The sequence below is a fragment of the Gasterosteus aculeatus genome, chromosome 14 (assembly GCF_964276395.1).
Source record: "Gasterosteus aculeatus chromosome 14, fGasAcu3.hap1.1, whole genome shotgun sequence".
NCBI classification, from domain to species: domain Eukaryota; kingdom Metazoa; phylum Chordata; class Actinopteri; order Perciformes; family Gasterosteidae; genus Gasterosteus; species Gasterosteus aculeatus.
The window spans coordinates 12,981,867-13,053,955 of NC_135702.1; the positions used below are offsets into that span (position 1 = coordinate 12,981,867).

General features: G+C 42.6%; 2 protein-coding genes across 2 annotated transcripts; both read left to right on the plus strand.

Annotated features, from left to right (window-relative positions):
* The first annotated feature begins 4,363 nt into the window (after positions 1–4,363).
* LOC120832147 (transmembrane protein 230) lies at positions 4,364–10,597 on the plus strand. Its single transcript, XM_040198213.2, has 4 exons — positions 4,364–4,577; positions 7,115–7,223; positions 7,455–7,577; positions 9,888–10,597. Exons 2-4 carry the CDS (start codon positions 7,122–7,124, stop codon positions 10,026–10,028), a joined length of 366 nt encoding a protein of 121 aa, XP_040054147.1. The 5' UTR covers positions 4,364–4,577; positions 7,115–7,121; the 3' UTR covers positions 10,029–10,597.
* A 951-nt stretch (positions 10,598–11,548) lies between these two features.
* On the plus strand, positions 11,549–56,780 carry igsf9a (immunoglobulin superfamily, member 9a). Its single transcript, XM_040198094.2, has 21 exons — positions 11,549–11,779; positions 18,661–18,755; positions 18,930–19,130; positions 25,391–25,537; positions 30,968–31,116; positions 31,884–31,995; positions 34,336–34,477; positions 38,801–38,946; positions 39,844–39,986; positions 41,414–41,554; positions 41,960–42,076; positions 42,949–43,099; positions 43,280–43,391; positions 44,799–44,989; positions 45,827–46,044; positions 46,323–46,407; positions 47,038–47,208; positions 47,609–47,645; positions 47,936–50,242; positions 50,841–50,914; positions 51,474–56,780. Exons 2-21 carry the CDS (start codon positions 18,695–18,697, stop codon positions 51,635–51,637), a joined length of 4,869 nt encoding a protein of 1,622 aa, XP_040054028.2. The 5' UTR covers positions 11,549–11,779; positions 18,661–18,694; the 3' UTR covers positions 51,638–56,780.
* Positions 56,781–72,089: the final 15,309 nt, after the last annotated feature.

Genomic DNA, 72,089 nt, shown 5'->3' on the forward strand with positions numbered 1-72,089 from the left:
TGTAAAATATTGTAACCCAACACTAGTACCCAGCACCACTGGGAGAGTGACCTTCACTGCTGAGGGATGAAGAAGTAGAGGTTGTGACAATAGTCGCCGAAGCGTTACAACCTGCAGCTCAGAAATACATTACTTGTGCTGCAGCGCTTACGGCATCCTCCTCCTAACTGATGTTCTCTCACATTCGCTGACTTCAAACATCAGCCAGTCATGGCAATTTGGGAGAAAAAAAACAAACTCGGGTGACTGCAGCCTCCGCGCGGTGGAGGGAAATACATTTCGTTGTTATCAGCTTCAGCTGGTTAAATGCTAAATTATTCATGGGAAGGTAAATGCTGCCTCTCATGAGATTAGTGCGCCTAATTGTTCATCCAGTTTGCTGCTTGAATGCAAGAACGAGGCCGGCTGAACACCAGCTTCCTGGATGATTTCATTAACGAGGAAACGAGACGAGACATTCAGAAACTATTTAAATAGCTCCGAAAACTTTTAACAGACTCCGCTGAGCAAAGAATGATGTCTCTCACATGGCAGGTTTAAGGGTGAGCGGCGGCTGATTGACCCTAAACGCAAGACCTGGAGAATGTTCACCCTCGTAACGTTTTTGTGACATTTAAGAAAATGACTATTATCTTTTTCCCCCTGTAAAATAAACCCCCAAAGGCTTTTAAAACAATTTCACATCAGACATCTTTTATTCTCATGAAAACCTCCTGCATTCTTGATTAGTATGACTGAACACCTATCTGAAGCCGTACAGTCCCGCTGGCCTGTTTTCCAGCTCCAGCAGATACATAGAAATTATTTCATAATCTTCCCCAATATGCAGATTTGTTAGCTCCCTCGAGGCATTTTCATTTGAGCAAATCATGGTATTTCCAAACATTTTTCATCCATCAAGGCACATACAATGTTAGGACAGGCCAATGTCATCAAAAATATACAATTGTGTGCAATTTCTGAATTGCAAAAATATGTTGTGTTTATTATGTCTACAATGTTCAGGCATAGCTGCTATAAACATGACAAAATGCAATCCTGCTACAGATGACAAGTACATATAGGGCTCTAAATCGACTGCTCTTAGGCATTTGTACACATGGATTGGGAGACGGGGGATGTGGGAGGAATGGGGGGGGGGTGATACTGCGGCTACTGTTTGCAGTGGATGGATCTATTTCTTTTGGTCACACTCCACCCGATAGCTCTCCCTTGCATCCGTGATTGAGTGTCCATTGCCGTTTCAGTTTCCTGGCTTTTCCCTGCAGCAGACTGCCTAACATTTTGGGTGGCTGCAGGAGCTCTTGTGGTCAGGCTGACGCTCAAAACATTTTTCGTTTTATACTGCAATGCACTGCATGCTGACACCCTGCATAGTGTCTAACATGAAGACTCAGACGACATAAAACACAGCAGCTTGTTTTAGGAGGCCCTGCAGCCCATTAGGGTTGGCAAAGCGGGGGTTTGACATTTCAGGTATTGGGTTGCAGAATATAACCTTTGACATTATGCAGTTCTGAAAATGATCTCATTCAATCCGTACACACCTGTTTCTATGGGTTTGACAGACATGCCTTGTTATTTCCCCAGCATGCTCCTGCTGCCACGTGGAGACACTCTGATAGCCGAGAAGGGAAAATGTCACGCGTCTCACTGCTGTCAATCATTTTCAATAAGGAGATACTGCGGGTATGCTTGCGTTCATCAAATGTTTGACATTCTGTATTCCTCCGCTTGTAGTCAAAGAAAGGAGCAGGTTCAAAGAAAAGATGTCAATCCTAATTTGATTCCTCGGACAGGGCAGCAAGGCTGCACAGATGCTGGTTGATGCCTGGGATCATAGTGGACTTGTCTGGGGAGGAGGTGGAAGAGGGCGGGGGCGGGGGGGTGGGGGGGATTAATCATAGAATGGGCTTAGAAATGGGTAACTGGAATTTGAAATGAGCACTTCTGTTTCATTTACTTACAAAGCTGCTGGGCTTTCCAGTCATCTGGGCTGGATGTGAGAGGTCTGAGCGGGACGGTGAGGTCAGCTTCGTGGCTGGTGAGGCGCTGACTCAGTCAGAGTCATGAATACGTTGGTTATACGTTACCATTACTGCAAAACTAATATTCCTATTTTATCTTTTAATTGGGGTAATGGAACATGATCTTTATTACAGTTCAAGAAAGGATGAACCGAACAAATCGTTGCCAAGACGTCGTGTTCATCACAGGAGTTTCTCTCCATGACTGCAGCGAGCAGATGGAGGCTTGAACATAAATGGGGAACAAAAAACGTAGAGGACGCTTCAGGGCATGGAAGATTTTCCAGGGCAACAGGCACATCTCACTAACAATTTTGATGTACGTCTTCAGTAGAAACTTTGAAGCACTTTCCGATGACCAGCGGTTTTAACGTGTTATTGAAGGGCCACAAAGGAATTGATAGATGATGCACTTTGAATCTCAAAAATCTTTTATTCATTGGATCGTATCTATCTTATTAAATGCACCTGGCGGGTCAGGAATAATGAAGAAGAGTTAAATATAGCTTAATATACTTAATCGGGTGTGTGTAATCTCTGGGAAGCCACGAGTTTCAAGAACAGTTTTCCTCTAGATTTTTCACGTCTGGCATTGATTTACTTGTTTTAAAACTCATTGGGGTATACATGGTATTTCATTCTGTTGGTAATGATGGATGATGGTTGTAATGAAGCTTTTCCCAGAAGTTATTTTTTAAGTGACTTACCCACAGTATTATAGTATTGCCTTGTCTTATTTATGAGAGTTCATGTTTGAGCACAGTCCTCCGCATAGGGCCCTGGTTTCCTGCCATTTGTAGGAAAGGAATCTATGATACGCCTTTTATTATCATAACGCTGCACAAAACTGCTACTCAAAATGCTGTGCACGTCACGTTACAATATGTTTGGGATTTTAATAATGTTAATATGTCAAAAGAAGATGTGATAATCTACAATAAAGCCTAACCTATTACCAGCCATGAAAGTGTGTGATTGGTAATGTTGTCACCTTGTGAGTCTGTAAATGTGTCCACACAGTAAAATGTGGTCCCAGAGACACGCACCAAAGCAGACGAAGAGTTTTGAGTACTTTTCCAGCTGTAAATGTTTCTGTTTGTCTATAGAGAGATTTGTTTTCCTAGAGGGCGTAACAACGGTACAAGATGTGGTCCCAAAACTAGAATTTATTTATTCATGTTCATTATTAAGTGTAGGCCTGTTAGCCTCATTCTTACGCGCTCCCTTATCTGACTGCGATGCTATTCTGCACAGACGTTTGTGTCCCCATTACAATGATTCACTGTGGTGATCACATTACCTTTCACGTGGCACTATCATCAGATGTCAAAATGTCAATGCGTGCAATACTTTGGTTGATGACTGAATTCCTGTGAGCCATCCCGGCGTGAAAAGACAAATTTCTGGTACACAGGAAGGACGGGAATATTTGCTAGTAGCTTCATTTAATTGAATTAATGGTTATTGCTGCTGCACCAAGTTAATTCTCCGTAACACTGATGTGACAAATCATTTCCGCCTTTGGATGACGACAGCTGAAAGGCTGCACTTGCACTGTGAATGTGAGGGTGTCCTCCTGCTTCAGAGACAAAATAATGCTGAAATTTCAGCATTTTTCTTTTCTTTGGTCTTCCATAGTGAGGGTTGTGGAAAAGTAACATACGGTTATTTCATTTGAAGTGGGGTAGTTGCTTTAATACGGTGGTGCTTGGATCAGGTTGCTTAGTTTAGACGCCATTGAATGCTGGAAAATGTTGTTAAGATTAGTTCAGCAGTGAAGCAATAATTCCTCATCATTCCTCATTCCAAATCTGGTGTTAGTACCACAAGGTATTCTCTAACAGCTCTTTACAGCTTCAGAACAAAAACATGAAACATGAACAAGAATTACCCTAATAATGTGACTGAGTGTCACGATGTGCAATCCATTTTGCAGAGAGCCCAAAGGGAAGGGTGTTCTTTCTGAATGTGCACTTCGATTTACTTCCCTCTTAACTAAAAAGCTGCAGAGCCAATCGGCAAATAGACTTATATTCGATTACCAAAAAAAAGATAGGTAAGATAAGTGCAATGGGAAAGGAAGGACGGAACTTGCAAACCCCGCAGTAGTTTCTTTAATAACTGCAAGCCAAGAATTTGAGTGGACGGTGAAGATGCATATCCTTCAGTTACCTTAGTTTTTCTGCACAAGATTCGTGGGCTTAAATATATCTCAAATAAAAACACAACCAGCTAGGACACCATGCATGTAGCAATTTCAGCCTATTTTGGACAGTTATACTTCTTCCTCGTGAATATTTCTACACTGTGTGGTTGTATTATCAGATAACTGTGATCGACCGCGGTGTGCAGGAGCAACTTGGACATGAAGTCTGTGAACTTCTTCAGGACAGGGATCAGTGTAAGACTCTTGTGCGCATGCGCGGGGATCGAAAACAAGGAAGTTGACGCACATTCCCATTGATGAAAAACAAAGTGGACGTGGCCCCGTAGAGGAGCACTGTGCCACAGATTACGACACCGGCGCCGTTAATTATACCCCGAGTGAAGGTAAGAGGTGCCCGAGAGGAAGATACGAGACTAAGTGAAGGTGTCCCGGTGTGTCGCGTTACGTCAGATGGAGTTTGACAGCGCAGCTGCTAAGAAGCTAACGCCGCAGCTAATTAGCGTTATGAACCGCAGAGGTAAACAAAGCGGGTTCAGCCGGCGGTCAGTAGCTTTATTTAAACCTTCTGCTCAACAAAACACTCAGTTACATGATGTGTTAACGCAAGAAGTGTATTAGGCAGTAATTAATGTGTAACCTGACACAATTTCACTTAGCTTACATGCTATCTAAGTTAGGTTAAGGATTGTAAAACTGAACTTTAACGTGAGGTTCCGCTTGTGGGGGAAATGCATCGGTCATTCACACACCGATGAAGTAAAATAGTGACCCCAAACAGCATAGAAGCGCCCGACAAAAAACGTACCATGCATTAAAAGATTAAAGCTGCTTTACTGCGTCACAGAGCACAGGAGGTCTGACGCTGCTGCTTCATAGAAACACACAATCAATTATAATGCAGGACTTGCAAATACACCAACCAGAAATGATCGATATATAACCCTGTGTGTGTGTGTGTGTGTGTGTGTGTGTGTGTGTGTGTGTGTGTGTGTGTGTGTGTGGAGTTATAGGATATACGGGCGACCATGAATGAATATTTAATAAACTCATGTTCCTCTGCTTGATGGACTGATAGATGCAACTGGTTGCTTTTATACATTGCCGGGATTTGACCGTAACAACAACAACAACAAGAACTACATGTAAACAAACAGTGTGCATTTAGATGATAGAATCTGTCCTCAGGGACAGGCGCTAACTGTTATTCATGTTGCCAGAGGCCTTGTGACCAGAGTCTGCAGTGATGGATGTGCATCCCCCTGTTACCAATGATTCCTTCTCTGCACTGCGGACTGTTTGCTGTAGTCTGCCCCCCCCCTCCCCTCCTCTCCCCTACCCTCTCCCTCCTCCCCCCGTCCTGTTTGGTGGCTGATCCAAACGGCACCGTGATGGATGTGCGGAGAACAGACGGAATCATTGCAGTGTAAAATTGGATGTGCAGCTCCTGAGGCAGGTTGAACCTGCTGAGTTGGCGCACAAAACTTTCCTTTTGGTGGGGACTTTTTTTCCTAAACGGGTCCAAAACGGGCCACTTGTGCGAGAGCTTAGGGTTTCTGCCGCAGACACACTGTGTGTTCCAACAGCCATACTACCAATCTATGTAGTACACCAGGAAACCATTTACGCCCCGATGTTCTACTGCACCCGGCCGCTTTTTTACCGTATGAAATATCAGGAGTTTAACAGACGGGTCTCCTGAGGGGCGGTCGTTGGTGTCGAGGACAAAGTGGGGGAGAGCAAGCATCCACGGTGGGGGCGAAGGGGCAACTGGATATGACGCTGGGTGTGATTTTCTCCTTAAACTGCCTCCTCTTGCGTCAGGACGCCTGTGACAAGCGGTGTGCGGAGGCTGGGCGTGAGTTCGGAGCGGAGGACGGCTGCGATGCAGAGCTCAAGTCCCAGTCCCAGATCGATGCATACTTCATGTCCCCCGCCGCAGGATGTAGGCCAGTCACACTTTGAGGGCACCGTCCACTGACCTGTTTGGCCGGAAAGCAAACCACAGGAGGGCCAGCAGGGGTCCCGGGATGTCCTTCAAGCGGACCTGAAGCGGCCTCTCTAAGGATCTCACGACCACACATGACTGAGCGGCAGACGTGTATTCATTAAATTGTGTGATGATCGTGGAGCTTTGAAAGCCGCGTGTCGTCGGCCGGTTGGTTGTCCGCAGTCCGGGGATGTGATCTGCTATATTTAGTGATGCCCTGCAGGCCTCTTCACAATTTAAATGAGTTCATGCAGATCTGGAGCAGCAGCAGCATCAAATGAAATTGAACAGCCGAGGACCTCGGCGTCATCCACAGTTAGTCGGGAACATCCTTTGGAAGACTTGAGCTCTTCGGCTCATACTGTTGTGTGAAAAAGTTTTTTCCCAAAGGTTCTGCCCCCCCCCCCCTTCCCTAAACCAACCCAGATGAATACCAATGAACAATTCCACGTATTTGTAGCTTTTGCTCTCTTTCAGAGGCGCGTATGTTTTTCTCAGATAAAATAGGGACGTGCGGGAAAGCTCCCGTAAACACGTTCCTCCTATTTTTGCCAAATCCACAGCACCTGAAGCTCTCCTCACACTTCTCTCAGTCCCTTTGGGGGGCAGATCAGTGGTACTCTTCTTGTTTCTTTTTCCGTGTGTGTACTGTGCCAACGGCGCCGCTGGCTGGCACCGTGAACTACATCGGTTCTGTTTCAGCAGGTTTTTGGATAGATAAACAAACGCGTTTTGTTGAGGAACAGAAAGATCAGAGGCGACACAAAACCAGTCAGCCGGCGTGCAGCAAACTCCTCATCTTACTAATGAACGGCTTCCTACGGGGGAAGTGGATGTTGAAGAGTTTTTCCGTGACATGAGCGCAGGTCACAGAAATCAGAGATTAACGTGGCGATTTTGTGAATGACGTCCTCTCTGTCTCCGTCCAAACAGCTTCCGAATGAAGGCGGCCAGAGGGAACATGTTGGGTGCTGGAACGTCCAACAACAAGGTCAAGTATTCGCGGCTCGCTGCTGATGACGACGGCTACATAGACTTACAGGTGAGAGTCCTTCTCGTCTGTAAACCGGATGCATTACACCGGCTGCCAGTTTCTGCGTGCCGAAAGAACAAGTCTGCTTAAACCATTTTTCTGTTTAGTGTTTGTCTGGTGTTAGCCGCAGCTAACTTTGGTTCGAAGCGATGCAAATGTTTGTTATGACTGTAACGTATTGACAAAAGTTGAGGCAAGCTACAGTTTCTCTTAAACGTCTGATTTCTGCCCAACAAACAGTTCAAGAAAAGTGCGCCCAAGGTCCCCTACAAGGCGATTGCACTGGCCATATTCCTGTTCGTAATTGGCTCCTCACTGATAATCTTCGGGGCTCTTCTTCTGTCAGGAACCATAAAGGTGGAGGTGAGTTTGGTCGCGCAGCCAAAATCGGTTTCAGTTGGCCAAATTACATCGTCGGGTGTCTTCTCAGTACAGTTGGCCAGCAGCTAAAATGTGTTTTTTTTTTTTTTTTGATTGAAAGATAGTTTTTTTTGTTCTATTGACAAAAAGCCCATTGTGAGGCTTGTCACTTTTTCCCTTTTTTGGGGGGGATCCCCTAAAACTTGTCGGTAAATACCCCTTCAGGCTCGTTCTCCTGAAAATCCATTCCTGACTGAGATGTCTGAGCTGGCCGCCTCCTGTCTGTTATCTATTTCTACATCTAGTCCTATGTGCGAACAAGAAGCTCTTTCATTTACGCTTTCCGAGGTCTTTTTGTGACGGGCACTAGTGCACCTTAGTTACAGCTTATCAGGCTCACACAGACACGGACAGAAAGTTTTGCCAGCAATGTGTTGGATTTAGAGCCAATGAGAACTTATTCTAAGGTATTCAGAAATAAAGAGAGACAGCTTTAGCAGAAATGTTACCCACCAACCATCAGTGCACAGCTATAAATAACAGAAAATACCAAATAATATAACCTATTATAGTTAAAATCAGCTTATTTACAGTTGTTATAGTTTGTAACAATAATAATAAACAATAATACCTGGCTTTCTATGTTTGAATCTCTATGTAATATTACCATGTCTTTCTGCAAGTGATGATCGAAGGCTGAATGCGGCCCGAACAGAAGCAGGCGTCCTAATATCTGCAAGATTATGATTTAAACTAAGTAAACAAGGCAGCTAATCTTCTCAGACATTTAAAGCCAGCTTTGGGTTCGTGACAGTTTGATGCTACAGTATGAAAACATTTCAGTCCTTACTGTGAAAAGTATCTCTGTGATAGCTGGCCCAAGTTTAAGCACATCTAAATCTCCAGCACGTCCTCCACAACGTCAACCCATGCAGTAATTAAAACACTCGCGTCGAGTTAATCTTGTTTTTAAATAGCTGGTGTTGAACCGTTGTCCTGAAATTGCATGCCGCCAGTTTGCTGCCGCGCTCATGGCCTCGTGTTTGCACATAGAGATTTTGATACTTTTTAGCCAACTTCGGCAGATCCCCTGCTGCGTTCTCTGCTTCCTGACATCAGGACTCTACTCTGGCGCATATTGTATTTGTAATTATCAGTGGGCGGTTAATGTGAATGTGTGCGCGTGTGTTGTTTTGTTTTTCCTTCCCCAGTTTGCAGATTGCATTTGTAGAGAATTGGATGTGCCGTGAAGGCAGCATCAGAGCACTTCGCCTTCGTGCCAATTAGCCCACGCGAGTTGAAATAGCATATCTAATACTACAAATGACACCAGGTTGAAGCTGTGGGCAGAGGAAGAGCGGGATGCAGGCGGCTTCTAGTGCAGAGCGCTGCAGCAGTTTGGGGATTTAAGAATGTTGTTTAATTTTCTTTTTTTTTAATTGGGTTGTCGAAAGGGAGCTTGCGTGTGTGTTTTTTTTTGTGTGTTTTGGTGGACTGGATCCACATCAAGGTATTCAGCAAGGAGCACCGTCAACTGAAAGGCGTGTTGGAACACAGAACCTTTGGCTTTACTTAAATGACGCTAATGAAGAAACAGAAAGCTGAAGTCAAGAAGCAGTTAACCAAAATGGAAAAAGGTTATTCCATTTTGAGGTTATTTTCCATTGGGGGGAGAAAAAAAAAAGAATAAACCCAACACAAGGTCTACTGACGAGCTAGAGTGAGAGCCGTCTCCTTGGCAACTGAGCATAAAATGAGATACCGTTGAAGGCTCAGAAAAAAACAACATAAACGATATTTATATATATATAAATATTACCATGGCTTTAATCAGACTACTAAAACAATTCCCCTCGATAAGAAGAGACCCACGGGGCGGGAGGGGGGGGGGTTCGTGCTTCTCTGAGAGAGCCGCAGCAACTCAGCGCACAAGACTGCCATCTGCTGGAGAAATGTGCCACCTGTGCCGATGCCTCCGGGTGGTAAACCGCCCCCGCCTCGTATGTGTGAGATGACTAATGATTTGCCTGAAACCAGATCTCCGACAGGATGAAGTCATCACGTCCGCGCCGCCCTTTTCCCCCATTCAGAACGCGCGTGTGAGTTGTGCTGACAGGCGACGTGGAAATTAAAGCCCGACGCGGTGCTTCTTTCCTCCCCGTGTTTCATTGTGAATAAACAAGAGTTTGATTCACACTCAAAGTAGATTAGTTCTTCGCAAGCTTTTACACACAAAAGGAATGTATACCCCCCCCCCCTCCCTTCCCCCCGCCACAGACTCTCATCTCCTGCTCTTCTTTGGTATGTTCTCAGCACCCGGACCGCACCATTCCCGTCATCATCATAGGAGTGCTCGTTTTCCTTCCCGGGTTTTACCATTTGAGAATCGCCTACTACGCCGCGAAGGGTTACCGGGGTTACTCCTACGATGACATCCCCGATTTCGGCGACTGAGCCGAATGCCAGCTGCTGATTGGTGGAGAGTCACTGTGTAGCCGGAGACTGTTCCCTGCTGTTTTACTCTGAATCAATGTAGCAAAGGGGGCAAAACTTCACATCACTGTTCTGCTGTGGAGAACAGTGATGTGAAGTTTAGTTGATTTTTGATGTCATTATTTCTTGTTTATTCAATGCTCTGGAAAACTGCTCCTAAAACTGATGAGACATTTTAGGACAGCACACGGATGCCTTTGACTTACTAGTGCTAGAAAGTCCAAGGGCTGGACAACAGGTGCTTTGTGCATCTTAAACAAATATTTATTAGCTCGTAGCCTACGGGATTTAATGTAAAGCTGGCGGGGGGGCTGTATTCCTCCTGATGTATTATATTTGCAGTACTATCCAAAGATTGAACGCTTCAATCTGTTTTATACTGAACTGTGTTACTACGTTAAGTATTGCTGTCTGTGCATATTCATTTGTTTTTGAATATCAGATAAAGATGTATTTTTTACATGCATTTACGTGCATTTGCTTAAAAGGAAATATATAAATAAAAGTAGAAATCTGATGTACAATCTGAATGATTTGTTCCTGTGATTCATGATTGCATTTCTGATGGCAAAGTTTTGAAATACATTGTTTTTAAAGCATTGACGGAACAAGGAAGGTAGGAACATTGAGGCGGGGGTTTCACACATCAATAACCCCGAGCATCCCGTCACTATCGACTACGGTCTGGGATAGAAGCGCCATCCACACACACAACAACAAACAAATCAAAGATCATAAACTGCAAACTGAACTCAAAACACAGAAAGCTCCGACTCACAAGAAATCTTTTCCAGTTCAGTGGATAGAAGCACAGAAGCCGGGCGGCTAGGTGTAAACGTGTATGCAGTAACGCGCTGCCCTTTATGTTTGCACTGATGATGCATGTGACGGTCTGTCATAGGAAATCCATCTGCACTCAGACGGAGTCCACCTGCCCAGCCGAGTGGCAATAACAGGCACTCTACAGAACGCACAAACACACCCCACAAGTGCAAAAGCAAAAACTAGAAAAATAGATCTCAAACTTCGTAACTTATGGAAAAAAAATGGAAAAACCTAAATATAGAATAGGAGGTAAGGAAAGCAAACAAATCGGTTTCTTTATTTGTTTGTTTTGTTCAGAGAAGAAATGCAGTCTTTTTAATGGTTGACATCGTTTAAACTGATGAATCCGCAGTAAACACACAGCGCTCCCAGCTGCAGGTTATCAGCACAGGGACCACATTCTCTTCTCCTGGTTCGGCCGCCATCACCAGGTAAAGGACCCCCCCTTGTGGTTACCACTCAACAGGGTGCCATCAGGGGGGATTAAGGGCTAATCATTTTTAGAAAATCGCCTTTCCGCTCTGCGTCTGCACAAACAAAACTCTTAAATTTTAATCCCCACCGGCTTTAAACATTAAAGGGGGCTTACACAACAAGGGCCCCGCGGCAGCAGCCAGAGGAGGGACGAACCGGACGGGAGGGGTGGTGGTGGTGGTGGGGGGGTAACAGGGAGCGGCGCAGCGGGTCGGTGCCTCAGTGTCACCTGTACGTGAAATGAACACCTGTTGCCCGGTGGTCTGCACAGAAAAGCGGCTCGTGTTCCCGGTGCTTTGCGAGTGACGGCTCCCCGTCCGGAGGCCCCGCGGGTCGGACCGACAGGAGCACACCGAGGATGCGCTCCATGAGCGAATAAGCAGGAAGTCTCTCCGCGAGGAACCGACCAACAGGTAGGATTTATATAACTAAATTTAAAAAAAGGTTCTTAATGAGTCCGAAAGTGTTTCTCTCTTCCGGCTGCTTTGAAAAGAAAGAAAAACGATCTGAGCCCGTTCAGGTTTCCTCTCAGTCCTCTGAGCAGTGTTACGCATTTAAACGTGGGAATGGAGTTTTTATGGGGTTAATTGTGTTACATTTGGAATACGCGTCTCAGCGGTTATAACCTGGTAAATCATGCTTAGGAAAGTGCTTGTATGAAAGTCTGGTTTCAGAAATCCTGCCCCAAATTCAGGCTCGATTAATACATTCAATTGGCTCTGAATGAAAAGTGGAAAATGACACGTCATTTCCTCGAATTTCATTCAGTTCAGTGGTTCAAAAAAAGGAGCCGAGTCTGGGAGTTTCTTAATTTCACAGATTGGGAGAGAAATATTCTTCTAACTTTACCCCCCAAAAAGGTTAATTTAATCATCTCAAATTCCATCTCCGGTTCCATGGAGCCAGTTCAGGTGCCAAATGGGTGCGGTCTCCCATAATATTACATATCCCAGAAGGTTCTCATCAACTGAGAGGGAAAGACTTTAAATGACTTTATTGTGAAGGAGAACTACTGACAACCACCACCTGAATTATGTAGAGCCGGAGAACACTTCATATGTGGCACTTCAAGCAGTCTGAAGTCCATGCAAATTACTACCAGCAAGGCTCTCGAGTCCATGCCAGTGTTTTTGCATGCTGCGTCCCTGGGACGAGTCAGTGTTAGTTCAGAATATCATTTATAAAGATTAGAATAAATTGCTTTGTTGATCCATGTCCAGAGTCTTTGTTAAACTGTAATGACATGAATGGAAACTGACATTGGGAAAAGCTAATTAAAAATGTGATTGGCTTTTCAAGGCCCTTGACGTCTCTAAAGGATCACAAAGTTCCTTACAACACTGCCAGTCTCGACTAAGCTAGAAAAAAAAAATCATCATTTACAGTGGCCTCTCCGATGGGTGCTGTGTACGTCTGCTTTGAGCAGGCTTTGATTCAAATGTTGCCAAAATGCCGATTGGTTTGCATGTATGTGTCATCCCCCTTTTCTTAGTAAGCCCCACCCATCTCAAACCAACGAGTACGGCAAAGATAACAACTTCTCTTGTGAAATACAAATACTCTATAATATTTGCAGAAATAGTGTTCACATTGGACACACTCAGCTGACTGGAAAAATGGGGATTATTTCTGCTTTGCTAAAAGGCTCTGCAACAAGTTGCTTGAAAAGATATTACTTGATATACACCATCTTAATAAAATAGAGTTTCGGCTTTCTTTTTGCGCTGTCATGCTTGGCTCCTGTCTTGGAAATGGAAACTTTTAAGGAGTGGACACAACTCAGCATAACTTTGACTTATGATTTGGAACGATTTTTATGTCCTCTCCAAGAGAAAGAAAATGACGCTGTAAAAGCTCTTCGTTTTCCGGCGAGCCGATATGCTTTGATTCCATTTGACGGCAGCCAACCTCGTCTGCGCATCTTTAGGGGGAGGCGGACGTGTCAGTGAAGAGACCGACAGCAGATGATACATCCGATTATCAGACGGAGATGTAAAGACTCAGCTGCAGCTGTCGACAAAAACCAGATGGCTAAAAGCAAAACATCCGCTTTATTACATTACACATAATTGCAAAGAGGTGTTATTAATAGTTTGATTAACATGTTTGGTCTTAAAGAACTACTTTTTTTTGTACTGTTGGACCTTGTCTGTCTTGATTTGGTCATGACTTATAATGGTTTGTCTTGACTTGGAACTTGATTGTCCATGTTGAATTTGAATTTGAGTGGAATATGGACTTTAGACTTTTATGTAACCTACTTGAAGTTGACAACACTGGGACATTGCTCCACCTTTGCTTTCAAACCCCAAAGTCCTTCCTCTGCTGTGTAGTATATTTCACAGATTACAGATTGTGTCTTTTGTCTGGATCTGCTGTCTGATTCACAGGAGAGATACACGAGCAGAAGTCTCTCTATTTTTCAGTCGGTCCTGTTTTCTCTAAAGTGCACATCAAACCAGGCCACATGGATTGTGCCTATTTGTGATGGGAAGCTTCTGTTAGAATTTGAAGTCAAAATGCACACTCACAGGGGGCAGACAAAATGATGTAGCACGATGTGGAGAGAAAACTACAGCGCTGAAGAAAATTAATGCCAATAACATTTATTACGAGCAGCGTTTTATTTTCAGATATGAGAGGCGTCTGGCACTTAGCAATCTGACAAGAGTATTCTCAGCATGTCAGCTGACAGGGCTCCAGGCAGCCGGTGGGAGAACAGATCCACAGAAATATTCTCACCGTGTCCAGAAGAACTGTGTGTGTGTGTTGCAAAATTAGATTATTTGAAAATGCTGGACATTAAATTAAGATTCCAGGTCATGTGTCATAGTCTTTATCAGCACTTTTTAAGTCTTTGCATAGCTGAATTCCCTTTTAAAGATGTGTAGATAATGTTTTTAGCTGATCAGGCACATAAAGCTGTCAGATATTAAACTGCCTTCATGTCTTAGCTTTACTTCTCTTTTATTCCTGTGTATCAAAATTGGAAGCCACCTTCTCACTGACGTAATGCTTTTATGACTCGTCCCATCTTTAACGAGCCAGATATAAAATCCAAAGTTCATATACGATTATAAAGTATTCCTACCAAAGGGTTCGGTGTAGAATCACACTCAGAAACATTTGCCCACTATGGTGGACATACGAGGAATTCGTCATGGTGGGTGGTGCAGGAATGGCATTGGACATATAATTCACGACTCAATTACCACTAGAATGTAAAATACAATTAAAGTGCACAGGTTTTACATTTTATTGGTCAGATATACTAAATGAAGCTGCACATCAATAATATAAATCATTTATGCGCTGATTAACAGCAGTGCTACGCAGGAATTTGGTACGCAATAAGATGATGGTGATTCAAAAAGGGTGTTGAGGTTAGATGTATGCACGATGCCACATGTCACTTGGCCCATGCGTTCTCAAATCTTATCTCTGTAGGGAGTTAAAGAGAAGGGGGACATAAGTGTACCGTGTTTTTGTGCTTTTGGGCTGCATGAATTCTGATATATTGCCTCAAGTGATGTGACTTGACTCAGGTGGGCTGAATACTAGTATATAGTATTGGAGTAAGAATAGAAATTATAAGACCATCCCTGCTCAAGGCCTGCCGCTTACACACCTGTGTTTCCGACCAAATTACCAGCAGTTGCATTGCATTATGGGTAAGTTTGACGTCAGATGAAAGGGTGTAGATGAAAAGCACGGCATCTCAGCTTCTGCTGCATCACTTTGAATCCTTTCCCTTTTTCAACGTAACTCTATTGAATATTTGGAGGAATGTTTTTTTTTATTTCTTTTTTAAACTAAAAGAGAAACTCTCATCCCTAGTGGGTTTTTTTGGTGATCGGATGAAGCCAAACAGCCTTGAAACCATCTTAACCATCATGGGACACAGGACCTGTAGCCGTCTACATCGGCAACAAGCACCTTATAAAGGACGGGTTTTGAGCAGAGACACAAACTAAAGATCCACGCCGATGAAATGGAATTTGATCAGAAAACCAATGTGCAGGAGTCCCATTATCTCCCGGCTTCAAGTGTGTTGGGGAAAGACGAGGCAGAACTGTTGACAAACCTGTTAGTGTGCCCTGCTCGCGATTAATCAGCTGGTCCCCCGTTTCTCTCCCAGCGCAGATTAAAATGGAAACAACGGAGACTTTCAACATCACGCCTGTCACTGGAATTTCTATTTCTGTCGGCTGATGGATCCGCGCCAGACAAGACACTTTGCTTTGTGAGCCACTGGCTCATTTATAAGAGCTTTAAACATTTTCCGGAGTGCTGCGCTGTCACTGTGTTTGTGTGCGATGTCAGAGGGAGGAAAAATGAGTCCACGGGGAGACTTCTGGAGACCTACCGCGTTGCCATGGCTGAGCATTTCACCTGTGCAGGCCGTTGTTAGGCAGCTCGATGACTGCTTGACTCCGATTTAATGACACATATCCTGCAGCTTTTTCTTTCTTCTGGCTGTGTTTGCCACACTTTCCCTGCTCCCTTTTTCTCAACAATTTATCTAATTATTTTCATCACTGTTCCACTTTATTGCCTTGTTATTGTGCCAGACCCACAAATTAGTCTTTACCTTGTCAGAGCAACTAATAACTCTTTTTTTCTGTATTCGGTGGCCAAATAGAGAGCCAATGTGTCTAGTTATATTTCTTTTAATCAGTTACACCACAAACGCCATTATCGATCCCTGTCATCGCCACTCTTCCACTCTGAATTAGCAAGAGAAAGTCGATGAAGAGCGAGGAGAAGATGCTGAGCACGTGTTCATCAAGTGCCAAACACGTGTGTGCTCCTCTCCCATCATCGCCCACCGCGAGCTGTTGACGAACAACACAATCATAATGTCGAAAACGTCTCCGCAAGGACTCGCCTGCCTAATTCAAATGTTCTGGATGAGCCGTGTGTTGTGCTGCTTTGCATGAAGGGCAGAGGAAGTCTGTGGAATAGATGGCATTCAGCAGATTGGGGCCTTATTTATTTTAACTTTCACTTTGATTTTGTGGGGAATCTGTGTATGCAACACTGTTTGCTGAAGCATGGGAGTGTGTTGGCGCAAGGCACTGCAGCTGTTGACAGCCTGCGTAATTGTTTTCCACCGTTTGAGACGTTGACCCAGCCCCGAAATGAAAAAAGAACCTGTATCGTGGTTAGGGAAGGCAGATACGGCCCGCTGGGAGGTTGTGTGTTAGCTGTTCACACTCAGGAAGTGTAGAGAATTCACAGCGGAAGGCAACGGCATCATCATATGACCATACAAATGTATTTATAATGGACTTTTTGAAAACATACCTGACACGTCGAAACAATGCACAAGAAAGTTCACAAAAAGCTACACTGTGTAACAAATAAATGATAAATGAATTTCCAAATACAAACATACGATATACACTGCTGCACTTATAAAGTATGAAACGGCGTATTGCATTTCAATGATGTGTTGAATGAGGTGATGTTATTGTTGCTAAATGTTGCCTGTAGTGCATCAAGTCTGAAGTTTGAAATCAATTATACTGCTTTTGATGTGTTTTTGGTACACATTTAAGCTGTATTGCATTGTACTCGGTGTGCTGCTGTTGACATTCCACTATTGGCAATTGGCATTCAATAAATTAATTATATTACCTTTCAAAGCAGGAAATTGTGAAGCCAGGGCTGTCAATCAATCTGTAACTCCCAATTTAATTGAGGACTCCCAACCAACAGTTCTTCTTTTTTCACGAGCTGTTATTGGAGCTGGTGCCAAAAATGCACTTCTTCCCTGCTGTTGTGCTTTGCATCAAAAAACTAAAGTTGTCATTCAATATCACAAACAGTAATTAAACCGTTTGCATCGGAAATATTACATGTTGAGTTATTCAGTTTCATTTACTAAAGCACTGCTATTAAGAACAGTTATTTACAACAACACGGAGGCTACATGGTGTGAAAACCTCAAGCTTGATTACTCCTTTCCATCCCGACAGTGCAATGCAAACCAGATCCTCTCCGCTCCTAAATATATACTGTACTATACTGTAATCCCCAAGGGAACTCACATTCACTTAGAGCATTTTGCTAAACGGAACCGCAGCGACATAACTCATAACACAGGTTGACTCAAACAGACAGCTTTGGCTCAATCGTCTTTCCCAATTTGCAATGCTGCTGTGAATAGTTTTCCTGTGAAATATGTGCAGGCGGGTATATTTAAATGTTGTTTATTCCCCATTTACTAAACTTTCAGAGTTGGCCTAAAAAATGTACACCTTCGCTACAGCTGTTGCTTAAATTGTGTTGATTTTTTAGCGTAGCTAATTGTTGTGAACAGTCGTGTTGCATTCGGCGTCATCCAGTACTCGCCACTACTACCGCAGCGAGAAAGCTACTTTGACCACTGGACCAGAGTAAACGAACCACATCCGACCACGTGGATCAGACAACTAGCGTCTGCACGGCACAATTCTTCCTGTTGGCCACGAGTGTGTGAAACCTTTGCCCTCTGCATGGTTGCGCTTGGCTTGTGTTATCTCGGCCTAATGGGATGTTGCTGTGGATGTGAGTGGGTTGAAGCGGGCGAGGCCGCAGTGGTCTGTGGCTATAAGAGTTGATACGCATTTCCCGTCGAATCCGACCCAGCAACGAGCTGCGACCTGTTTGTATACGGCCTGCAGCATAGAAGATGGTCCAACAACGTGCGTGGCGTTTACTTATTCATGTATTCATTTCATGGTGGTAGCTTCTACCATAGGAAAAATGATTGATACCCAGTGTGTGTGTGTGTGTGTGTCTCTGACCCTTCATGTGGATTTTCCTTTGATATAGACGGAGGCAGGTGTGGTTTTCTAGGCACTAGGTTGCACTTCCTCGTGCCGCTCCTATCACCTCAACTTATCTCCGTCCTTGAGTGCCGTGCTCTTGCCCAAATGTCTTTATTGATGTGCTCTAAATAAAACACTTAGATGCCACTCCACACGCGACTCTCAAAAGAGATTTATGTGGCATTCATGACATTTACTTCCAGAAAAGGATATAGGGCCGGGGGAGGGGGAGAGGGGGGGGGGGGGTTCTGGCAGCAGACGGCTGCTCTGTCCATTTGTGTAATGATATGGGATAAATTCCAGTTATTTGAAAGCTGTATAAAAATGTGAGCGCTCCGATCCTGCTGTCTGTAAAATGATGACGGAAGTGGCAGTTCTGCTGAAGCCGTTTGAATTTGAAAATCTGTCACAGATGGCTACCCTCTTGCTCACAGCCAAGGAAGTAATGTGATTGTGACAATTGTCTCTTTTTCCAACAGATTGAACATGCTGCAGGTTGCCTGAGTGACAGATATGGGGTCAGCGAGATCATACTTGAAGTCTTCCACAGTGGTTGCGCTTCTTTGCCTTTTTGGTAAGTATCTCCCTTATTTGATAAGATGGATGGTTTTGTATCTTTTGAGCTTACTCTTCGCACAACACACACACACACACACACACACACATCGCTGTCAGTAATAATCCCACCACATATGGTACTATAGTGACTTAAAGTTGTTTCTCCCTTTGCTTCTGACAAACCCCACAGCGACCAAAGGAGGAGCGAGGCCGGATGTGCGTGGACGGGTCGGAGGTGTGGTGGAGTTGGACTGTAGTTTTCCTCCCTCAGAGGCGACCGGTGTGACCCCCGCCTCCCTGCATGTGGTTGAATGGGTCCGGCGGGGACTCGATATCCCCGTCTTGATCAAATTCGGATCCTACACGCCTCGACTCCACCCACAATATGAGGGTAAGCGTTCCTATAAAAGGATTTTATTTTATCCGAGGCAACTTACAGTAAGTACATTTGACCAAGAGGGTAACCGGCAGACAAGAACAGCAAGAATCCAGAAAGCATAATTTCTTAAAGAAAGCCAAACTACAAAGTGCTTTAAGTAAGTGCAGCGAGCTTTAATTGTGTGTGTCTCTTTAGCTTCTATAAATAATGATGGTTATCTTCTTTTGTATTTTATGTTCTTGTGTTTGGTTTACTTAGTTACTGAGTGTAGTGTCCATGTCATGGGGTAAGTGGGATTTCAACGCCTTATTGAAACCTCGGAATTTCCAATATCATTAGAAAATTTCGATAATAACCTATAAAGGTTGGCAATACGAAGATTACCAGCAATGCCAAAGATCTACCTGAAGTTATTTACATACAAGATCCCACTAACATACCTTATCTTGTATAACCTCAGGTTTAAAAATCATTGTATAACACACAATGATTTTTAAATTATTTGGGAAAAAATATTAGCCAATATGTTATTATTAAATCTAAAAGAAACAAGAAATAAAGAACTAAAATTGCTGTAGATATTGGACGGTGTTTTCCTGCAAGTCATATTTATGAATCAAGCACAGACTACAGAGTAGAAAAGGCCACATACCTGCTGTGGGTGGCTTGCGATTACAAGAATGCAGCTGGGGGCCATCGTCTTTGGCCTGGGAAGGGCAGGGCTCAATGGACAATCAGATCAGCTGGTCTTAATAACACCATATATGCATTGTCAGGCCATAGATCATTGGGAATCTTGATGTGTTATTGCACCCTGTGTGTAAAACCAAAAAGTGTGCTTAATTATGTTTTCATCTTAGATTTTAAATTGCAGAACAGAAAATGAGAGTGAATCAGATGAAATCTGCACTCAATCGCGGTTACCTCACCAAAGGGGAATATGGAAATAGTTTGAATGAGGACGGCATGCTTCAGTCCCAGTTTCTTAAAGTGAACGAACGAACCCAAAATTTGAGTTTCACAGTACATTCAATACCTTCCTGTGTGGCCTTTCAAAACAGCTTCAGAGTGATCTGTCACGACCGAACAATGGCCCTGAACCCAAATGCACAACTCCCAAATGCACAACTCCTGACACGATGTTCAACTGGCACAGGACGAAGGGAGAAGCAGACAATATGTACACACACAGGGTAAGGGCACAAGTGGAAACAATCTGGGGCAGGGCGGACAACCGGACCGGCACACAGGGGGAAGGAGCAAGTTACCTGAAAAATAAAACAGGAAATCACGAGACATCATAGCACCACTTCTTGGACACGACAGGAGCAACTTTTAAAGGAGCGAAGACTCTTGCCATGCATCATCATCATCATCATGTGTTGTGCACTGTCTGCACCAAGAACAAAGAGGGTCCATGGGGGAAGCAGGAATACCTTTGTGTAGCTCTTGTTAGTCTTTAAAGTCACCAACAATGGGACCGCTGTGGACAAAAAGGAAAGCATGTGTGGGTGGCTCTGATCTTACTTTTGTCAGAGTAGTTTCTATTTTCCAAAGAGCGGCCTGAAGAGAAATTCAACGTATAATGACCTTCCAAAGGCTATTTGAATTTCTGCTGGAGCACCATGTATGGGTTCTCACAGTTTGAGAAATAAAGTGCCCCAGCAGGCATGATGATACCACTCCAAAGAGGGAAATGTTCAGGTGGGAGCAGAAAGCAGACCGCAAACTACCACTTACCTAACCCTTTTCAGAAGGTTGGATAGTGGTTGATAGTCAACATCAACAAGCAATGTTTCATGTAAGAATAAAGAGTAAGACGTAACTCTATAAACCCTACTTACCTGCTATTAAATGAGACATTATAAATATATGCTGTGCAGTTAAAAACACTCTAGAGGAACTGTTTCAAATAAAAGTTTCCTGACATTCCAATTGTAACAACATTGAACATGCAGTGCCTCTTTTTAATGGATTTTAAAAATGTCACCAAAGTATGTGTGTAATGAGTTGGAATTACTTAGCAAAAAGCCCATTTTCCAGCCCAAGTATCTTGTGAATTAGAGATGCTACACAATTAATATCTGGATCTTCTCAACTTTTTTACTGTTGCTCATGATAAAAACAAAATTTAGGGTGGTCATTAGTCGTCACCAGGCGTTGGTTAAATAGAAAATACATATCAGTTTCAATTCATTGTTGGTTTTGGGATCTGTTGACAATGACTAAAAGTACGGAACATTGCCTCACTTTATTCGTGATATGTAGAAAATTCTTTGGTCAGAGAGATTCTTCAGTTATAAAATGACTGTAAATAACAGTAATTATTCCATAAAGTTATGTGCTTGTCAAAAGATCAGAAGCTGCTTTCAGCTGAGCCGAGGCCTTTCTCAATCGAGTTCAATGGCACTCCTGAACCCAGGACATACTCTGCAGACATTTACACTGCAGTAAAGTCAGAGTTAACCTCGCCTGATGAGCGCGAGCAAGCTTTAATTCCAGCCCGCTGCTCGTAAAATACACTAGACTTTTGTCACAGACTGCGAGGACGATCCCTAAAAAGGTACAATGATGTCACACTTTTACGCTGGATTTGAGTTAAAAAAAAGTAGGGCAATATGCTGGTGGTTAAAAAAAAGAGTAAATGTACCCTTAGGCCTGTAAATGCGCTTAAAAGCCCCTTTTCTTTATCGGACAGGAAGGCTAATAACCGGCCTCTCAGGTAACAAACGGAAAGCTGTTCCTTACTCACACAAAAGGGTGAAAAAGATGCATTGTCCAATCTGATGCTGGGCTCGGACTTTCTCACAGGTACTGGCTGGTGTGGGAGCAACAGGTGCAGCATGGGAAACTAACAATTTAGAGGCGGACGGAGCAGAGTGGATTTCACCCCCTCGGGACGTGGACGTTCTCAGGTGTCCGGCAACCGTTTGACTCGTCCCTTGTTGTTTGGCCGTTGTGAGTCCCCCTGCCACCCAAGTTATCCGAGCGATTCACTCTGCCGAGGCTCTCCGTCTTCCCAGCCGTTTTCCAAGGGTTGGAATCCAACCTCTTTAACGGCACGCCGCCTCGCCTGACCGCATGCTTCGCCTTTTACCGCGCGTGCTGCTCCTGAAGTGTGAGATACTTTAGATGGCTCCCCCGATCATGTTGAGAGCTAAACGGGTTTAAAAAGGTATTTATTGTAAAAGAGCAGTAACGATCAAAGGATTAGCGATTAGGGAAAGTCGTCCCTCAGCACCCGTGCAGCTGCTGACTGCGTGAAGAGTAAACACAGCTGTATAAATGCCACGTTCTCAAGCTCCATCGCATAATCAGCACGAGCAGACTGTGTGCAGGCATGAAAATCCCTCACCTTTCGCTGAGATTCGCCGTTTTGAAACCAAAATAGGTGACCTACGTGAATCGTGTAGATCCGATGAGTTTTTTGGGGGGAGGGTGGGTTACACATTCAGTGAACTGCGAACAGGTGTGCGTGTCAGAAGGGAGCGTGAGATTCAGTGAATTGCGAACAGGGTGAGTGATGGTTTTAATATTTTCTGGTATATCTAAGTTAAGTTACCCAGGAGCTTTGTTGACATAGACTTAGCTAACGTTAGCTACATCTTGATGACATGCCTAGCGTGAGTATCTGAACACATTGCACACAGTAAACGGCGCAGTGGACAAAGGGTTTTGGGCAGGGATCACTCCTCTCTTGATTCAAACTGCACCCACCTCCACCCCCCCGCCTCCACGCTCCATATAGCAACAAGCAGCCAGGAGCGAAACCTTATCTGCCTCTATTTCAAACCCCAAATGCCTCGACGCAGCTTGCCAAGCGCTGACGACATCCTTCAGAGACGATTTGGGCAAACTGCCCCGTGAATATCATCCCCAGGGACATGAGAGCCTTTGCAGCACCGACTGCCATCAGATTTAGATCCGTTATCCTTCGGAGTGCTATCCGAACAGAACGAGACACATCGACTTGCCGTTTAAAACTTCCATTTTCAAAATGTTACATATCCATTTTGTGAGAAAGAAAATCCATATCTGTGGTTTACCCTTCACACTGAATAAAAATGAGAACAAAAGCCTTTTTCCTTTCGTCATTTAGTGGAGTTTGTCTTAGAAATCTTTTGTGAAGCACCAAAAACATGTTATTATTTCTCAAGAACAGTTGACACTGACAAGACATTGGGTGGCACAAAGTACCATCTGCTTCTTTTTCATAAAGGAAGGTGATAAAAAACCCAAAGGTGTGAAAAAAATGAACGTAGCACATAACCGCTAAACCTTTTTAAGGGTATGACATTACTAAAAGGCTAAACGGTTGCAAAAACATGTTTTTCAAAGGCAAAGAAAACAAAAACTTTTCAAATCTCCTTTTAAAAAGCGATTCCCTTCACAAAGATGACGAAAGCCACGTTTGATCTGTTCTGAAACCAGCAGAGCCTGTTGACGAGCTTCTTCATTTTAAAGAGGTTAAAGGGTTTGGTGTTGCTATGTCACCTGAGAGCCTATTAAGGGACAATGCATTTGGAAAGAGGGGGGAGGGACGAGCTTAAGGTGGAGACACATTGTCAAATGAATACATCGGGCAATTGTGTGTCTGTGTTTGTACTGTATTCATGTGGTTGTGGATGAATTGAGCCAATAGAGGATCATTTTTGACAGAATTTGAGTTGAAGAGAACATGAGACGGAGGAGTGTTGTTAGCAGTGGGGGGGTCGGGGCCTCTACCTGTTGACAGTGTGGCTTTCGCTCTTATTTGGTTACCTGCGTCATCATCTGTGGAGTGACTCTTCCTTATTGGCACGATTTTGAAGCCCTTTTCCAAGTTGCATGTAGGAGGAGTTTTTTTCCCCCCTCAGTTGCATAAGAGCAATAATGTTATCGCAATGTTCTAGCAGAGCCGTTTTCTTTAATTTGGTACTTTATAAACAAACGCTAGTTCCAAATATACTATTCAATGTGTTGTGCCTACACATTACAACCGATATTGGATACGAATTTCCACGAGGACGTGTGACATGAAGGTTCTTTGGTTGCTAGGAGTTTGTTTTACTTCTGGAAGGAGAAAAGAGAAATGTTTTATTTACGTCAACGATTCCAAGCTAAATTTACCGAAGTTGACTACACTGTTTGTTCGCACACTGAGAACTGACTAAAACGTGTGTTAAGCTTGTTTCTACACTCTCAGTCGTGCACAGGACAAACACAAACACAAGGGACAGACTTGGGAGTCGTAATGGTTCTTTCTTTCTCTGCTCTCCTTCTCACACTCAATTTACCTCGCATTCAAATCTTTTTTCCCGATCATGCATTTTTCATCCGGCAGTGGCGTTGTGTTTTCGCTCCGCCCTTCCCTTCGGTCTGACGACGTCACGTTTCCTGCCCCAGCACAACCCTCCGCGGCCGGGCCGACACTGACCTACATCCCGCCGAGACAGTAAACACCACAGAGGCGGAAAAAAACAAAACTGCCAGGGGTCAAAGGATAGGATTTTGTAAATGCTCAAATCCACAGAGTGTTTGCGGAGGTGTGTTTTGCTCCACTTTAACCCTCCCTGCTCACCCTCCATTCACCCCTCCACCCTCCATGTGCATTCAGCCCCCTTTGGCTGCTTGGAAAAGTAAATAAGGTGTGTTATCACTGACCACATACCTAACCCGCAGCTTCCTGGTTCTTTTTACTGTCAGGGCTGCTCCCTCAGGGTATTGCAGCCTCTGTTAATAATTACCATCAGCTCACAGTCGATCCGATGGCCCTTTGGCCTCCCTGCTGCAGTGTGTTTGCCGTTTCCACATTTTCATACCGGAGATGGTGCGGAGAGAAAGCCTGTGTGTGTCCTCAATGATGATTTAATTGACAGTTTCACCTCAGCCTCGCCGTTCTACCCTGTTAGGCCACTGCACAATTGTCCGCCTGATAAAGTGTGAAAACTAAAAAAAGGACACCAGGAGGATGTGGGCTGCCGACTGGAAAAGATATAGAGTGATCGTCCAGAGCTGCGCCACGGGCTCAAGGGAACTGTTACCTAGCAACCAGGAGATCCCAGTTACTTACGTTTGTGTGCGTGTGTGTGTGTGTGTGTGTTTGTGTGTGTGCGCGCTTCGTGCGACACGCTTTCCGACATTGCTTGAGGACTCGTCTTTCTTCTCCAGCACAACAACGCTTCACACGGCGCAGACCTGGGAGATGTGAAGTCAGCACCAGCAACATGCATGGCGCGCCCTCTCACGCCCTCTCACACCCTCACCTTTCTACCTACACTGTGTTTCTGCAGGCCGGGTGTCCCTGGTACGGGTGACCGACCTGAGGCTGGAGAACCTGCAGCTGGAGGATGGGGGCTTGTACGAGTGTCGAATTCTCTTATTGGACAAACCAACGGATGAGCTGCAGAACGGCACTTGGGTTGTGCTTTCTGTAACCGGTGAGGTGTAGCTTACTCAGCAGTCTGTTTTTTTGTTATTTGCTCTGTACGATGATGTCAGTGATCCTAATGTCAACAAAAGGAGGATCGATGCCGTTTAATAAAATTGATGAACAGCAGAACTTCTACTCCTCAGTGGAAATCCAATAACTAGCCTCAAGTTGGCTTGTGAAGTGCTATATATGAAAATATTAGTTTGTCTACCCAGCATCCAGAAGCCGACGCGGTCAACTAGCCTGTAGCCCTGATGTGGGCAACCAGGTGGCAACCTCCGGTTCTGAGGCGTGAAGCCCATGTGAAAGTGTCCTAAACTGGCATTCTTTCAAATAGCAAGGAGTTGGCATTTCCTCTGGTTGCAAATGCTAGTTTGATTATATGTATAAAATAACAGTATTTAGTTGATTTATTCATTCAGGAAACATTGTAAATATGTGTTTATGGTCTCAATTTCTAGCTTCAAGTCTCCATACAGCATGATATTGGTGTAGTAAATGCCGTTTAAAGTAAAATAGATTAATCGATTAATTAGGGTATGCTGTAAGGCGGGCTACCATGTGATTGACAGGTCACTACCGCTACTAGAGTTTTAATACCGCCGGTCCGTGCCACTCCGCAGACCAAATATAATGGTGACTGGTCTGTAATGGTCAATTCTGTTCACTTGTTGAAGAAAGTCACGGTGAAATACGAAACGCCAAACTCGAGGCTTCCAAACGGCAGCCCACCACCCAATGGGTGACGTCGCTTCTGATAGACGCTCAAGTCCACGTGGCATTGGACAGCCGTCCTCGCACAGGGTGCTGTTTGCTCGTTCAGTCAAAGTGCCCCGTCTGTTTTGCACGAGATAGAATAATTAGATTTAATGAGCTGTTCATGAAATACGTGAAGAACACAAAGAGACACACACACACACACACACACACACACACACACACACACACACGGACAGACAGACACACAGAGGGTGATCTTTTGCTTTATAGTTGAATGACACTCCATCTTATCCTCATGGTCGGGTTTCATAGTATTCCTTTTTACAAACACTACTCACAACTTGTTTATGTCCTGAGCTACTTTGTGTTGTGTTGACAACTAACTATCTTCACCCCCTCTTCTGTCAGCTTATCACCATCAAGTTTAATTGTGCTACTTCCCCAAATGTCATGTTAGTGTTCTTTATTTTCTCTGATTTTGTTATTGGTCTGTTTCTTTGTTTGTCCAGAAGCACATCACTTTGAGAGATAATTATTAACCATATTGTTGTGTGAACAGAATTGAGACATTGACGTCGGAGAAAATCTATTGATGGCTTTAATGAAAGTATTTTTTTTTTGGTTGGCTTGTTTTTTCTTTTATCAGCAACCTGTTTTCCTATGAAACAGATAAGTCTGATTTATGTATTTTTGAACAAAAAATCTTCCATATTATCTTCCTCACAGTTTTACCGCATATATTCTGTGAAGCGCTGCTTGTTTCCCGACTGGCGCTATATGTACACCCCTTAAACCTAAACCTTTGAAAAGGTTGGAAAAACTAACTTTGTGTCAAAAGTCTTTGGGAGAACTTTTTTCGTGCACGTTTTTTGAGCCGACCTGCCATCACACATTGATAGGTTTAAAATAATAATTCTAAACATGAAATATGCATCATTATCTTTTTCTGCTTTGAAGTCTATCTGCACTTTGGGGAAAACCTTTGCCATGTCTCCGCGCACACAAACCTGCAGAACAAAGTAGCAGCGCCAGCTGCAGATCAAAGTGAGGCGAGTCCGTTACAAAGAGTCGATCTGTGTGCATCATAGATCATAGATTATGCTTGTGTACTTCAGGCCTTGGATGTTACATCAGTGACATGCCCCGAAGGTAGGCTGCGCTCACCCTATTGTTTGCCTCAACAGCCTGTGGCCCCCATGCTGGTAATGCAGAAAATGCATCTATTCTAAATGCAAAAGCTTCAACTTCATGACGACCAGGAGTCAGGATTCAGCAAGTGGTTTTCCCAATTACAGTGCAGAGTTTCACCAGGGCCCGTTCCTTGTACGTGGCTAACGCAGTTTTGCCGGATAATTTCCAGGATAAGATGATATATATATATAGATCAGGCTTTTTCGGTTCCACGAAGCAAGTTTGACAAAATTACCATAGCAACACTTCCATAAACTTAAACCTGCTGGAGAACAGGCAAACGTAAGCTTTCCATTCCCCCGGAAAAAAATGGCAGCTCCATTCCTCAGAGATCCTACTGATAAAAGGAGCGATTTTAGTTAAGATTAACGTTTTTTAGGGAAAGAGTTTGTCCAGATTGCCAAGATTTGTCATCGCGTCACGATGGCTTCCTGTACGAGCGCCATCGGTGCTGCAGACAAGGAATCATTTATTTAGCAGAAGACCTTCTTGAGCCGTACACTGTGAACACCACACGGCGCAGCCGAGCATTGACTTTCTACATTTTTGAACAGTCTCTGCGATGTGGAGAACATCGGGAAAGCCGCTGCATGCCGTGCTGTTGCTGAAAGGTTTATTTGGCCCTCAATAAACTTCTGGAAGTTTCACTGCTTCAATTGATCAACTTTCTGATTATGAAAAATACATACACACTGATCCGCCTACACACATATTCACATACGTATAGATGGACATATATAGTACATGATAGATTCGACCATATATGTAATATATGCTTTTTTGCTGGCAAGATCTCATTGGATGACACATTCCATGAAGCCGTCTGCCAGCAGGAAATAGAATCTGATTGTTTGTGGTACTGAGGCATATTTTACCAACACTTAGGCATTTAACTTGTCTGCAATATTTTGCCATATTTCTTGTCTAGCCCTCGCAGTGGTGGCGGTGTTAGATTTTGCCATGATTATTCAATTCATTTCATTTTCTATAACCCACAATCACAAATTTGCCTCAGAGTGCTTTAGAGTCTGTACACATGAGACATCCTCTGTCCCAAAACCCTCACATCAACGCAGGAAAAACTCCCCAGAATATGAAAAACCCTTTGATGGGGATAAATAAAAAAAGGTGAGAAACCTTAAAGAGAAGGATCCCTCTCCCTGACAGAGTAAAAGATTCCTACGACAGAAATTATTCAAATATACATATTATGGTCTTGAACTCCTTATATGCGTTCACAATCTCCTTCTCCTCAGTGGAGAAAAAAAGAGGCTCGTTCTTTGAGTTTATTTGCTGTGGTACTGTTAGAAAATCATGGTTTTGATGATCGACTCTTGCAATTATCCTGATTACCAAAATCTGGTTTGAATGAATGCCGTGTTGAATTAAGTGCAAAATCAGCCTTTGAGGAACCGAGATAGCATGACTGCAATCAGGAAGTTTGATCAACTTAGTTGAACCACGCACATGGAACGGGGCCCTGGTCTCTCCTGTGTGAAGACAAAGCAAACATTTCAACCTGTAATCCAGATAAGAAAAGAAAAACGACTGATTATTGCAAAACAAAAATACTTAGGCCAATGTTTTCTCCAGTTGTTTATTGTGCAAAGGTACACTAAGGGTACGAGTGAGAAGAATTGGGATAGATTGTTAAAGCTGCAAGGGGTTTATTTTTGTTTGGAGTTGCATGTTGAAAGAAAAAGGGGTAACAAATGAGATCTGAGACTTAAAGTGACTGCCAAATGTTCACATATGGGGATCTAAAAGCGGTATAACTGACATTTTCACTCCAGTTTATGAAATAATAATGTACCTGAATGTCAGTAACCTGAGCAAAGGCTGCTGCTGTTGAATTAACTATAGCTGGAAACAAAATACTTTGCCAGCTAGTCCAACTTTCCTCTTAGCGGGGTTTGGCATCTTGGAAGATGCCGTGAATGTTGTGGGGTGTTTTGGCGCGAGAGTACTGAAAATGCATTATTTAGCCTTTATGCAGTGGAACCTCTATGATTTATTAATTAGGAATTACTGCATTTAAGCTTTGATTGTCTTTCTTCATATGTAGGCATTTCGAAAAAAAAAATTGTGTTATACAGTGGGGGAAAAAATATTTAGTCAGTCACCTGTTGTGCAAGTTCTCCCACTTAAAAAGATGTAATTTTCATTATAGGTACACCTCAACTATGGGAGACAAAATGAGAAAATCACAACGTCTGATTTTTAAAGAATTTATTTGCTAATTATGGTGGAAAATAAGTATTTGGTCAATAACAAAACTCAATCTCAATACTTTGTTTTACACCCATTGTTGGCGATGGCAGAGGTCTTCACAAGGTTTTCACACACGGTTGCTGGTATTTTGGCCAATTCCTCCATGCAGATCTCCTCTAGAGCAGTGATGTTTTAGGGCTGTCGCTGCATGGGCAACACAGACTTTCAACTCCCTCCAAAGATTTTCTATGGGCTTGAGATCTCCAGGACCTTGAAAGGCTTCTTACGAAGCCACTCCTTCGTTGCCCGGGCGGTGTGTTTGGGATCATGGTCATGCTGAAAGACCCAGCCACGTTTCATCTTCAATGCCCTTGCTGATGGAAGGAGGTTTTCACTCAAAATCTCACGATACATGGCCCCATTCATTCTTCCCTTTACACGGATCAGTCGTCCTGGTCCCTTTGCAGAAAAACAGCCCCAAAGCATGATGTTTCCACCCCATGGTTCACAGTAGGTATGATGATCTTTGGACGCAACTCTGCATTCTTTCTCCTCCAAACACGACTAGTTTCCACCAAAAAGTTCTATTTTGGTTTCATCTGACAATGTGACATTCTCCCAATCATCCAAATGCTTTAGCAAACCTCAGATGGGCCTGGAGGTGTACCGGCTTAAGCAGGGGGACACGTCTGGCACTGCAGGATTTGAGGATTTGTAGTGTGTTACTGATGGTAGCCTTTGTCACTTTGGTCCCAGCTCTCTGCAGGTCATTCACTAGGTCCCCCCGTGTGGTTTTGGGATTTTTGCTCACTGATCATTTTGACCCCACGGGGTGAGATCTTGCGTGGAGCCACAGATCAAGGGAGATTATCAGTGGTCTTGTATGTCTTCCATTTTCTACTAATTGCTCCCACAGTTTCTGCACACCAAGCTGTTTACCTATTGCCGATTCCGTCTTCCCAGCCTGGTGCAGGTCTACAATTTTGTTTCTGGTGTCCTTTGACAGCTCATTGGTATTGGCCATAGTGGAGTTTGGAGTGTTACCAAATACTTATTTTACAGAGGAATTTACCAATTAATTCATTAAAATGTGAATTCCTGGATTCTTAGTTGAGGTATGATAAAAATTACAGAAAATTGGTGGCTGACTAAATACTTCTTTCCCCACTGTATGTGATGCAATACAGACATTGATCTTACTAATACTATTAATGACAATGTAAATGATTTCCAATAACCAAGACATGGAATTTCCTATCATTAAAAGCCATCATTTACTTAAATGTCCAAATGTCCTTATTGTTTTGTTCAATAGCCACACCCACCTTCGCTGAATCCCCGCCTCCTGCGATGGACGCTCTGGTTGGAAGTTCGCTTTCTCTTCCCTGTGTTGCTATTGGCAACCCTACCCCAACCATCACTTGGCTGAAGGATGGCAGTGTGATTCCAAGAATAAATTATCAGGTTTGTTTATACAATTGGGATTGCTTAAACAGGAATATAAGTTTATTTTTCTCTGGCTCTCTCCACCATTTCCACCAAATGCATCTGCTGTGTCTTCTGTTGGTACTGTATCCAGTAGCACATTAGCAAAATGACCAAAACGCATTTCCTTTGTTCACCGGCCTCCCCTTGCTCCTTTCATCCCATTATGTGAGTGCAGGGGCAGAATATGTTAACCCAGAATGCCTCTTTCACTTAACGGATGATAATGTAATAACGGTGTGAGAGTAGTTTCCTCTGGCTGATTTAACTTCTGACTGCTCAACTTAAATCCATCCCACAGAACACAGAGATTGGGTTTTCATCACATCATTTAGTGATATCGGACTGAATTATCAGTCTTCATGCCTTCTGTCAATTTCTTTCAGGTGCCAATAATGTTGTTATATATTATGTGCAATATAGAACAACTAATACTGTGTTTTAAAAAAAAGCGTGTAGTGTAAATCACAGTAAGCACACAAATCCGAAAAGTGCCAAGAAGCCCCGACTCCAAGGTGGTTTTTATAAGTGGCCATAATCAAAACACAAAAAACACTGCTTTAATGTTCTAGTTCTACTAGTAGTAACATTGCTCTTTGGTATGTCTAGCTACATAAGGAGCTTGGGTAATGTCTAGCTACATATGTATATGTCTATCACAGGTACAGTATGCGTTTAGCCCCTGGCTGTCTATAAATCAATTATTTACCCATCCTTGTATCCTCCACCCGCATCATATTTACCAGGACGGAGGCTTATTTCTGCGAGCGGTGAGCGTGCAGTCAGCAGGGGAGTACACCTGCCACGCCTCCAACTCGGAGGGAAACGTGACTCGCACAACCAACGTGAAGATCAAAGGTCAGTGTCTGTTCCTTCAGCCTCTGTGAAGTCTTCGTGCCTGACTGGCAGCAAGCCACCGCCATCTACGTCTGTGTTTCTCCGTCTTGCATCAGAAGACGGAGCTTTAACAAAGTTAAACGGAATCCTTCAAAACTGTTTCTGTCCCTGTGTAGATAATACTGATAGCATCAGATATGATACAGGGGCTGCTTTGTCATGATAAAGCTTTTTTGTTTAGCTCAATTTTAAGGTCGCATTTTCAGAGGAGCACGTTGAGCCGCTCTAGCTGACAGAAATGAAGAATATCTGTTTATTAACATAATCACGTCTGTATTAGTTTTGCAAACAGTCCTGGATGAATGGGAAATGCATATTCCTCTTGACAGTGTGGTCAAAATATGTCATGACATTCAGTTTTTTTTAAATAAGTTCACTTACAGATTTACAAACGATTGCCATCCAAGGCAAGGACAAACCCGTGCTGAATCTGCTACTGTGTGTAATAGGGTTACATCGCCTCAGCAGCAGTGCATAAAGAATTTATTTCTGACTCCTTCCTGCACACCTACTCCTACACCTACTGATGATTTTCTCTGGAGAACCAGGACTTAAAATATGTTGTTTTGGCATCGCAGTCCCCTGAGTGTTCACTTCATTTTGAAATCTCTTTAGCCGCAGCAGTCCCATTTTAAATAATAATCACGAGCTCACACTGCCTTAATACTGCTAGGTCGAAGGGACATTATCTGAGCTTTTGGATGTATTTGTGTGCAGCGATTGCCACATGGATGGATTATAGGAGACTAACAGCTATGTGGAGGAAGTCGGACTAAAAGCCTTAAGTAACAACTAAACTGTCGGCCACGCATACAGCCATCAAGCATTTCAAGTTAATAAATCGCTAATGACTGCTTTCATGCGGTTGTTTATTCATAAATCCTGTGGCATGTCGAGCCTTCTTTATTAGATCTTTGCAAAAATCAAACAGGTGTTGGCGTTCGGCACGCTAGGGGGAAGAGATCAATGTGACATTTTAGCACCACGGTATAGTGGTATTAAGTAATTAGTTGCCAAGGAGATGACATCGGTATATTTGACAGCCTAGTGTCTCAGAGATGTGTGTCATTTTACTATTTTGTGAGAAGCTGGTTAACTCTTTTTATTGGTCGCTTTCCATCAACAAAAATCCCTGTTCTCCACGGGGCCGTGTGCAAATTCTCTATTCCGCAGCTCATTCTCTCATGACACGATATGTTGTTCAATATTGCATATCATATTGCTTCAAGACTCATCTGGGTTTTTCAAACCAGGGACTTATTTTCCCAAACAAACCAAGTGTTTATTGGATTTCGACCATGTGGATGTGACGTGTGAGGATTGGGTAGACATGATAGCAGAGTAGACCAAGCCAAAGTTAAAGAGGAAGACGGTAGAATTGGAAGGGGTCTTTTTGTAAGGTTGTCAGACACAACAATTCATGCCAACAAGCATTTTTAGGGGGCGCACATTGATGGTATGGCGTTGCCACGGGTGATTTTATTGCAGCCTACAGCTTTTGTTTACAGCATTATCATGGGAAGATTAGTTGGAAAAATCCCAAAGTTTACCAAGCGACTCTCGCTGGATAACATTACTCTTTAGCACTTTTATCACACTGCTCATTGTGTAGATTCCCACATGCAAAATAATGTGCCCAATAGAACCTTTCAAAATACAAGTGTTTGACATTTTGTATTCATTACTAATAATCTAGCGTTGTTTTAAAGCCACAAGAACTGATACCCAGTGAATCTTCAGATTCAGATAAGTTTCATCCTCAAGCTTCAGTGTGACTGATTATTCTTCCTGAGGTAGAGTTACATAAAAGTGTTTACATTGGTAAGACTTTTACACCTGGCTCCAGTTTATTGTGTAATACAGTGTAAGTTTGCTTCTACCGTGTGATGTATCAGACACCAAAAAGGTGTTGATGCAATGTTGGGCTGAATTTAGAATGGATTGAATGTAAGATATCTTTAGTTTGTTAAAATGGATGGTGCTTGTTTGACTCTGTTACTGTGGCTAAGGGCAAGAAATACGGAGCTTGGGGTAAAATGGCATTTGCGCAACATGAGTTCCTCAGTTAGGTGTACGAGATACTTGATTTATTATTATGGGCGCTGAAGTCACAATGAGGAACGACGTGACCAAAACACGCCGTTTGTGTCTGACAGATATTTGACAGTCTCGACGAAGCGGTGATTAAGGGACATGACATTTTGAAGACTGTGATGCTCTTAAATAGTGGTTTACTTAGCTAATGCTGGCTTTTTTGTGTAACGCTTAACGTGATGTCTTTTGTAACCTGCCTCCCTCTAGGTCCGCCGGTTATTGTCGTCCCTCCAACAAGCGTTTCTCTCAACAAGTCCCAGAATGCACTTCTCCAATGCCTGGCGTTGGCCGACCCCCCCAACATGACCTATGTGTGGCAGAGAGGAGGCGAGAACGTCCATCACATTGAGTGAGTGCAACCTGCACCCTTTGCTGCCGATGTTTTTATACAGTGAGTTTAGTAATTGTGTGTTTTGTTTAAAGTAAAATCGACCCCCTCAGAGGTGTTTGAGGTTTTGGTCCATTGAGCTCCAGTTAATGAGAGCCTGTCTCAACAGGCCGGATGGGCCTAGAAGCGACATTTCTTACAAGACTGTCTGACATGTACTCTTGTGCCGGTCCACTGAAGGATTTGATAACATAAAACTTCTTCTAAAATTGACATGGAGAAAGGGGAGAGATGTTAAACCCTTAGGTATTTATTTATGAAACTCTTTATGCTTCTGGTGCTCACTTTGCTTGTAGGAAGTCCCTCAAAGCAGGATTGCTTTTTCATCCGTGAGTTGGCCAACTTTGGCTTACACTAAAATAGAAACACTTAGCCAGCCATTGTAAAATACACACGGCTCAGTTATGTCAATAGGAAAGACCGAGAAGAATGTCTTTCCCTTGGGTGGGTCTGAGGTGATTCTTGCTTTGGTTGTTGTGGTACTTAAACTAAAATATGTAAAGAGACAATATTTCCCCAATTGTTCAATTTGTTTTGAGAAACATTCTAATTTAAAAACTATTTTCTTTTATTGGACTTCAGGGTTCCCCACAGGTCGACTGACCATGGGTCTAGCAGGCCGTGCTCGACTCCGCTCTTGTTCGATTTTACCGTGTCTCCCAACTGAGCAACAGGGTGCAATAGAGCAACGAATATTCTTAGCATCAAATTAAGCGGACTGCCGAGTGTTTGAATGCACCCTCTAAGCTCCGCAAACAGAACACAGATCATGAAGTTTTGCTTTAACAACAAAACGCTGCAAAGAATGCTGAATTTAATTAGTTTACCTAAATTAAAACACTATGTAGAGGAAACACTGGAGTTAACTTTGGCCGCACAAAAAAGGTGCTCACAGGCCAATACAAATCCAAATGTCACACTAGATCATAGTTGAGATTTCTTTGGTATACCACGACAGAATTTTGGCAATCAAATATTTGTAATGGCTCCAAGAGAAAGAGGGTGGGGGGGCGGGGGGGAGATTGGGCCTGCTCTTTGGAATGTTGGCCCCTAAATACAACGGCATCCACAGGTTGGTGGGATTAGCAGTCAACCAGAAGTCAACATTTGAGTATCGTCTGTTGTCCCTGTGGTGTGACCGCTGAAGGTTGCAGAGCTCCACATTATAATTATTAAATTATAATACTTCTTTTGAAAATGGTAAGGTACAGACACAGAAGCAGTACGACAAACAGCAGCAGTAGTCTTAGTCCCAGTCTATTTTCCACAAGACACACATAGGTGACGGAGTCACAGGGAATCTCGTGGTCAGAAACCGGCGGCTGGGTGAATTACTGGAACCGGCAGGGCCGGCAACAGCAAGAGTGAGTGCTGGCAAGGTCTCGCATTAAAGCGCAGAGGGAGTGGGAGACTGGGGTGTAAATACTTAAGGGAGCGAGCAGGACAGACAGGTGAGTGTGATTGAGCTGACAAGGTGGATGTGACTGGCAGGTGCACTGAATGAACTGATTTGGTGAGTCAGAGGTGGAAATGACAGTGGGTAGAAGTGGCAGCGCTGTGACAAAAATAGTGATTCTAATCCTCCAAATCGATGTCAACATGCATCCCTACATTGATGCAAAATAACAACATAAGAATAACTCAACAAAATGAAGAATTGCCATCAATGTTGCAAGTGACAATAAAACCACATTTTTAGATTTGCGATAAAAACAGACCTTGTACATTTGACAAATTTACAAATATTGTCTGGCAATAGTTTTTGTCATATAATAACCGACCCATAAGTTATGCATACAGCCATCTGTGGCTGTACAGATTGTTCTTCCCCTCACCTGGTGCACTCAATGAAGCGAATTTGCAAAAGGATTATACATCACTTTTCAGCCGCAAAACCTGCACAAATGAGACCAAGAAGAAATGGTCCAATTCTTGATGTCGCTGCTTGATGTCTTGCCTTTCACCCTCATCTCTTGGAAATATCCCACTTCATATCATTGTGGCTCTAAATGATTTCTGAATCACGCTCTCTGTCTCTGGGGCTCGGGGAGCCTTGAAGGAGTGGCCAACTATGCTGTGTTTTTATGAGCAACAGCCGACATTAATAGCATAATGTACCTTTCAAAGCTTGAAGGTATAGGTAAATCAACATTTTCTAGAACAATTGATGAATGACTGATGTAATGTTGAAGCGGTGACACAAGCTCGCTGGGAAGCACCCCCTCAGCTTAAAAGAGGCTTTTTGCCTTTTATAGCTCATTTTCTTTTTCAATATACAGCATGATAACAAAAAACAGAGAAAAAAAGATACAAAGAAGCATTACAAATTTTAGGCTTCAGGCTTGATGAAGATAATATGTAATCATCTGCCTGAAGGACACGTAAAACATGTTTTAAAAAGAAAAATGCTACTTGCAAAGAAAGAAAAAAATAGATTGGCCTGACACCGTGGATGCACCGACTGCGCTTCTCCATGAGGGAGGTTTCACACTGAGGATCCGAGTGAGCTGAGAATGCTTCGTGAATGCCAGCGTATCATTCACCTGAATATTGGTCTCTCTTAGCAAACCGCGCCTAGGCTCAGTTCAGTTTAGCAGCTGCGCGAGTTAATTGGCATTACTTCCACTCCTGAGCATTTCTCCATCAAATACATCATTATCCATCACAGCCACACTCAGGTTAATGCTCAACCCAACTTGAATGAAGTGAGGCATTTAGAGTAGAGTACACCAGGATTATCTGATTGCCTGCTACGACCTTTCAGAAATATATTCTTTTGTAATTGCTTGTTAAAAATAGTGCAGTCCTTTTTACCATTTACTCTCCCTGATGTTTTTTAGGTTCAAAATATTCTCAATTTTGTTTGTTTTTTGTCATTTTCCTCGCATGTATATAATGAAAATCACATCATTTTTTCATTTTTATTTTTTATAGAATTATTATTATCATGCTTAAAGCTGAACAGGGAGGAAGGAACCCTGCTGAGCCTCCCCAACATTTATACAGTGACAATTGCAAAAAGTTACAACGCAAAAGTATCTAGCAAAATAGAGAGAAAAGCTGCTAAACTAAACTCTTCAAAAAAAAGGAAACATCCAATTATTCTGCAGCTGGGGAAAACTGAGGAGGGCAAAGGTCACACAAACCTAAAACTACATTCACTTCCAGTTAGCCATCACGGCAACAAAAAACCCAACCCAATTATTGCGTTTGGGCTGTGGCGGTGGGAACCACAGGGAGTCCCGAGCAAGAAAACTGACCAGCCTGTGGTGGATAATTGATCAGGATCAGCTTTTAGGCGGAGGGCCGTTCACCTAACCACAAGCAAAGGATGAAGGATCAAATCAGTTCTGTTAGTGAAATGAGTGTCACTTTTTGATCACATTTTTCAGGGACGCCCACAACTCTGCGCCAATTCGCCACGGCGCGTCTACGGTTGTTTTAGCGGCACTGTACGCCGTAGCGTTGTGTGCTAAATGCTAATGTCGGCAGACTAAGATGCTGATGCATAACATACAGGTCAACCGTGATCAACATATTTGTTTAGTCTATTAATATGCTAACATTTGCTAATCAGCACAAAACGCAAAGTATTTCTGGGAGGCCTGGATTTCTAAATTTGATGGCAATCCAGGAAATGTTGTTGAAATTTCAATGTAGACCAAAGTGGCGGCCGTGTTAACGTGCAGACTGTTGCTAACTAAGCTATTCTAAAATGTTGTGCTGAAAGAGCCATTAAAGCTCCATAGAGCTTCTCAGTTGGGGATAATTCTTCGTGGACCCCTTTAACATCAACCATTTCATTCGTTGTTAATATACAAGCAGCATTCAGTTACACAGCAGAAATAAACAGGTTGGTTCCAGTACGTCAGTCATCTGACCTGTATGGTAATTAGATTAAATGTGTGACTGAGAAATGTCCCACAAACACCAATCTTCCGTGTGCTTGTGTAACCTGTTAGTAAGGTCTTGCAGCCTGTGAGACGCTTCTGGTTTTCTCAGTGGTCTGTCTTTAAATGTAGAATGTATAAAATGAGTGGGCACTCTTCTTCCCACTCCAACTGAAGCAGAATGAGATTTCCTTAACCTCCATCTGCTCACAGCTGTGAATAACTCACGGCGGAAAAAAAGAAAACACCTACACTGTTGATACGGCGAGCGCCTTGAATATGATGGAAGAGCTGAATTACCTCTCACTCTTATTTTGAAGCAGCTGTTGTGTTCTTGTATATTGAAGAATTCCTGTGTGTGCTTTTTTTTCTCTCTTTCTCTCTGTCCCTCGAGATCTCTGAAGTCGCGAGTGAAGATCATGGTAGATGGAACTCTCCTCATCTCCAGTCTCATCCCCGAGGACTCTGGGAACTACACATGCATGCCGACCAACGGCCTGCCGAACCCCCCGACGGCCTCTGCCAACCTCACAGTGATGCGTACGCTTCCGTGTGTAGTCTGTAGTCGTGAGCCCTCAAAAGAATACGTACTACCTATTCTTCCACACATTGTGATTCAAACATTAACTTAACATTCGTTATTGTGTATTTTGCTTGTTAACACTAAAACGTTGGCATTGTACAATCTAAGAATATTCTCCAGAGAATAATAACTCTTGGAAATAATATACGTTGTGTATATATATATATATGTATAAATGTGAAGATAAGTTACAAGCCGAAATACCCAACAGAAAAGCAGTATTTCTTTGCCCGTTTGAGTTGCTCGTCTGTGTTTAACGTCTCATCCCCTTGATGAGCGTGTTTGTTTGCCCAAAGAACTAAAGGCACGTTAATGTGCCCTTTTCTCAAAGAGAAAAATGCTGTGCGACAATCATCGCTAACACCATTAAGAGCTTATTCATGGAGCTGGAATTCAGATATATGAATTCTAATCATATTTTTGATTGAAATATAGATATAGATTTTTGTGCTTTCTCAACTCATCAAACTGTTTGTGCAAACAAGCCTATAAAAGCTTCAGATAATAGAAATGACTGTGCATTAAACAACGTGTTAATCTGCTGGCCAATAGCAGCAGCAAGTCCATCTCCTGCGTTTCTTATCTCGTGGTCAGCCTATTACCCAGGACTGTTCCTTGGTACAATTCACTGCTATTTTTAGACCTGTGAAACCCTTTGGACACGTTCAGTCAGCTGAATACAGCAGCAGAACCTGTGACAAAAGCAAAGTCGCAGAAAATTGGTTTCAACAAAACAATCTGTTCTTAAAATGAAAAGTTATGGATCGTCTTACAGTTTTTTTGCTCCGGTACTACGCTTGGCATCGTGTCAGTTCTCACAAAGTAAACTACTTTCATTTATTTCCTGTGCTCAGACCCGGCCCAGGCTCTCCCGATGCCACGGAAGACGTACCTCCCCACGGGTATGGAGGGCGTGGTCACCTGCCCAGCGGCTGCTCAGCCCCCGCTGCTCCGGGTGGATTGGACAAAGGACGGAGAACCACTGGACCTGTCCTTGGTAATGCACCTATTCATTTTCCATTGGGGCGCAGTCGCCACAATAGTGCCCGACCTTCACCGTGTAAACACATTTATATTTCTGTCCCCGGCTAGCACCTCCACTCTATTTGTTTATTTCCATTTTATCAGAGAAATGTCGGAACCCTGTTGCTGACTACAGGCGTCAATGAGCAGAAATCAGCAGCTCATCATGCAAAAGCTTTTCTAACAATCATTCTAACTCGCCAGTCGAACCGCATAGAAACCATTTTCCTTCTGTTACAGACAGAGGAGGACGTTATGAAGTTATGAACATTTTTCCAGTTTAATAGGTGCGTCCGGTAATGGAAATCTCCTTTCAGCAGTTCAATTGGTCAGTCACTGAATCCCATAGATCTTAAAGAACAGGGACGGTCAGGGCAAATCCTAAGAGCTTTGGAAGCAATCCCTGAGGGACTCCTTACTGCCCATCGCTCTCCTTTTTTCACTTCCACTTCAATCTCCTGCTCCCTGCGTCTAAGGGATGGCTGTAGGACCCGCATGGATGAGGGAGTGAGAGTGGCATCTCAGCAGTGGCTCACAAGATTTCGTTTCAGCTGTTTTTGTCTTCTCGCTTCTTGCAAAACCATATATGAATGCACTCATGTTTCAAAACAAGATGGTGGCGGTTTATCTCTTTGCACAAGCAAAGGATCCACCCACCTTCTCCTGATTCCCCTCACATGCTGGGTTGACCCCCCACGCCCTTTTGCACTTAGTTGTGAGTGATGGACGTCGGATGTGACGCGCCACAGGACGTGTGACGCAGGCACTGGAGTCAGGCTGTTATCCTGCCAATTATTCCTATCGCACGCTGGATGTCTCAAGCTCTCATACACCCATTACTACAATCTCTCTCAGCCTCATTCTGGGGAGGATAATAGCGGTTTTGACTTCATTAAAAGAAGTGGGAACCTTTTGCACAGTGGAAGCACAACACGTGCCCACTGCTGCGGCTGATTGAGTCTGAAATTTTACAGTCTTTAATGCAAAAGCCTCAAAATTGAATTTGGGGAAGCTCTTCGGTGCACTCGTTTTATGTGTTTAGCGATTCACTTAGGAATAATAATCATAACGCCCAAAAAGGAAAATCAGAAGACCACTTCATCTTTTAAGGTTTCTTTCGATATCATCTTGCGAAAGCTGAAACTACAAAAAGAGTTGTGAAATAATCCTCCTGTGGGGACTCAAGTACCAAGCCACTTCAGGACTGTGAGGGGCAGATATCAAAGAATGAGGTCTTAAAAATCTTCACACATCGCTGAGGAGCTCACACCTCTGGGCTTATTTCCTGCCTTCCTGATCTTCAAGCTTTTTTAACCGCCATTAATGCTTTGCTAAATCATTCAAAACAGAATGTGCAAGTTCCTGGTCAGAGTGGTTTGAGCATTGTGCGTTTCTTTTCAGTATCCAGGATGGACCTTGACACCCGAGGGCTCTTTGTTCATGACCACAGTCAATGACGATACAGCAGGCGTGTACTTGTGTACCCCATACAACAGCTACGGCAGCATGGGTTCATCTGAGCCAACGGACGTTATTCTGCAGGTCAGTATGCACCACGGGGCCTTCTAGCTTACTCAGCGGATGTCATTTAAAAGCTCACAAAACTGCTACTGAGTCTTTACTCGTGGTTCTGCTAAACTGTCTATCTGAACCACCATGCGCGCATTTTAATTATACACAACTGTAGCCGTCACGGCGAATGAAAAACTTATCAGAAACAACATTTTATTGACCTTTTCACGCTGACATTTGAGCCCTCTGGCATTAATAGAAGTCAACTCAGACACACAGCGGTGGCTCCCCTATTGGGGGGGGGGGGGGGGTAATTGTGCGGCTAATCCTATTGTTATTGAGATAATCATAGCGGCAGTAATCCGGTCTTTAAACGACCTTTTCTCAGTTTTTGCAACCTCCTTGAATTTGCCATATTGCTTTGCAAATTTACAGGACCCCCCATCATTCAGCATCGCTCCAGAGGAGCAGTACAGACAGGAAGCTGGTAGAACTCTGCTCATCCCCTGTCAGGGGAACAAGGACTCCACAATGAAAGTGACCTGGAGCAAGGTAAATTGTCCAGTACAGGTTATTCAAGAAGCAGTTTGTTTTGTCTTGTACTATTGTAACCCTCTTACAATAGTCGAAACTTAGATCCTACAGCATTAGTCTAGTATGAATGTCCACATCTTCTAAAAATGACGGCAGGAAAAAAATAATTATCTAGTACCAAATGCATGCAAAAAATAAATCTTTTTTCTGTCTTAAAAAATATATCTTCAGATGCAGTTTGAGGCAGCAAGCTAACCCTATTGAATAAAACTGCACTTGACCACTATCAAGTGGGTCGTGGTGTCTAGCAGAGCAATATTGTGTGCAGGTGGTTGTCAGTTGGTAAAAACTTTGCTAAAGAAGCATGTTGGAGGTAGGTGGTTATGAGGGAGGGGTGGATGGATGCCAACAGTCCTCTACAGCTTGATTGAATTAAATCCTATTTGTAATCGCACCATGCCCACATATTCCTTTTCACTTAGAAATACAGAATATTATGCAAGAGCTGGTGGATCCAACTGACGTCTTCACCGCAACTGTGTGCATAAATGAACGCTTTCAAAGTCAATGGTAACAAACTGGAGCATTTCCATTTTGTTATCCTTAGCGGCAGCTCTTGCAAAAAGTGACACTTGCAGAAGCACAAAACAGTCCCAGGAATGTCGGAATAGATGCCCAGCTCAGAATGCTACAAACTCAAGGGCTGTCTTGAACGTGCTAATCTCCCAGATTTGTCTTATGGCATTTCTATATTAATTAAAAAATGGAGTACGCAAATAATTAGACCAATGGACTTTCCTATTGCACTACATTACAATACATTGTCATACATTTACCTTGTCAGTGCCAAAATTGCTTCCACGTGTGAATGACCTTTGTCTTTTCGGTAGGTCGACTTGGCTCGTCGAACTTCTTACTCCGTAGAACCCAATGGTTCTCTCCTCCTACAGCCTGTCACAAAGGACCATCAAGGGTCGTGGGAGTGCACCGCCACTAACCGCGTAGCCTCGGTGAAAGCCAGCACAAAAGTCTTTGTCCTGGGTGAGTGCAAACAGAAGACGAATACCATTTGTTACCATTTTTCTTCCATGCACATACCTCTGTAGCGCCGCTCAGGTGCCTCCACTCCGCCCCCTGAAAGATGCCTCTGAACTCCAGCAGCATCAGGTGGTTGCTGCTGGCAGTTATCCATCAGCTCCTCACCGTTTCCTTCCGTTACAGGAACAAGTCCCCATGCGGCTACCTCTATGTCCGTCTCTCCAGGGGTGAGGCAGGCCAACGTTTCCTGGGAGGCAGGCTTTGATGGGGGATCAGCACAGACATTTTCAGTTTGGTGGGTGTAAAGCCTCTCACTTTCTTCCTCGGTAACCATGGCAGCCATCGGTTGCACTGGTTTTACTCTATTGATCTCTAAGATGAGGAATTCCTTCATCTAATATCACCTCTTTGCAACTTCAATGGACACTGTTGCAGACCATAGCTGTATAATGCAGTGGCCTTAGCTACAATAGTTAAATAATCTGCACTTCGGTTTATCTCAGATGAATGCCTTTCCTTTACCCAGGGCTACGTGTTGTCCATAGGCCAGTGATGTACAGTAAATCAAGGATGGAAAGGAATGTAAAACTGCAAGCAGCTGGATGAGAGTGAAGCAGAAATGAACGGGTTCTCTTTTCAAGACAAAAGCGGAATAACACTTGTTTTACTGTTGTGTCAGGTGTAATACAGAATAAGGATCTCAGGAGGCAGGTTATATCAGTGAAATTAGGTGTTAAAGAAGCGGGATTACCTTAACTGTACTTAGATTTAGAGGATGTACAGAAAACCTCCTGATGCACTTAATCATATTGTAACCTCGGAGCAATACATAAGATGCTGATGAGATGAGCTATCTTAATCCCTCAGAGGGAACTGGGTCATTACTTCAGCAATAAAATGAATATAAATGGCATAAAAGACCCACATAAAAATAGATTAGCCAATTAGTACAAAAACAACAAAGTATTGTAAGCTACTCGTCACTCTGGCAGCCTGGCATTTAATGACCATATATTATCATGAGACAAAACAATATAAAAATGTATATTACCGTTGACATTTCTCACATTTTTTTCTCTCTCATAAAGCACATCAAATAATTATCATGCAGTTGTTTAAAAAATTTGGAATGTCCGTGGGCAAATATTCACACCCTATCATGTGGGAATCAGCTTTCAACATTTACTCTCAGAAGCGTTGGTTGCTCTTGTATTTTGCGTTATTGATACAACTTACTGTATTCACTGCAATAACATATTCTGAATTAAATTGAAGTGAAGTGAAAGACATCCCAACTATCGACACCATGTTACTGTGAGCTATACTGACCTTTTCTCTTCTCATAATCACTTTAGTTGAGGCAAATAAAAAAATAAAAAAGACACATCAATCATTTCAAAAAGTTCCCCCAAGTAAGTGAATAGTTTTTCTTTCAGCCTCTGGGCCAAGTCATTTGCTCTGTATAAAATAGACACGTACAATCTCAGCTCCAATTGAACACGAAATCAACATAATTTCAGTTGCAAGCGCTTTGTGCAGTAGCGGGGATACATCAACGCTGTCTCCACCACAAAATCTGGAGCTGATGATGAGCATGAATGATTAATCAAACCTACTTTTCTGTCATGTTTCATGAAACCAGACTGCCAGAATCCCCCGCCGCCCTTTTGTTCTCACTTCTCCTTCCTCTCTCCGTCTGCAGGGTGAAGAAGACTACAGCTGGTGATAATGATGGAAGGCAGAACTGGTTCTCCGTACCCGTGCCCTCCTCCTCCGGCTGCAGCCTGCAGGTGAAAGGCCTGTCTCCTGCCACCGAGTACCAGTTCAGCGTCCTGTCGCACAACAAGATGGGCACGGGGCCCTTCAGCGAGATCACCGTGGCACGCACCTCGGGTCAGTACAACTCCCCAGTTTCCCCCAAAACCGTTGAATATAAGGCGGGTTTAGTTGGGATCCAGCTGCAGGTTTGTGAAATACTCAATGAACACATGTCATTTCAATTCCTTCTCTTGTTACATCGCCCCTTTTTTATCTTTACATATGAACATGGCACGTTAAATGCAGATTTCTGCCTTCCTGGCAGATTCAACCCGGTGCTGGATAAGAGTTAAATGAATTGAATTTAGATAACTTTTTTTTAAATTCTCACCAGCTTTAGTGATTGAAATCTACCAATATAACTTTTAGGAATAATCGGTTAACAATATTTCATACTAGGATTATCTACAAAATTGTCATTACAATTATAATCAAACCTTCTGATATTTTACTACGGTGGCGTGGTGGTGTCGCCTCACAGCAAGAAGGTGCTGGTTTCTACTCCGCCCAGTGGCGTTTCTGTGTGGAGTCTGCATGTTCTCCCCGTGTCTGCGTGGGTTCTCTCCGGCTTCCTCCCACAGTCCAAAGACATGCTCTGGGGATCAGGTTGATTGGTGACGCTAAATTGCCCGTAGGTGTGTGGATGTGAGTGCGAATGGTTGTTTGTCTTTGTGTTAGCCTTGCGATTGACAGGGTGCACCCTGTTGCTCGCCCGATGTTAGCCGGGATTGATTACAGGCCCCCGTGACCCTCTATGAAGGATGAGCGGCTTTGAAGATCACTGACTTCACTGTGTTTCATCATATGCAGACCCTGCCAAAGCCTATCTTTGGCAGTAGCAATTTCCTCAACAATAATTCAATTTTTTCACCAGAGCCTGTCAAGCTGAGGTCTTTTATTCCTGTGCATCAGATCCTCCGGCGAGGAGAAGCAAACTCAAACCCCCTGCGTCGCTGTCGGCTAATCGGGGCTCAGCCGGTGTTGTTCTGCAGTGGCCCCTCCCTGAGGCTCAGCACCCTCCCATCTCAGGCTTTGTTCTCCAATCCCGCACCGGCCAAGGGGAGTGGTTTCCTTTGGAGGATGACATCAGTGCCAACCGTAGCGAGATAGTCGTTCCGGGTCTGCACAAGGTAACAAGCCAGTCACGGCGCTCCCTCTGAGACTAATCACTTCGCTGTTAATAATGCACACTTTATGGCAGCCGTCCCTTTTCTGCTGCCTTTCAACCTGTGTGCGCTGCTGATTTTTTTTTCCCAACTCCCATCTCATCCTTCTTTTCCTCTGCTATGTAGGCCTACACATATTCAAATGAACTTCATTACTATTGCAGGCACAGTGCTGTGTTGACAAAGTGTGTGTCCTCCCCAATGTGTGTGTGTGTGTGTGTGTACGCGGATGCTGGTGTCAGGATTGTGTGTATGAGCTGCGGCTACTATCTCGTCGCGGGGAGTTGCTGAGCGAGCCCAGTCCATCAGTCAATGTCTCCACCATGGGTAGGTGTTCAAGTGCAACCTTGCCCCCGATTGCATTCCCACCCCCCTTTTCAACCTGTCCACCTCCTCTTTCAGTCCCTCTTTTTTTCCCTTCCCCCGTCCCTCTTTTCCAGCGTTGGAGCAAAATTAGAGCAGGCCCCGGGGGAACGCTGTCCATTAGAAGCCTGAATAATAGAAATAACTTTGCTAATAACTAACCCAAAAGTGTTAGTGGGAGAATTTGCACTGGTCTTTTTTGATCTCTACAGAGATGTCGAGAGGAGGGATATTCAACTCCCACTGGTACCACGCGAGGGCTGCTACAACAATCACAGCCTTATTTTAAACACACTTACACTTAGTGCATTTGGTTCAATTTAAAGTAATTTAAGTTTAAAAGGGTAGAATTAAATATGATTGCTGTTTTTGTAATTGAAACAGATCAATAGTTTTTCATAATATAAGAATTAGCTTTACTAAAACATTAACAAAACGTTTTATTTAAAATTTAAAATGTATGTAAGTAAAAGAAAAATCTAAATCATGTTGGGTTGGGATTAAATTGGCATTGGAATTAAATTGGCAACTTATTCGTATTGTATATATAAGTGTGTGTATACATATATATCACTGCTGTAATGATTTTAACAGGGATGGAGATCTACCCCGCCACATCCCGACTCCTGGAGCGGGTCCCGGAGCCATTACTGGCCGGCGTGCTGGGCGGGATCGGCTTCATGTGCTCGGCACTGGTCTTGCTGCTGGGGTCCGCCTGTATCATCAGCCGCAAGAGAGACAAGCGTCGCAGCAGGAAGACGCGAGGTAAAACGCCCCTCACTCCAGAGACCCAGTAGACGCGCACTTCGATGAACTGCATCATGAATAATCACCATTTCTTCAATCCAATATTGAAGGCACTTTCAATCCATTATATAAATCATACCCTTCTGCATAGATTTGCCATTCAGCTTGTCGCCCGCTTGTCTATTTACTTGTAAAAGTTATTTATGTCATTTACATTACTTGCTAATTAGAAAGACTTCTCAGTGGCTGGTAATTGTAAAAAAAGTGAAGGTGTAATTAACATTTCTGTCAAGCCGAGATGCCTCAGGCCCTTTTATAGGCCTTATTGGGGTTGGTTATGTTTTCACTGTGGTTGTATCACAGTGTGGTTGTATCCTAATGAGTCAGATACCATCTTCACCCTCTCCCTCCCTTTCAGAGCCCCTCTCTGTCATCTATAAATGCTCCCCATCAATGTAAGTACCGCTTCATCATTTCATTATAATGCCTCCGTTGACCTTTCCCTCAGCTTCCTTTAAAAACAGAATGTGGAGAATGCCAGCACGCATGTTATTTTCCATTTTTTCATCTATTTCTTTCGCCGCTGCTGCTTTAGTCTCTATCTACATCTCTCCCGCCCCCCTTTCTCTCTCTCTCGTTCTCACTCACTGCTTCTATTTCGTTCGCTCTTACACCTACGTTGTTGTTTTTTGGTCTTACATTTTCTTCTTTCACCCCTCCCTCCCCTTCTTTCTCTTTTCCACAGAAGGACTTCCGGCGCTGGCAGTCCAGACAGTGTGTTGAAGACGAGCTTACTCCCAGCCAGCGTCCGTCATCCCACCACTTCCTCCACCACCACCTCCTCATCCTCACAGACAGACTGTTCCTCCTTTGGCGGTGAGAGTCGAGGAAAGCAACTCCCGACCTCCTACGGCAGAGGCCGCCTTACGAGGACAACTTCTTCACCGATTCCTTCCCAAATCGAGTTGATCTCCAGAAGCCCGGATGGGCGCTTTGAACTCCTACCGTATGACCATGACGCCCTAAGTGTTCCCAGCAAGGAGAGTGGAAGGTACGACCATGCTCGTATCCGAAGGTCCGTGTCAATGCACTCCGATAAGATAAACAGGAAGCAGCCAGCATTTGTGCTCTCTGTTGATCTCCCACCTTGCAAACCAGCAGAGGTTGAGGTTGATTCCACAAAGCAAAGAGTTGGCAGGGCCCAATGCTTGTCCTATCATGGTCCTTACATCTCAGATCAGGAGACGAGCTACGTTGGCTTTCCCAACTTCGGCAGCATAGGCTCAAACAGTAGTTTGGTCACCGTTCCTTATGAAGACAGAAGAATAACTCCTACATTTCCAGTGCTCCCACACATCCGGGCCGGTATTGGTCAACCATCCACGACCGCCAGTTCTCTGGTGCTGCAGATGGAGCACGAGCGCGAGAGAGGAAACCTCAGTCGCTGCCTGAATCTGGCTCGGGAGAGAGAGGAGCTGGAGAGGGAGCTGCAGAGGTACACTCTTGAGAGGGGCCCCGTGAGAAAAATGAGGGAGCATTCTGACCTGGAGAGCGTCGGGGCTGGTGGTAATGAGCTTGTGTGGGAATATAAAAGCAGCACTTTACCCCACAGATACCCCCAGGGCAGCAAAGAGCGCTTTGGTCCCTCACGGAGCTCTTCCTCTTCCTCATCTCTGCATTGGGATGTCCGCCCACCTCTGACTCTGATCCCGCCCCGGACCTGTTCCAGTGCATCTTCACCAATGAGTACTTCTTCTTTTAAGTGTGGCGACCTTCATCCCGCTCCATCCTTTGCTGAACAGACCCCCCTCCTATCTCAAGAGGGAGCCACGTTTTCCAGAGGCAGATTAACTCTCCCACATCTCTCCTCAAAGCACCAGAGACATGAAAGGGTAGAGGCAGCCCCACAGGGCTATAATAATTCACCACAATCCACAGTCTTAGCAACGCAAACGAATGATTCATGCTCTGGGACACGGACACAGAACAGTCTTAGTCATGGCAGCCTTTCAACGTTGTTTTTCCATACCAGCGAATACACCGAGGGATCTAGTTGGGCTGCCGATGGAGTGCCAGACTCCGCAAAAGCGGAGGTAGAGTTTCGCCAGCCCACTGATGAAGACGTGTGTGTCGAGATGAGTGTGGACGAGCCAGAGTGGGAGGCGTGTGAGGCACGGCCTGCCAAGCTCATGCTGCACGACAGAATCGCCTCGCATGTGCAACACGGGCGCTCGCTGACTCGCAGAGGTCACCGCGGAGACACAAGCAGGAGCACAAGCTTTCGCTGGGGCGGTCCTGCTTCTGTGGACGATCTTGTCAGGATCCCAGCCGCTTCATATACTCCAAAACCAGAACCCCGGAGAGCCGGGACCCATGGCTCAAAACTCTGGGATTCTAAGCAGCGTAGTCAGAGCCTTGACTCACGGAGGCGGAAGGAAAGCACTTTCCTGCCTCCAGATGCGTGGATAGACTCCCTCAGCCAAGAAAACTGCTCTGTTGCGTCTGCACGCCATGCAGACACTCTGCTCTGTGAGCCCCAGAGCTCACTGAAGAGGAAGATCTCCAAATCTCCAGCAAACTCTGCTTCTCGCACACAAGCTGGCTCCTGGTCAACTCCTGCTGTAGATGCTTTATCTCCAAGGAGCCAGAGGTCGGAAAGGCCCGAACCAAAAGCAGAGATGCCTTATCGCCGCGAGCCAAGAAGAGAGGCGTTTCTCTTTCCCAATGCCGCCAAATGGGCAGTAGACCACACAGAGGCAATGAAAAAGTCAGACGATTCAGACGAGGCCGTGAAAAAAGATTCCGAATGCTTACTGGCCGACGACTATTACCAAGTGGCACTAGGGGTGGAGTCGGGGGGCTACGAGGTGCCAGAGTCTGGGAGCAGTTACAGCAGCTATGCCAGCAGCGGGCGTGGCAGCATGGAGCCCGCCAGCAGACGCTTGTCCCTGTGTTACCTTTCCCCGACCCTCCCCTGCTCACCTGAGACCGTAGAGGAGGGCCAGCATGGCACAGAGGACCGGCACAGTCACCAAATGGAGCTAAGCCAAAGGTAATAGGGACTTGAGGGGAATTAAGCTTTATTGAAGACATTAGAGGGCTAACATTAGTAGCGCTGGAGGGTCCGTTGAGGTCATTATGAGGCTGTCAAGGTGAGCCTATTATACGCCTTATACTAATATAATTTACAGAGGGAAGTACAACAAATTGTTTGGTTTCAGATTGTGATTATTGTTCAAATACCTTGTTAATGTCACCAGCTTGGACTGCTTCAAAGGGTTTATAAACAAACAGAATTTATTTCATGCTGTCTTTTGTACTGTAAGTATGCTGGAGAAATGTCAAAAGAATAAAAAGCATTTGATGTGTCTGAACAAGCGTGGATGAACCATGACATTGCATGTTTCATAGACTTAGTTTCCTTCAGTGTCTCTGGCATTTGAATGCATTTGTATAAACAAAGACACTTTTTATGAAGTCAAGTCGTTAGGTCGGACGTTAAAAGACATGTCAGCACTCATTTTAATGAATGCCATTGATGTATAATTTATTGCGAGGTTCTTTGCCATCGGTAAACAATAATGAGTCCTTCAATGCCTGCAGTCAAAAGCTGTGTTTGTATACTAAGTGATTTTTTGTGACCTTTCCAGGAGAAAAGCCTCAGTTGATGAGAATTATGAGTGGGATGAAGTTGATTTCGGCTCACAGCTTGGAGACCATGACGGTGAGTTTTTCTTTCCTTTATGATGAGCAAGGATTCTGACCCAACAGGCCCTTTTTTCCCCATTCGCCTTGGTCTCCACGGCCAACCTTCATTTTGATCTCAACCAGTAAAATGTGGTGATTGTACCTGCACGCTTTAATCCTACAGTTTAATTGCATATATTTAATAGCATACATCACATACTATTTTGAATGAATATATTTTTAGTGGGAACGACTGCATGCTGTAAGTTGATGACAGTATATAATATACATTTATTTATGACTCATTCTACGTTTTCTTGTAGAAATACTGTTTCCTAGTAGTGAGGTAGTAAGGAACCAAATTTAATAGGCCATACTTGCATCACTTACCAGTTTCTTATCCAACATAGGTGACATTTGTAGCGGTGCTTGAAGAACAATTTAAGAGGGAAGGTCAGACATGTTTTTCGCTCCCAGAAGCCAGTGTTAAATATTCAGCTCATAAGCTTTGATTGTTTGGTATCTATTGCAGTTCAGGCTGTGGACATTTATAGTAACATCTGTGGTAAAACATTAAGAGATCTTTTTACCCACAGACTTGCCTCCTTCAGGGACTCCTCTGAAGCCGACTCCATGCTGCACCCTCCCCAGAATGCAACGCTCCACTAAGGCACAGAAAGATTGCGCTGAGCGCTCTCTGCTCCTGGGGCATCTAAGCAGCCGCTCCGCTGAGTCCGAACCGGACACCGTGCTGTTCTGAGAGTGCCGGCCTTTGGCTCATCTCACCTGGTGTGACGTCTCACTTATTGACGTGTTTTGGGCACCACAAGGCGACAAAAGTGCATGTGTCAGAAAGTGAGCTTTTTGTCTGAATCAATCTAATTCTCCCTTTTCAAACCAAGAAAAAGGGGGTCTGGTAAGGAGAGTCTCCAGCCAGGTCTCTTTTATAAACTTCACCTTGGAAAATAATGGTTTTCAACAATAAGGGTCTTTGTAAAAGCGCTGGAAACACATATAATCACCGTTAGCCTGCTGTAGAGCTTAAAAAGGTTGCTTCCCTTTGTTACCCATCGCCAACTCGCTCTTGGCAATTTCTTTTGAGAGAAGTTTGCCAACTTGCCAATTTCAAAGCTTTTCACTGTGATAATGGCTTCACCAGGTTCCCTGTGTGTGTTTGGAGACGCATTCATCATCCAGGGATGACTCATTGGCCACACGGGAGGAACAACCATCAGAGTCATTATCAAGTGACTGGTTTGCAAAAGAGATGGTTCACTTTTTCTATATCAATCACTTTTGAGTTCAACGTGATGTTGATGAAATGCCAGTAAATAAGCAACACAGAATATAAAAACGCTATTTTGCTAATCAGCTCATATTTTGATGTAGTTCAAAACTGTTTCCAAAAAGGTAAAACCCCAACAGGGATCATTATTTTGCCGTTGAAATACTTTTTTTTTTTTTAACTTTTGGTATCTAACAATCTAACAGCCTCAGCTTAGAACTCTAATTAAGTTTGATAATGAAAGAGGGTTGAACAGACTTGAAGGATTTATTTTCTATGAACATAAAGGGAAATTAGCTTTGGGGTTTTTCTTTTCACTTCAATTTACCAAAGATCAATTCGTTTAAATACTCCCTGCAGCACAGAATACCGGCACAGTTGTTATCAGTGACACTCGGGAGATCTAACTGGGGTGCTGCTAAGTGGCTTCGGTTAAGTGCAACTGCAATGGATACTGCGTAATACTTGATGACAGACTGGCAACAGACTAATTGTCATACAAAATGACCACAATTTCATTTGAATCAGCATTTATAAAGTTTGAGACCCCATTTACCTAATTCCAGGGGAACCATTTGTTCAGTAAAGATGAAACTCGGCCCAAACTCGCCCCCACGCGCTGCAAACCCACAGAGAGAAACACGGTATGTTTCATGCTCCTTTCTCCGTGAACAATGGAAGAAAAAGGCTTTAGTTGGTTGCTCTAGCTCAAGGCCTTCACATTAGTCAACCAAATAATGAACTCAGAGCTGCACAACCTACCAGAGCATTGTTGGGTATCATTCCTATAATTGAAATTCACTCATAGAGGCTACATTCACAGCAAATCAATGTTTCACTTCCGTAGGACATTTTCATTTTCTCGTGCACATACATTGTACCTCCGGCCCGTGAATGATCAAACCCCGTGCGCTGCTGCGGGGACACACAGTCAGCAAGTTTTCCCCCTTTTTTTAAATTCATTTTTTCATTTACTCAATGTGTTTCTTTTTAAGAAAGAATGTTGCCTGTTTCTTACTTTCACGGCTAAAACCTTTTTAGTGGGAACGACTGCATGCTGTAAGTTGATGTGAAGGATTCCATCAAAAAAACATTAGAAACTAGAACAGAAAATGTACACACGCACAAACACACAAACCTCTGGCTGTATAGTAATGTGGATGCACCCAGAGTACTACAGCATGTCAGAATAAAACATCCCAACCGCATATAGTTTATACACCAGCGATGACTCATAAACCCGATTGCTGTACTGCTTTGTTTTTCAGTTATTGTGTGTACTCAGGGGGATCAGCTTTGAAGAAGCACTCTTTGATTATGACCATTAAGCAGCAGATGAAATATTTGACGCTTGTGTTAGCTCGGTAAATTCTATATTCGGCATTATGTTATGAGTGTGTGTCAAGCTATTGAAAAACATTCCCAGTCAAGGTTTTCTGTTTTAAAATCAAATATATGATTAAAGCGAATTTTCTTAAATAATGTTTTTGATAATGTGCATAAATGTTCAGCTCGATTCTGCCCTTTCGACACTGAAGTGGTCTGCCCTCATTGACAGATTAACCACTAGTTTCAGATCTCAACAAGCCACCAATTAGACTAATGGTTTTGGTCCAGCAGACAACATCCCTTTCAAGAAAAGGATTTTAGGAAATGTCGCACTCATCTTTTTTTAACCTTTGCAATACTATTTATTTCAATTTCAATTTCTGTTTAAGAAATCCCTTTGACTTGAGATTAGGAGGTGTGACAAACACATATTGTGTGGTTTTGCTGAGAGCAAACAAAGAAATCAGTAACTTTGAGCGCGTGTTGCGCGCCCCCTTCAGCAGGTATTTGTAACATTCAAACGGAAATCTCCACTGACGGGTTTAGTTTTCCACACTTGCAGGGAGTGAATCCCTCAGCTGTCATTCAGGCTTTGTTCTCAAATCTGTAATTGTCAAACCACCTTGTTTGTTTGATTTTGAAGCCATATTTTTCAGAGAAGACATTTCCTTTATTTATTTACACAAGAAAATACACAATGACAGCTTTATATAGTATTCATATAGCAGTATACCTGAGGTGTAGGAGGCGCGATGTAATCTTTGTTGTGTTCGCTGACCCATGACAAAAATATAGTGTTGATGGCTTGCACTTAGTCTCGGTTAGTTTTATCTTCCAATTATCTCACAATTATGACAACAAAGATGGTTAGAGCCATGATCTATAACAGCTCTGTTACAGGTGATCTGGTGACACCTGTGGTTGCCGTAGCAACAAAATGCAACAAAGTGATGTTTCCAAACACACATGTAATTTTATCAAAATTTTATCAAAAGAATATGCAGATCTGCTGTTGAAAATGCTGTTGCATAGTTTTGTAGAGGCTTTTTTGAATGACAGAAACAGAAATGTCTTCACTGCTTTACAACAAAAGCCCCCCCATGTTTGTTTTTTTCAATGCAATGCATTTAACGCGAAGCCGCGGCACCAGCTGATGGGATAGTGGGCAAACATAACTGCACAAAAGCCTGATTTAAAAGTTGCTGGATTATTTACTCTATATTATCATATGTCTATTATTACAATACTTACATTTGACTTTACTACTTTAAAGTGTCTTAAAACTTTCCCTTTCTCTATTAACCAGAAAAACAACTCTGAAATAACTGATTGTAAAGACGTGTATGAGAAAAGGATCCTACTTCTCACTTGATTTATTACCTCAGAAGTTTATGGTCTCAATCACTAGTTTCAAGTCTTACATTATGGCGTTTGTTTTTTGTTGTTTTTTGTTGTTTACTAAATGACGGTCCAGTTTCAACAGACCATAAAGCAGTGCATGCTCACCACAAAAAATTTGTTTTGATGAAAATCTGAATGATCATTGCTTTATGAAGAGTCTTTAGTAGCTCTAAGTCAGAGTCTCCTCAAATATAACTTTGTTCTATTATCTTAATGCTGCAGCTTGCAACTTTTATTAAATAACTTTATCACATTTGCTCAAACTGTCACCATATCCTGACAGTAATACATTAGACATATATGTAATAAGTGTGTGTGAATAAATCTCTGGGCATTCTATAACGCGGCTGTCAATCACAGGCGGAATATTTTCCAATTTCTTGCCTCAAATGTTTTCAGATACATATTTTAGCGAACCCCACCAGCCTGGAGCAATTCTCCTTTATGTTTCTGATCAAGCGAAACAAGCAAAAGGACATCACTTTGGGGGCAAACACGAGGGGTCATCAACAAAGAAATTGTAAAAGAGAGACACACATGATCAGACGACATTTTCTTGTGGTGTTTGCCGCTGTGACGGAGATGTTCTGTTTCATTAAACCTCGCGCATGTCCTTATTTTTGTGCTTAGCCACCTTCAAGTGGACTACAGCAGGTGTTCTATTTTGCGTGGCAAAAAGAAGTAGGAGGACAATTAGCTCGCGTTGATGAGGATAAGCAGTGACTATTATCTCCTACCAAGTGTAAAATGAGTGTGATTATAATCAGAATTACTGTAGTAATGTGGGCAGACGTGAATCATTTAAAGATTGAAACCTAAATGGAAGTTTTTCATCAGTCTATCTGCACATGCGGCATTCAGTCGGGAGGCGAGAATTCACTACATGTCAGCAAAGTTAATTACTTCACTGAATGCTTCCCAGCAGAGTGGGTAATAATAGCATCAGGGGAGAGAAGGACTTTTCTTTTGTTGTATTGGTTTTATGGCACAGCGGAATCTCTCTTAACCCCTATTTCACTTTAATTAGACATTTTCCCAAGAGACTTACTTTTTGAAAAACATCTGTGTTCTTGTTATCCCAAGGGCACTAACCTACCAGTAAGTGGTGCTTATCCTCTCAATGATTGCAAAGCATGTGCATCCGGAATTGATGACCTTATTATAATGGATGGTTTAACTGTGTCCTTTAAAACACACTTTGACAGAAATCCCGATTGAGCTTCATTTCTCGCAGCGCATGTTAACATTATGGAGCACTTGATGTTCGACTGACATCAAACACCTGACACGACTGTTTGAGCTACGGATTTACTATACTCATTTATATTATTAAAACACGTGGAGATATACAGATTTATATTGTAAAAGTCAAGCAAACGATTCTGTGCAATGTGATTATGTTGCAGTAATGTTTACAATGGTGACAACAAAAGGAAACAAATGGACTCTTTTAAAAATATGTCAAAAGATTTTAATTTAAGTTTTCTTATTAGGAACTATTTGTTTATATTTGGATGAGGAATTCTGTTGTTTTTGTTGATATTGGCTTGTTTTTTAAGGTATATTTTTAATGTGACATTTAAATTTTTTTTACTCTTTTGACTGTTTAAGCTGATTTTGTGATTAATTTGTTTTTTATGTTTTGTGTCTCTCAGCTTTGGGATTAATACAATTTGTATGGAATCAGTCCGGATTTACCTGGTTTCATATAATAATGCAAAATATTTTAGAAATACATGTTCAATGAAATTAGCTCATAGTAAATCTCTTTGGTTTTTCACTGCTTTTTCTATTTTTTCCAGGTAAATCCCAGATTAAGATGGTGGCAATATATGCAATCTATTTCTGTAATTTTAAAGAATAAAGAGTTATGTTTCTATTCCACTAACTTTCAGGCTATTTACATTATTTTGTTCACGGGACACTGGAACCTAGAAGCTGTTCCCAGCGATCGATCGGACTCTCCTCCAATACATGAAGTAACGCGTATTCCTAAACTGATCTTTATTCCCCCATTTTCAGCGTTTTGCATAACAAATACTTTCAAAATCAATAGGATTTATTTGATTTTTTCAGGCCAAGGTCCCCCAAACTGATGGCGAAACGGAGCAGTTTGGTCCGCCACCTTTTATTTTTGAGTTTCGCGCTCTTTAGACGCGATCTGATTGGCTGGTGCTTGTGCGTCAGATAACGTCTTCTCCATCTATTTATCCGTTCGCTACAATATTTGGGATTTATGTAAATGTGTATTTAAAGACAATAAAAATTCTGATTCTGTAGACATTTAAATTTGTGGAAAAAAAAGAAATTAAATTTAAAAGAAAAATTGTCTTATCAACCAAAAATGTTGCGGCCCCCCTGCAGTACCTCAGCAGACCCTCTGTTGAAGACCTCTAATTAGGACCCAATGAAGAATGGGGCTATTTCGGGACAATGTGGCCACTCACTGGCATAGTGACGTCTTTTGATACAGTGAGAAGTTGCTCCGATTCCTCTTCTGATTCCAGAAGCCTCTCAAGAAAGCTGTCGGTTTTAAAAATGATGCTCTTCATTTCTGTCGCCCGAGATGACACAGTTTCCACTTTGGTCCGCCTCTCTCCGTCTCATTTGGATTGAGATCACTACTCGTCGAGGACCACCACTGGAGAGGCACTTAACTTTGTCAGTAGGTAAACCCTTTACCTGGCAAATGCTTTGTTCTTATTGGGTTACACAAACAGAGGCTATTAAGGTCAATGAACACTCGCAGCCCCGTTTGTTAAACTATCACTGCTTCTTTGACCACGATGGCTGACTTTTTCATCCCGACAGTGAGGCACATTGAGCATCTCCATTCACTGGGATTTCTGTTCTGCTTTCGCTGTTCAGGAAATCACTGTCTATTGCGTAACTCAAGAAAAAAAAAGGATGCTATGCCTATAATTTGCACATCATTATTTTTTTTAATTATACGTGTTTAAGCCCCCCCTCCAAACCTCCAACACAGAAATACAAAATGAAAAAGCAACTTGAATTACTTGTGGATACCCACAGTCCCAGCAGGGTTTAGTGGGCATTTTCATGCTTTTTCAGTAATTACAGCAGTAAAATTGGAAAATGTGTCTGTTTAATTATAGCATTGTCAGACAATAAAACAAGGGAAGGACTGGCTGCTGTTACTTCTGTATGAAAAGAACAATGAGGAAAATGACTATTTGTGCATTAATTACGCAAACCTTTTTACATTGAATTTTGAAATTGAAAAAAAAACATTTTTTGGCCTCAACGTCACAACTTCCCAAACACATGCACCTTCATTAAAAACCTCTCTACTTAACACGAGACACCTCAGGCCAAAACATTCTTACCTATTTGCATTACTTGAATCAAACAAATTTCAGAAAAGCTTTTGTGTCTCATGGCCGTGAGAAAATGATCCTGCATCTTAGTTTATTTAATACCTCAGTAAAGTTTGGTAACATGACTTTATGATCTCAATCGTGTCTTTGTAACAGCATGATGTTCATTTAGTAATACTCGTTATAATATACAATAAGCACGCTATGCCTTGGTAGGGAATGACACACTAAGCAACACGCGGTTCTTTTGTTACTAGTGAGACTGCTTAACCTATATCTTTCATTCATTGATGTGTTGAAAATGCATTTTGCCAAATGTTGTCCATTCGTTTGAAAGATCCAAAAAGAAGGTTTTAATCAATTGTACATTTACATGAAACCAGTCACTTTTCTTAGATCTATGCAGAGTTCTTCAGAGACCTGATGCCGACCTTCTGACAGTCATCTTCTCATGCTCATTGCAGCTAATTAAGCTGTACAGATCCAAGAGGGGAATACTTGGGAACGACATGAGGATAGTTAAAGAAAAAAAGAAAAAGGACCTCCACCTTTTTCAATAAAAAGTGGAGGTCCAGTCGAGAATTGCTGGTTTACAATTCAGCCAAGAAAATAATGTAATGTACTGATTGTAGGACGCACGGCAGTGACAGGTTAAAGGGGTGTCTTTTGTAGTTGGGACAAGCAATTTCACAGTGAAAACAATAAAAGAACAAAGAGATTTCCGGTGGCGATGTCAAAAGCAGTGTGACTAAACTGACAACAAAATACCCCTGCACCAGTTATATGCAATAAGCTTCTCTTTTTGTCTTTGTCTTAATCAGTTGCATATGATTTCATACCAAAGGAGCTTTACACACATCTGTATAGTTTATGTACAGGTGACTGTGCATAAAGTGTCATAGTGCTTCTCTGCCATTTCCACCTCTCACTCCACCTAATCAGTTCATTCTGTACACCTGCTACTCACAGTCACCTGGTGAGCCCAATCACACTCACCTGTCTACACTACTCACCCCCTTCAGTTCAACCCCAGTCACTCACTCACTCACTCACTGCCAGCTGTTCTCTGCATTTATTCCAGACCTTCCAGCACTTTCCTTTGGACTGATTCCCGTTGCCGACCCCGTCTCGCCCCTGCCCCGGTAATTCACCCAGTCTTCCGTCCATGTCTTTTCCCAGCGACTCTGTAAACTGTTGGTTTGCACCGAGGATAATAAAATACTCTTATTTAACTATTACTACTGTCTGTCGTATTGCATCTGGGTCCGTTCCTCTCCTGTTACATGAACATTTGATGTAGTCTTTATTAGGGTGTTTTACAATGGTCATTTACATTTGATAGGATCTTAAATCTAGTAAATTGTAGCAAACTTTAAATAAATTAAACAAAACAACATAAATTGTGACTAATGAATAGTGTTGGGCAAGTTACAGAAAATGAGTATTTAGTTAGTTACTTCTTTTAAAGGTAATTGAATTACTTACCAGTTACTGTGTATCAAAAGTAATTACTTACTCTGGAAAGTAACTTTTAAGTCTGCTTTTTAAATGTAATGAATATAAATAGTACTGAACAGTCAATCACAACAAACATATTTTTTAGACCTATTTATTGTAATCAACAGGGCAACAGGCCTTCAAATCAAGCAATAGTACAAAAGTCCTTTTTAATACTTAACTTAAAACAAAATAACTGTTTCAGGCATTTGCCCGAAGGCAACTGACTCGACAGTTGACGGGATGCATCTCATCTTCAACATACCGAGCAATCAATCTACTCAGCTCTGCCCGGTTTATCGGCTGCACTGCAGTCCGTGTAAAGTGGAGCCTTGGTTGTTTGCGTGGAGCGGCGCCTGCAGCATCCGCGGGGCTGCGCTCTTTCGTCATGAGCGACGCGATGCTGTTTACATGCACGTACGGCGACTATTCTGTGACACACAACGTTTGGTGGCCACAACTATTTTGTGCTGACAGGCAGCTATTTACTTACTATTTGCCGGGCCTCTACTTCGCATCAACAAAAGAGAGTAACGCGAGTAACGAACTCATTTCAATTCCAGTAATTGTAACTGCGTTAATTTATTTCAAAAAAATACTTTGTTACATGCTCGTTACCGCTAAAAGTAGTGGAATTACAGTAATGCGTTGCTCTGTAATGCGTTACTCCCAACACTGCTAATGAAATTGCTGAGTGACTCAGCAATTGGTAAACCACTAGCCACAGTGGCCGGGGAGCAAAAATGTTAATGTCAAAGGCTGGTAAACATAAAAATAAATAATAATAAAAATCCTTTAAGCACAGATGACTTGTCGATTGGGGCTTTGAGTATTTGTGGGACTCAGTAAGGATTATTGAATCCTAGGATTATAGAGCCTTTGATCTGGCTAGTTTGTCTTGGTCTTGAACCTGCTCAATTTCATGACAGTTTGACTTTAATAAAATCTGCAACAACATCTCCACAAACAATCTATATCACACCTGTTTCGTCGCTGCGTCTCGTCCCTTCCAATGTCCCAGACAGCAGGCGAGAACAACCAGTGTCCTTGACATGTATTTTCACTTTGATTATGGGATATCCGTGCTGTGTTATGAGATGGATTTAGCTCGTTGGTAGTGGCTTCGAAAGACAGGCACACATTGTTTCCAGTCAAAACTCTTCAAAGATGTAGATGCCAGATGTAAAACAAAACGAGCGCAGGCCTGTCAGTGCAAGCTGTCATTGAGAAATTACCCGAAGAACAAAATGTCCTGCAGGACTTCACAAAGGCGCAGCTTGTTTGTTGTCTCATACTTTATAATTGCTAGTCTAGGGAGGAAAATGCATCATAATCTAACATTTTTCATGATTTCAATGGGACTTTCTTTTTCATGTGCGTAGCCTAAAGTATAGATAATTACAATGTAGATTTCCTATATTCGCCTCCAAATGCAACCGTCGATCGGCCATTCATTACACAATGAATGGCCGCTGCTTCGGGCAAATAGATTATTTCATTAGTCATTCATTACAAATGAGTTAGTGGGGTCGACCGTGTCGGCCATGTGACTGCAGGTCTGCTGAGTTTCATATGTGTTCCTCTCTCCTCTCCTCTCTTATTGCACACCAAATAGAACTGTTCATTTCCTGTCTCGACTGCAAGTTGTCGGTTTGTTGATCACTGTGCTTCCCAGCTGTCTGATGTGCTCATTATCGACGCCCGTTTGTAGCCAGCAGCGCCGTCCCCACAGGCGTTTCTGAGTTTGTCCACGCCGTCCTTTGTCCGCCATCCTTCTCGTTTGTCCATCACTTCCTTCGTTCAGATCACTCCATAACGCCTGTCAAACAGAAAAGAAAACAGCTGCCATTTTAAAAGGCGTCGGACAGAAAGACATGCCACCTTTGCATACGTCCGGCAAAATCTCGGATTACATCATCATCTCCCTTTTGGAACAGTGGTAACATGAAAGAGGAAATTCTGAACGGCGATTAAACCGCGACTGGTGCATGTAACGATTTGTTAGTCAAAGTTTCCCCAATCCTCTGCTGCACTTCGCCTGGCACTGCTCAGCTTGCTGAAACGGGGACAAAAGCCATTTGGCAATGCTGGCGGATAATTCATATGGCTTAGTGCGACAGGATTAAACCAGGAACCACTAATTAAAATGAGAATAAGTCATCTTCAATGCTTCTTTCAGGAATGTCCTTGAACAATTGTGACGCAATGACAGTTGAAGCTGTGGGTGCAAAAAAAAAGGGAGATAATAGGAGCTTCCCATGTCTGTGACACTTATAAAACAAAATAATTTAGGTGTGGATGATTAAAAAAAAAAAAAAAAAACATAAAAAATGATAAATAACAAATAGTAATGGAAGAGAAAGCCCGATGTGGAAATTTGCTGTTTTGCCATGAAATTCAACACTCGTCTTTTTACAATTGCAAATCGACAATCGACAATTGCATCATTACAGAGTCTCAATCAGCCACAGGCCAGTGTGACTTGGGAATCAGAAGGGATGTGGAATCCCTCGAGCTCTGAGAGCTCCTCCTCGTATTCAGAATCATTAGATTTTACTGTGCAGTTGATGATAACAAGAAGGAAGCAAATCAGTCCTGAGCTGGACGTTGTCGTCACTCATCTTTATGCATTTCTGCAGTTGATTAAAAGCCCATAAATATTTATTATGGAAAAAGGAGGCGCTATATAGCCAATTCAACTGCCTGAACCACATTTGTCAGTCGGGATGACATTGCACAACAAAACCAACCATTGGCTTTAGGTGACAAAAACAGTGAGTTAAGTTAAGGAAAACAATTTGGAGACCTAGCACCGGTTAAAATTCATGGGGATAAAAGTCTTTTGTTTTTGCCTATTCACGTCCATATAATCCTTTGAAAAGGATTCCCATGACTTTCTATTAGAAATGAAGTAAAATAATAGGAAAGTAAGCCTGGACTGAAAGAACACCGGTGAAGGTCATTAGGAGCTTTAAAAGGGAGGCCTTAACATCATGCTCAATATGAAGGGGTTATATCATTATACATTACAATCATTATACCTACCCTTTTACTCTAATGGGAATGTTCTTACTAAGTTGGCTTGTCATAAAAGAAGAGCTGAGGCAGCTGAAGAAATTCAACCTGCCAAAGACGATGATGGTCCACTTCTACACGGCCATCATCGAGTCCGTCCTCCGCTCCTCCATCACCGTCCGGTACGCTGCAGCCAGAGCCAAGGACAAGGACGGGGCTGCAGCTGACAGACAACTCGTCACTTTGTCACTTCGATAGTGCACTTTATTTTTTAATATTTTGTAATTTTTTTAATATTTTGTAATTTTTAACTAACTTTATTCTCTTATTTTATACTAACCCATTGCATTAGCGTTTCATTTTATTTTATTACTTGTGTACTGCTGTCTTGTCTATTGTTACACTGTCTACTGTCACGCACCAACCGCCAAGACAAATTCCTTATTCCTGTATGTTTGACATGTTTTGGCAATAAATGTTTCCTGATTCCTGAAGAACATATGTCAGAACATGCCATCATTGAAGATGATGAAAACAAACTACACAATCTCATTACAAAGATCTGATTGTTTCCTTTATTGTGGAACCAAAGGTGTAAAGATTTTCTCTAATCTAATACTAACACGTGTACGCCTACATGTGAATATACTTTTGATGCTCGGTTAATATGTGTTTTTAGCATTGGAGTGGAACCATTTTCCTGAGCTCCTTCAGCCCTGAAAGGAAGGTTAAATATATCTTCCAGTCTTTTTTATTTTGGTTGCAAAATTATTGGTATATTCTTCCAACAGAAATGAAAATGGAAACATATTAATATTCTGTCGGCGTTTGAGGGAAACCAGAGAATCTGCAGTACTTGTAAGGACAATGGCTTGGGAGGTGAGTATCACATTTTGTATATATATTTTGAACAAGTTTGGAACCAAAAATGTTTGTTGCTCTGCTTAGTGTGCGCTGTGTGGAACAGTAACCAGGGCTGTATTCATTATTCTGGCCAGGAATTTCTCGTCTTTGCACCTCTTTTTTTTCCAAAGAGAGGTGCCTTTTTTTTCTTTTATAACATTTGTGAGAAAAGTGGCCGTCCAATATTTTGGTTGTGGCTGCCCACTCCAGGACCTCTCTTTGTTGTGGTGACTCACCCTTTCCAAAAACACCTCTCACTCCCTTTTTGATACCGCTATTGACTGCCTGCTCACTCAATACTGGCCTGTGGCCAGAAGGACCCGCGGGTGACAACACAGAGGAGTGCATAGCCTGCTCTGCGTTGCAGCTTAGCGAGTTTACCCGTGGCACTCAGCAGGTGTTAAAGTAACATGCACCAAGCATTAGCACCTATCCTTCTGCTGTGTGCTAAAGTGCTCATTCAGGGGGAAGTTCACGGAAACACTGTGGAGAGGACGCGAGGTAGGGATTTCTCTGACCTTTTCGCTAACAAGCTGTGGTCATACCGAACTAATTTACTTCATACAGATCTCGGAGACCACATGAATCAAAACACAGGCCTTCACAGGGAAAATAAATCAAGAAATGTGGGGCTCGAGGACGACGCTCATTGCTCGTCTGAGGTTACGGCAGGCTCTGACCACTTGTGAGATGTTTTTCATTTTCTATCCACCACAAGAATCACCCACCCGTAGTGAGACACAGGCCAGACATGACCGAGCAGGGGGAGTTTAAACACTAATTCATAGACTTGTGTGTGTGTGTGTGTGTGTGTGCGAGGTACCCATTTTAAGCTACTTCCCCTTTTCCTACACATGTGGAGTTGTTTTGGTTTTACTTCAAGCCAGCAAGACCATACCGAGTTGTGAGTTTTATGACGCCATTGTGTTTCCTAATGTCACCAATCACCAATTACCAATGTAAAATAATGAATCTCTTGCTGAATTCATTCAGTGTTTCATTTTAATTAGAAAAATACTTTTGATTCCCAAACAGACACAACCAAGCACTTCTGTAGAGTTCATCCTAACAAAACACAGAATTTGTCTCTAGATATAATTTAAAGACAATTGCTTTAGCACACATTATTTCATTTAATCACCTCTTTTAATTGAATTGTCGTTTAGTTAAATAGAAAGAGAACTTTCTCTTCAGTCTGGTTATTGAATCCAAATTTAAAACCGCTCTGAAGATTATAAAAGAAAGGTGTTTAAGCTCATTTGCACAAAATGAATCATGCTAATGCATTTTCTCTCGCTGTGATTGCTATGATTGCCCCTCAGCTGTACTTTTTGTTCATTGCAAATGTTGATACTAAGATGGCAAACATTGCAGAATGTAAAATAAAAGCATGGCTATAGACAATAAACTTTAGCTTAAAAGTGTTGCACAAAGCTTTTATTTTCTTCAAGTTTTCCAATCCAAGTTTTGTACAAATGTCTCTTTGACAAAATTAAAATTGTGTCCTCAACAATAAATATACGCAACTTACTCTCCAAGTATCAATTTAAAATGCTTTTCTTCCATAGCTTTTTCTGTTTGTGATTATGTATAATTAAATATAATCACAATTATCCCCGCTTTACCCAAAATAGAAATAATTTCAACCAATCAAATAGTATCACATGAAATTAGAGGATAAATCTATTTTTTCTGACACCAATTCTCCTTTTCCCCCATCTCTCTGGAGTACACACACACACACACACACACACACACACACACACACACACGTATCTCGCTCCGTCTCGCTCATTCGCCTGCCCCCCCCCCCCCCCCCCTCGGGGAGTTCTTGCTGCTTTAACCTCCACCCGGGTTGTCCAAGCTGTGTACGCTGCATGTCACTCAGTGAACTGCTTGTTTGCCACTCATCGCTCAGCGCCCCCCCCCCCCCCCCCCCCCCTGTCCTCACGCAGCTCCCTGCAGGCCGCACACCGCTGGAGTGATTTCACATCACAGCCCCCTCGAAGCAGCTGGCAATTTCCTCCAGACGAGGGATCTCTGCTCCTATCTGTGAGATAACGCTTTGGTCTTCCTTCCAGACACCCCCCTCCCGCCCTCACCCGTTTCCCTCCTTGTGTCTCTGCTTTTCGCTTCTCGGCAGCCTCATGTGCTCTACGACTGTCATCGGTGATCATACGGCAGCCGCGTATCGCTCCTGCACAATGTGATGTCTTTGCACTTAAAAAGCATCTCAAGTCAACATCAGGCTTGCGATCTTTGCTTGCTTTCTACTTTCTGCCCGTTACCCGGCCGCCCACAAGCCTATACAGCTTCACTTATTCTAAAAGACCAACGGCAGAATCGCATTTCAAACCCATAATGACTGAAATTCCTATTTGGTTTCGTGCCAATGCAACAGTTGGCAGGGAGCAGAATTCAGACAGTTAAGAGTTGGCAGCAACAGCGGGAAAAAAAACCCTGACTACGGCCGCGCGCTGCCACACTGACGCGCTTTGACAAAATAACCTCTGGTTTCACTCTATTGCACGGACAGTTTTTCTCTTATTCTCGCTCTGCATTCCCACCTCAGCCCTCCTCCTCCATGGTTCTCTTGCGTCAAATTGCTTTTAAGCCCTCGCTGCAAAAATCAACATCTTTATCAAATCCTTTCTTGCTATAACAGACTCCTTTCTTCAATCAAGTTTAAAATTCACCAGTGCATTTAGAATATAAATAAACGATTTTAGGAGAGAATGAGTCAGGCTGCCGCAACAGTATCGAGAAAGACCTGGCTTAATGAATACTTAAAAGAAATTGATTTTCCTTGATGAAAGGTTGAAATATTCATACACAACAGTTTCAATACTAGGCCAGAAACTACACCCCAGTTTCAGAACCAATACAATGCTTTTCCACAACTTAATTTTCTTTAAAAAGCCCCATCTCTTCTTTCGCATAGTGAAAGTCCTCAATAACAAGAGTCTACCAACCACACTTGAGCTAAATAGCAGGACTCTTATTTATTACAAGCCAACTTTCAATCTACTGCAAATGCTACTTCACTGAAGCTGGGCTTCTTTGCTTGTAACCAAAACTTTGTTTCGGGACATTTCTCTCTACCTGTAGAGCTTTGTGTTGTCTCGGATGGCTTTCTCATTACTGCCGTTTATCATTGGAATTGCATGCATCTGAGGACCACACAAGATTAACTTAAAACAGTATCTTGACTGGATGATTTATTTTCTACATTTAGAATGTTCCTAATCATGCTGTATATCATGAATGATCACATCCTGTATTAGAATGCAAACTATTCATTCTGTAAACAATAAAATTGCATGTCAACATTTGCTAAAACAACATTGGCAAATTTTTTCACTTGATTTAGATTTAGATTTATTATTGAGCTGACGCTTTTGTCTCAAAGCGACTTACAATAAGTGCATTCAATCAAGAGGAGACAGAACCAGAACAACAAGAAGCAAGAAAGCGCCAATCATCCACGAAAGCCAAACTAGAAAAGTACTATAAATTAATTAAATGTAAGAAATACGGCTTTCCGTGACATTTGAATGCTATTAAAATTTTCTTGAAAGCTGGATTTCCGTCTTGGCAAAACCAACAACTGATCATAGCCATAGTGGAAGAAATGTGTGCATACTCACAGACATTGTTTATTGAACATGTAAGGAAAGTGGAGGATTCCTTTGACTTTAGACTCCTGAGCCACCAAATGTGACTTTGGCTGCACTTTGTCACAGACATACTGTATATTATCATCTTTGTCATCCGCCTCTGCGTTTAGAAAAAAAAAAATTGCTGCAAGGAAGGCAATTAAAAAGATTCCTCGGGCTGTCATGGGATCGTGTTGAGGTCTTTGTTATTCATAGAGCAGCCACCTGATCCATACGGCTGTGCATGCTAAATCGTATGTTGCTGCTGGTTCCTTTGCATAGATTGGCAGGCTCTCACTCTGTGTTGTTTCTTTGCAGATGCTCACTCTAATCCACTCGCTGCTTCCAAAACATGCAATCCATCAGTACAATATGAAAACTGCAAACGAGTATTCAGATATCATGTGGAACTGGATCAAACAAGAGCAGTTTTTCTTCCCCTCATTGGCTCCCTGTCCATGTAAAGCACCTCTAATGACTTACAAAACAGTAAACACACGTCTGGTCTCCTTGTACTCTAATCAGGACTCCCCGCTCTCAGAATCCAGGGCTCTGCCTGGTCGAGGGAGGCCACTGGGGGGTTCCTGTGTGCGAGATCATCAGCCATTGAGAGACCTCCCCTCTCTCCTCCCTCTGCCTGTCGGTGCCTCATCCACATCTGGATCTCCTACATCATGTGCATATGTGCTCACATGGTTTGTACTATTTAATCACATGGTTTGTCGAAGAGCGTTTTTATCTTTTTTTCAAGCAAAGGCCTCACGTTATATCCGGTACATAAACATTGATTTATGTGGCAGATTATTTCTACTGAGCTTTTGGACCTTATTTTTCAGTTAAGATCTATACTTTGTTATCAACATAGTTTGATATCAACAAGCGGAAACAAACGAGCAGAGTCGCATTTAGAGATTTAATTTAGTTAGTTTCCACAATCTCAAGGGGAGATATTTTATAGCACATTTCACTCTCTATCATGTTTTTTTGAAATTGAGGAAAACATTTTAACGCAATAAACAGAAAATGTTGCAGCGATTAAATCTTGATGAAAATCTAAATTACAAAATCATATCAGCTTCTTAATTTCCAGAAGCAGAATTATGTTACCACTGTCTTTGCATCTATTTCTGGGAAACAGTCAACAAGCAGAGGCTGTTTAACATTTCCATTCATCTGCGATGATGCAGCAAACAGAATACATTGTATGTGGTTTATCTGCAAATACAAAGACATGCATTATATAATAATCATGTTAAATATGTAAACATATATTTAAATGCCTGTATGAAAAAAATACCATCCATCTATTTTTCTATCTGTCTAACAACACTGTAAGGCTATAGTGTGTCTTTCTATTTTCTAATATTATCGAAGAGTGAAACACAAACTTCTCATCCCGCCCAGAACAAGCAGAGCAGGAATACACTGCAGTTGGGTCCCTGCTCAATTTCTAACCTTCAGCTTCAAGACAGGTAGAGCATAACCACAGCTTGAAAAAAAATGACATTGTTGTTCGTAGTTCTGTTTATTGAGCATGCCTCATTTTCTGAATTGTGTTGCAATTGACCTTTTTACTATTCTCAATTTGTCTCCAGCCTACTCAAATTAGTCCAAATAGTATATTATGGTCATCTTGCAATTTCCTACAAATTAACAAAAAAAAAAAAGTAAAAAAAATTACAAAATGCAGATTCTGACTGCAAGAAATTCAATTTAACCCCCGGCCTTCTTCCATTCCTGCTCCCTCACCTGCAAAGCATGCTTGAGGCTTTCTGTGGTCGGACGGATGGGCCCACTTGTTCTTCTGCTGCTCTGTCCAACAACTCTCCAACAGCTGCTCGACCTCCTTTAGAGCAGCCATGAACTTACTTTAATTGGCTTTCTGTCGTTCCGGTTGAGCCAGACTGGGGGTCTGTGAATTTCACTGTCTCCTCCTGCACGGTGGTTTAATTCGGTCGAAAGCAGCGCGGCTCAGTCTTCAGCAGATGTTCTGCCTCTTTCAGGGCTGCGGCTCTCTGTTCCTCGGCCCTTGGCTGGGCTCCGTGGTGGACTGAGAATCTTTCTTCTTCTCAGCCTCCTCTCTCTTGATTTTGGAAAGCTTCCCTGCTCGAATTGTTCTTGGTCCTCTAACTTTGCAGATAGTTCTGTCATCTCCAACACCACGATGGATTTAGCCGCTGTGAACAACTTCCTCTTAATCGTCTCCATTTCGCTGTGCTTGGTAACGAAGATCTGCAGCGCTAGATCTTTGGAGGCTTCTGTGGATCTTTTCAAGCTGGTATTTCAGGTATTCTGAATCCCTATTTAGAGAGCGGTCATGTTTGGCCATCATCCAGCTGGCTACAGGGACAAACATCTGCCTCAGCATCAGTTTCTTTTCTTCTCACTACTACACTTATTGTCCCACTATTGGATACCAATTTTATTTTTAATTAAATATGCGTTTGAATTGATGTCATGATTTCTGAAGAAGTACGATCTAAGAAATTACACTTTGGTGTCCTTGCACATGAGGTATGATCTAATGGGTGAAGTCTTCTCTCCAACTCCAGTAACCATGTGCACTCTGCAACTGAGTGTGCATTTAACTCTGGAACAAAACATTTTTTCACTTTCTTCACAATCAGTCCTAGTCTTTAAAAGGCTGTTTAAATCTTACTCAGCTAAGTAGAAATATTTTTGACTTTTCCCTTACTTTCCCTTACTAAATCTTTCATTTTGGTAGAGTAATATGAAGCTTTATCTAAAGATTTTCTTTTATATTATCTTTGTTTTGCTTTTTATCAGGTTTCAACAGTACAGCAGTACTTTGCTCATTTCCTCAGCGATCAACAACAGGAATCTTTTTCCTTGAAGCAGGTTACCCATTGTGCTCAAAGGCATCGCTGTGACTCACAGACATTACGTTACCAAAACAGCGGCCAGATATTTAGTCTTTCTTTGTGGGTCTCAGTAGGTCGAGCTTTGGATGCGGAGCTGCCCCCTCATGTTCTCCCACTCAGTGCTGCTGCCATCTTATCTTTAATATAAGCAAGACACTGAATGATTTGTTTATTGAAAATGTGTTTCTTGCCATTAGTGTTTTGTTGGTAATTTTATTTATTGTGTGATTGATGACAAAGGTCTCCTTCTAGGCTGCTCATCCTTCCTTCACTCTTACCAGAAAAATTGACTGATCTATGGAGACAGCATTGAGACAGCTGTGCCCCTACATCTATTCACATTTTTGAAAAATACAATTTTACAAATAAAATAATAATAACAATAATAATTACAGGTATGCCAAATTAGTCATTAGCAATTCCTGTAAACAATGTACCAGGCTTGGTAAAGTGTGAGACGATGAGATGACACATTGACTCAATGTTTTCAAAACTCATTTGCAGGTTTCCTTGCCAGCTGTTTAACGAGCTGTGAGCAATTCCAGCAAGAAAAACACATTCATAATCTCACGAAAACAATATACGCCTCAAGAATATGTTGCTCATGATGTAAATGATTCTTGAAGGATTCTTTCAGATGATAAAATATGCGCCCCTACCTTTTGATTTTCCTCCCACGAGAGGGACGAGCAGACACATGATGAAAACAATTGTCTAAGCACAATTTGAATTGTTTTAAACAAAAAAAATATCCACAGATTTCCCAATGATTTTTCATTTGGAATGTGTAGTCGGTGTGTGACTTTTCAGTGTGAGCAGCAGAGCAAACCGATGGTTGACTAGTGAAACGTTTTTGAAAGGCTAAACTCCATATTTTTTTTCAAATACATGTTTTTCAAAGAAATTTTGACCCGCAGACTTTACAATGCTCTGGAGCTGTTAGAAATGTTTGGTGCAATAGATGCAAAAAGTCCTGCCGAGCCACTACTGACCTCCAATTCCTCAAATGGTATAATGTTTGAATTATGATGACATTATGATTTAAGCTTTGAACTGGTACACATTAATACATCTGCGCAACACATTCATGTAATGGAATTCACTCATTTAAATGCAGTCAGATAGTCATTCTCTCGACAGGGCAGTAATGTAAAAAGCATGATATGCATTCAGTCGGCCATGTTTTTACCGTCCTGTCTTCATCTTGCCGTTTAAAATGTGTTGCTTGTAATCTGGATTTTTACTTGTGTAGTTCTCTCACGTGCTGCGCCACAAGATTTAATTCATCAGTAGGTTGTGCCTCAGTGCACTTTGAATTTTTATATAACATTTAGAACATATCCTGCTCCGGGAACAGTGCCCTGTTTCAGAAAGAAGATGAATAGACTGAATCTGACCCTGAACTCTAAGGTCACCGACCCATAATGGAATTAGGAGTTTTTAGTCCCAGAACATTTGATCAAGGTTTGTCCAGGCGTCACTGAATTGGTTCACTCTGAGTCAAGCGTGTGTGTTGAATGAAAGAAGCCATCAACGGAGCTCTGTCTCTAACAGTCACCATGGCAACAGTTAAGGCAGAGAGACCATTTTAATACACTGGAAGTAGAAAAATGAATGCAACTGAAAATGAAAGATAGTTAAAACAGAAAATATATAGAGAATGTGAAGAGCGGTCCCAGTCTGATCCACTAGTTATGTTAGTGGTTATTCAATTGAACTGTTTTGGCCTCTGCTCCAAAAATGGCACACCTACGATAAAAGTTGGAACAAACTCTGTAACTACGTTGTCTATCTGGACAATGTTTTTTGCTCTGGGGATAAAGGGGAACCCCTGTGAGTATTCTGATGTGTAAAAATTGTTTTTTATATAACATATGCAAAACAGACATTTTGTGAATCGCCTGAA

Excerpts from the sequence above, each read along its gene's own strand:
- igsf9a (XM_040198094.2), top strand. The coding sequence starts at position 18,695 with ATGGGGTCAGCGAGATCATACTTGAAGTCTTCCACAGTGGTTGCGCTT. Across the intron at positions 31,996-34,335 it reads AACCAACGTGAAGATCAAAG|GTCCGCCGGTTATTGTCGTC; the intron begins GTCAGTGTCTGT and ends GCCTCCCTCTAG. Across the intron at positions 38,947-39,843 it reads TGCCAACCTCACAGTGATGC|ACCCGGCCCAGGCTCTCCCG; the intron begins GTACGCTTCCGT and ends TCCTGTGCTCAG.
- LOC120832147 (XM_040198213.2), top strand. The coding sequence starts at position 7,122 with ATGAAGGCGGCCAGAGGGAACATGTTGGGTGCTGGAACGTCCAACAAC. Across the intron at positions 7,224-7,454 it reads ACGGCTACATAGACTTACAG|TTCAAGAAAAGTGCGCCCAA; the intron begins GTGAGAGTCCTT and ends CCCAACAAACAG. Across the intron at positions 7,578-9,887 it reads CAGGAACCATAAAGGTGGAG|CACCCGGACCGCACCATTCC; the intron begins GTGAGTTTGGTC and ends GTATGTTCTCAG.